The sequence below is a fragment of the Malaclemys terrapin genome, chromosome 21, assembly GCF_027887155.1.
Source record: "Malaclemys terrapin pileata isolate rMalTer1 chromosome 21, rMalTer1.hap1, whole genome shotgun sequence".
Classification (NCBI taxonomy): domain Eukaryota; kingdom Metazoa; phylum Chordata; order Testudines; family Emydidae; genus Malaclemys; species Malaclemys terrapin.
The window spans coordinates 14,827,043-14,887,990 of NC_071525.1; the positions used below are offsets into that span (position 1 = coordinate 14,827,043).

The 60,948-nt window shown below is 52.6% G+C and overlaps 2 protein-coding genes across 2 annotated transcripts; both read left to right on the top strand.

Annotated features, from left to right (window-relative positions):
- The first annotated feature begins 17,528 nt into the window (after nt 1–17,528).
- Nucleotides 17,529–23,169, top strand: LOC128826919 (sulfotransferase 2B1-like). Its single transcript, XM_054010477.1, has 6 exons — nt 17,529–18,020; nt 18,447–18,655; nt 18,921–19,047; nt 20,289–20,383; nt 21,553–21,733; nt 22,644–23,169. Exons 1-6 carry the CDS (start codon nt 17,885–17,887, stop codon nt 22,751–22,753), a joined length of 858 nt encoding a protein of 285 aa, XP_053866452.1. The 5' UTR covers nt 17,529–17,884; the 3' UTR covers nt 22,754–23,169.
- Nucleotides 23,170–31,220: 8,051 nt separating this feature from the next.
- On the top strand, nt 31,221–60,719 carry LOC128827339 (alpha-tectorin-like). Its single transcript, XM_054011197.1, has 8 exons — nt 31,221–31,257; nt 49,992–50,030; nt 51,634–51,785; nt 52,748–53,029; nt 54,349–54,486; nt 55,245–55,404; nt 55,931–56,352; nt 60,147–60,719. The coding sequence occupies exons 1-8, from the start codon at nt 31,221–31,223 to the stop codon at nt 60,717–60,719; spliced, it is 1,803 nt and encodes a 600-aa protein (XP_053867172.1).
- Nucleotides 60,720–60,948: the final 229 nt, after the last annotated feature.

A 60,948-nucleotide genomic window follows, 5' to 3' on the forward strand; every position in this document is an offset into this window, starting at 1 on the left:
CTGATCTCCCCTGGGAATTTGGTAGTGTCAGTATGTGGTGTACGGATTGAAAGAGGGGGTTCCCAACACGGTGAAAAATATCAAATTAATCAGGAAATATGGCATGGTATTCCCTAGACCAGGCCTGCACAACATGCAGCCCGGGGGCCGCATGCGGCCCGCGTGGGCTCACTGTGCGGCCCGCGGGGGGTCAGTAGGCAAGCTGGAGGGGTGGGGGGCTGAGGAGACAAGCTGAGTCGGTGGTGGGGGAGGGGGGCTGAATGGGTGAGCCGGGGTGGTGGGGGGCTGAGGACGCGAGCGGCAAGTCGGTGACTGACCTGTTTTACTGATCTGGTCTGGCTCCCATCCCCTCTCCAAGGGTTGCAGCTGTCTGGAGGTGCTGCCTTCCACGCCTTCTTCATTCACACCTCATTCATTCAACAGGGCAATTGATTACAAAGTGGGGGGAAGATCTTATTTTACTTCTAGCAAAAAGACATTTTTCTTTTACCTTGATTATACTACCTTAGGGGCCAGCTATAACATATTACCAAGGTTCAATACTGCTGTTTCAGCAGGGTGACGCTGGGGAAGGAGGGTTTTTTCCCACGGGGCAGGCAGCGCTTTGGGGGGGGGGGTTGTTTTGGGGGGGCTGGGCGGCACTGGGGGGGTGTTTCGGCAGCGCGGGGGGGGTTGTTTCTGTGGGGCGGGCGGCGCTGGGAGGGGGTGTTGTGTTTCGGGGGTGGCTGGGTGGTGCTGGGGGGGGGGGTCGGTGACGCTGGGGGGCAGTTCGGCAGGGCCGGCGGGGTTCGGCCCTCAGCTGTTTTCTTTGGAGTAATATGGCCCTCGCCACTTTACAAGTTGTGCAGGCCTGCCCTAGACTATGCCATGATCAATGACTGTGGGAAACCCAGTCATCTGAACGTGTGGCTTGTCACAGAGGGCCCAAAAAACATATAACTCTCTGGGCTCCTGGGGTGTTTGGGTTATGGGATCCCACAATTGGGGTAATCAGAATGGTACCTGCACAGAGGAAAATCTCTGGACATACAGTTGTTATGTACACATCACACCGGGCATAAAGTCTCCCCTGGGACACTGGGTCTATGAGAATTTAACCACTTTGCAGACTGTAACCCTACAGGGAATATGGACGCCAAGCTGGGAAAAACTGGATCTAAGCTGGCCACAGCTTGGAGCCGGAAATACCCCCCCATGGGCGAACGTGTGGGAGCCACGGTGGGAGCGGGTGCAACCAGCGCGTTTCAACTTGTCTTTCCCGTCCATAACCCGGGTGGGCGGCACACCCCAGAGAACGGTGGGTGGACTGGGCAGGGCTGGCGCAAGCCATTAGATGACCTAGGCAGTCGCCTAGGGCGCTACAATTTGGGGGGCAGCGACCGCGGCAGTATTTCGGCGGTGGGACCTTCCGCTGCCTCTGTGGGGGGCGGCATTTTGGGGCCTAGGGCGGCAGAAAAGCTGGCAGCGCTCCTGGGACCGGGTACACCCCAGCTGCAGCACATCCAGAGAAGGGTGGAAGCAGCAATTTCAGGGGTGGGTGAGGGGACACACATGGACTCGTTGCTAGAAAAGGGATTTGTGGGCAGCAGGAAACACAGGGTCGGGTGTATGGAATTTGGGGAACAGTTGGGTCACTAAGCGATTGATCAGCCAAAATGGAAAACTTCAACAACAAATCAATGAGCTCCTGGCACCGCAACTGTCTGCGATTGCGACAGGCTGGGGAAGAGGGCGGCAGAGGTAAACCTGCGGCTAACCCAATGGCCAGGGGAGCTCGGGATGTGTGTGGGTGGGGGACTTTTGAAGGCTAACCTGGGGGGGAGGTGTGTCTGGGAACACAAAATGCTCAAATGTGGGGCTGTCAGCTGTGTAATAGTTACCCTGGTACCTTGGAATGGGGCAGCAACTAAGGTGGGTCCCCATGAGCCCTATGGGAGTAACGAGAAAGGCAGGAGCTCGCTGGGAACCACTGGGGGATAAATGGGATGGATGGAATGGCGTAAAATGGACAATAATTCAGTTAAATAATTGTTTGTTCAGAGAAAATATTTGGATGTGTCCCTCCTCAGTGGCCGTGGAGCAATAGAATTAATGGCCTGTTGCAAATGGAGGACATTGGGGTGGTGTATACGGGGCATGGGTAGGGTGACCAGATGTCCCAATTTTATAGGGACAGTCCCAATTTTGGGGTCTTTTTCTTATATAGGCTCCTATTACCCCTGTCATAACTATAAAGGGAAGGGTAATACCTGTCCTGTGTACAGTACTATAAAACCCCTCCTGGCCAGAGACTCCAAAATCCTTTTCCCTGTAAAGGGTTAAGAAGCTCAGGTAACCTGGCTGGCATCTGACCTAAAGGACCAATAAGGGGACAAGGTACTTTCAAATCTTGGGGGGGAAGGCTGTTGTTTGTGTTCTTTGTTTGAGAGTGTGTTCTTTCTCGGGACTGAGAGGGACCAGACATCAATCCAGGTTCTCCAAATCTTTCTAAGCAAGTCTCTCCTATTTCAAACTTGTAAGTAAATTGCCAGGCAAGGCGTGTTAGTTTTCCTTTGTTTTTCTCAACTTGTAAATGTACCTTTTACTAGAGTGTTTCTCTTTGTTTGCTGTACTTTGAACCTGAGACTAGAGGGGAGTCCTCTGAGCTCTTTAAGTTTGATTACCCTGTAAGGTTGATTTCCATACTGATTTTACAGAGATGATTTTTACCTTTTTCTTTAATTAAAAACCTTCTTTTTAAGAACCTGATTGATTTTTTCCTTGTTTTAGATCCAAAGGGGTTTTGGATCTTGATTCACCAGGAGTTGGTGGGAGGAAGGAGGGGAATGGTTAATTTCCCCTTGTTTTAAATCCAAGGGGTTGGATTTGTTTTCACCAGGGATTTGGTGAAGGTTTTTCAAGGTTTCCCAGGGAGGGAATCCATTGAAAATGGTGGCAGCCGAACCAGAGCTAAGCTGGTAATTAAGCTTAGAAGTTTTTATGCAGGCCCCTACATTTGTACCCTAAAATTCAAAGTGGGGATCTCAGTCTTGACATGGTGAATAGCGGTGGGATCATTTTAAACCCAAAAGCCAGTGATTTTTTTTTTTCCTTCTAGCTGCTTGGAAAGCCGAGCTGGAAGTAGATAGATGCATATCTTATCTCTCCTTGCCTGAAGGCAGAGGTGTTAAGTTTTTTTTACAGGTCCTTTGTTAAGAGAAGGGTTCAATTAGCAAATGACTGGTAAAAGGTATTTACAAGCTGAATTGTTTTTTTTTTTCTTTTTACATCCTCTGGAGTAGCTAGTTAGAAAGTTACTGTTAACTCTGCAGCAGCCAGAGCTGAGAGCTTCCCAGTTTGTCAACTGCAAAGGGGGTTACCCAGCACAAGAAAACAGGAAAATGACTACCAAAGAAGTAGCTAACAAAATAGAACTGGCCAAACTAGAAGCAGAAGAAAATGAAAGAAAACATCAGAGACTGCTTCAATTAACAAAACTCGAGACAGAGCAGAGAGAAAGAGAAGAAAAAGCCAAAAAGGAGGCCCATGAAAGAGAGATGGAGCTGGAAAAAGCCAAAGAGGAGGCTCACAAGAGAACTATGGAGCTGAAAGAGAAAGAGATGGAGCTGAGAGAAAAAGAGATGGAGGAGAGAGAAAAAGAAAGGAAGCATGAACTGGAAGTAGCAAAGGCTAAGCAGGATGCACCAGCCAATGCTAACAACCCCCCTCCAGGTACCACTTCCCATCCCAGAAAATTCCCCATCTACAAGGCAGGCGATGATACTGAGGCCTTCTTAGAAAATTTTGAAAGGGCCTGCCTTGGATACAGCATCACTGCAGACCAGTACATGGTAGAGCTGAGGCCGCAGTTCAGTGGACCCTTAGCAGAGGTGGCGGCTGAAATGCCTAAGGAACACATGAACAGTTATGAACTTTTTAAAAACAAGGCCAGACTCAGAATGGGGCTAACACCCGAGCATGCCCGTCGGCGGTTCAGAGCCCTAAAGTGGAAACCGGATGTGTCATTTACCCGTCATGCCTACCACATTGACAAAAATTGTGATGCCTGGGTATCAGGAGCAAATGTTAAATCTCTGGAAGATCTGCTTTCCCTAGTAAAAATGGAGCAGTTTTTAGAGGGTGTTCCTGAGGAAATAGAAAGGTACATCCTAGATAGGAAGCCCAAAACTGTAACTGAGGCGGGGGAGATTGGAGCCCAATGGGTGGAGGTGGCAGAAAAGAAAAAAACTAGTAGCAGTTGGAGCGAATATCAGAAGGGGCAAGCCGAAACAAAACCTTACCACCGGGGACAACCCAAGGCCCCACCCACATCCCAAGGGAAACCCCAGACGCCTTCTCACCCCACCACACCAGTCTCCACCAACCAACCTCGTCCCGGTGATACCTTAGCAGGGCGATGTTTTAAATGTAATGGACTGGGACATATAAAGGCTCACTGCCCCAAGAACCCCAACCGATTACAGTTCATTACACCCCAATCACACCAAAGATCCCCAAACCCAGATGCCTCTCTCATACCCTCGGAGCGAAGGGAAACCTTGAGAGTGGGCGGAAGGAAGGTTACCGCTTGGAGGGACACTGGGGCTCAAGTGTCAACTATCCACCAATCCCTAGTGGACCCCAAACTCATCAACCCAGAGGCTACAGTGACAATTCAACCCTTCGTGTCACAATCTGTAACCTTGCCTACAGCCACGTTGCATGTCCAGTACAAGGGCTGGTCAGGAATGTGGACTTTTGCAGTCTATGACAATTATCCCATTCCCATGCTGCTGGGGGAAGATTTGGCCAACCATGTGAAGGTAGCCAAGAGGGTGGGAATAGTCACCCGCAGCCAGGCTAAGCAAGCTTTCACCCCCATCCCTGTTCCTGAGCCGTCCACCAGGGCCCCGTCTGTGTTACCGGAGACCCAGACAAAGGTGGTGGAACTGGATCCTCTGCCAACGACTGCAACAGCCGTAGTGGATCCAATCCCAGAGACCCAGCCAAAGCCAGTCCCAGAACCGGAACTGGCAACGCAACCAGCACCAGAACCATTGCCAGCCCTGAGTCCAGCCCTTGCAAACCCGTCTACAACTCCAACGCCAGAGGGCACCAGCGAGCCTGAACTGGCAGAAGCAGCAGATAACCCTACCCAAGAGGCTCAGCCAGAGCCTGAGATACCACATAGTGCACCAGCGGACAGCGGTTCACAGTCAATGGAAACAGCCCCAGCACCTGCATCGCTTCCAGAGGGACCAAGCCCCAGTCCACAGTCCAAGGAGGAACTGATGTCTCCAGCATCAAGGGAACAGTTCCAGGCCGAGCAGGAAGCAGATGACAGCCTTCAAAAAGCTTGGGCGGCGGCGCGGAGCACCCCACCGCCTCTCAGCTCTTCTAACCGATCCCGGTTTGTTGTAGAACAAGGACTTTTATACAAGGAGACTCTTTCTGGTGGGCACCAGGAAGACTGGCATCCTCAAAGGCAGTTGGTAGTTCCCACTAAGTATCGGGTAAAGCTCTTGAGCTTAGCCCATGATCATCCCAGTGGCCATTCTGGGGTGAACAGAACCAAAGACCGGTCGGGGAAGTCCTTCCACTGGGAGGGAATGGGCAAGGACGTTGCTAATTATGTCCGGTCTTGTGAGGTGTGCCAACGAGTGGGAAAACCCCAAGACCAGGTTAAAGCCCCTCTCCAGCCACTACCCATAATTGAGGTCCCATTTCAGCGCGTAGCTGTGGATATTCTGGGTCCTTTCCCAAAGAAGACACCCAGAGGAAAGCAGTACGTACTGACTTTCATGGATTTTGCTACCCGATGGCCGGAAGCAGTACCCTTAAGCAACACCAGGGCTAAAGGTGTGTGCCAGGCATTAACAGACATTTTTGCCAGGGTAGGTTGGCCCTCCGACATCCTTACAGATTCGGGAACTAACTTCCTGGCAGGAACCATGGAAAACCTGTGGGAAGCTCATGGGGTGAATCACTTGGTTGCCACCCCTTACCACCATGAAACCAATGGCCTGGTGGAGAGGTTTAATGGAACTTTGGGGGCCATGATACGTAAATTTGTAAATGAACACTCCAATGATTGGGACCTAGTGTTGCAGCAGTTGCTTTTTGCCTACAGGGCTGTACCACATCCCAGTTTAGGGTTTTCACCATTTGAACTTGTGTATGGCCGTGAGGTTAAGGGGCCATTACAGTTGGTGAAGCAGCAATGGGAGGGGTTTACGCCTTCTCCCGGAACAAACATTCTAGACTTTGTAAGCAACCTACAAAACACCCTCCGACATTCTTTGGCCCTTGCTAAAGAAAACCTAAAGGATGCTCAGGAAGAGCAAAAGGCCTGGTATGATAAACATTCCAGAGAACGGTCCTTCAAAGTAGGAGACCAAGTCATGGTCTTAAAGGCGCTCCAGGCCCATAAAATGGAAGCGTCGTGGGAAGGACCATTCACGGTCCAGGAGCGCCTAGGAGCTGTTAACTATCTCATAGCCTTCCCCACCTCCAACATAAAGCCTAAGGTATACCATGTTAATTCTCTTAAGCCCTTTTATTCCAGAGAATTAAACGTTTGCCAGTTTACAGCCCAAGAAACAGATGACGCGGAGTGGCCTGAAGGTGTCTACTACGAAGGAAAAAAGGATGGTGGTGTGGAAGAGGTGAACCTCTCCACGACCCTTGGACGTCTGCAGCGACAGCAGATCAAGGAGCTGTGCACAAGCTTTGCACCAATTTTCTCAGCCACTCCAGGATGGACCAAACGGGCATACCACTCCATTGACACAGGTAATGCTCACCCTATTAGAACCCCACCCTACCGGGAGTCACCTCATGCCAAAACTGCTATACAAAGGGAGATCCAGGACATGCTACAGATGGGTATAATCCGCCCCTCTAAGAGTGCATGGGCATCTCCAGTGGTTCTAGTTCCCAAACCAGATGGGGAAATACGCTTTTGCGTGGACTACCGTAAGCTAAATGCTGTAACTCGTCCTGACAACTATCCAATGCCACGCACAGATGAGCTATTGGAGAAATTGGGACATGCCCAATTCATCTCTACTTTAGACTTAACCAAGGGGTACTGGCAAGTACCACTAGATGAACCCGCTAAGGAAAGGTCAGCCTTTGTCACCCAGGCAGGGGTGTATGAATTCAATGTACTCCCTTTCGGGTTGCGAAATGCACCCGCCACCTTCCAAAGACTTGTAGATGGTCTCCTAGCGGGATTGGGAGAATCTGCAGTTGCCTACCTCAATGATGTGGCCATTTTTTCTGATTCATGGGCAGAGCACATGGAGCACCTGGAAAAAGTTTTCGAGCGCATCCAGCAGGCAGGACTAACCTGTTAAGGCTAAAAAGTGTCAAATAGGCCAAAACAGAGTGACTTACCTGGGGCACCAGGTGGGTCAGGGAACTATAAATCCCCTATAGGCCAAAGTGGATGCTATCCAAAAGTGGCCGGTTCCAAAGTCTAAGAAACAGGTCCAAACCTTCTTAGGCTTGGCTGGATATTATAGGCGATTTGTACCCCACTACAGCCAAATCGCCGCCCCGCTGACAGACCTAACCAGAAAGAAACAGCCAAATGCAGTTCAGTGGACTGATGAGTGTCAAAAGGCCTTTAACCAGCTTAAGGCAACACTCATGTCTGACCCTGTGCTAAGGGCCCCAGACTTTGACAAACCATTCCAAGTAATCACAGATGCGTCCGAGCGAGGCGTGGGAGCAGTTTTAATGCAGGAAGGACTGGATCAAGAATTCCATCCTGTTGTATTTCTCAGTAAGAAACTGTCTGAGAGGGAAAGCCATTGGTCAATCAGCGAAAAGGAATGCTATGCCATTGTGTACGCGCTGGAAAAGCTACGCCCATATGTTTGGGGACGGCGTTTCCAACTACAAACAGACCATGCTGCGCTACAGTGGCTTCATACCGCCAAGGGAAATAACAAAAAACTTCTTCGGTGGAGTTTAGCTCTCCAAGATTTTGATTTTGAAATACAACACGTTTCGGGAGCTTCTAACAAAGTGGCTGATGCACTCTCCCGGGAAAGTTTCCCAGAGTTAACTGATTAACAATTGTTCTTGGAATGAAACATATTGTTAGTTTTTATATAATCAGTAGTATGTCTAAAGGTACATGTGTCTTATTAACTCTGTTTTCTCCTAGAACTCCAGGAAGAAATCACAGCCAGTGTGGAACCGAACATCCAACACTATCTGTGATTTGGGGGGCGTGTCATAACTATAAAGGGAAGGGTAATACCTGTCCTGTGTACAGTACTATAAAACCCCTCCTGGCCAGAGACTCCAAAATCCTTTTCCCTGTAAAGGGTTAAGAAGCTCAGGTAACCTGGCTGGCATCTGACCTAAAGGACCAATAAGGGGACAAGGTACTTTCAAATCTTGGGGGGGAAGGCTGTTGTTTGTGTTCTTTGTTTGAGAGTGTGTTCTTTCTCGGGACTGAGAGGGACCAGACATCAATCCAGGTTCTCCACATCTTTCTAAGCAAGTCTCTCCTATTTCAAACTTGTAAGTAAATTGCCAGGCAAGGCGTGTTAGTTTTCCTTTGTTTTTCTCAACTTGTAAATGTACCTTTTACTAGAGTGTTTCTCTTTGTTTGCTGTACTTTGAACCTGAGACTAGAGGGGAGTCCTCTGAGCTCTTTAAGTTTGATTACCCTGTAAGGTTGATTTCCATACTGATTTTACAGAGATGATTTTTACCTTTTTCTTTAATTAAAAACCTTCTTTTTAAGAACCTGATTGATTTTTTCCTTGTTTTAGATCCAAAGGGGTTTTGGATCTTGATTCACCAGGAGTTGGTGGGAGGAAGGAGGGGAATGGTTAATTTCCCCTTGTTTTAAATCCAAGGGGTTGGATTTGTTTTCACCAGGGATTTGGTGAAGGTTTTTCAAGGTTTCCCAGGGAGGGAATCCATTGAAAATGGTGGCAGCCGAACCAGAGCTAAGCTGGTAATTAAGCTTAGAAGTTTTTATGCAGGCCCCTACATTTGTACCCTAAAGTTCAAAGTGGGGATCTCAGTCCTGACAACCCCCCACCCCCCTGTCCCGATTTTTCACATTTGCTGTCTGGTCACCCTAGGCGTGGTGTGTTTTGCTGGGAATGTACACAATACCAAGGGGCACAATTACACCAGTTACACACATCTACATGCTGCCATCGGGACTTTGGTTCACGAATGGATCTGTGGAACTCATTGCTGTGAATAATCTAACCAGTGCCTACCACCTGATTCGTTACCAAGTTATCAAGCTGGTTTGGACAATACCCCATTTCTCTGTGAATATCTGGTGGACTCATAATATGGACAAGAGCCCATGAACAGGGCAGAGGCAGCTCGATGCAACTGTCAATAATTGGACACATTTAAAATATATTCTCCAGAATGGTGTGAAAAGGATTTTAACCCTGTTAGAGGAGGAGAAGCAGTGTTTCTGGGGGTGGCCCGGATGTTGGACTATATTACAATGGTCAGGGCTCAAAATATTACTGTGAATTATGCTGGCTATTGGCCTTTTATTAAGTATAGTATTCTCAGACACCATCCAATGGTCCAGAGACATCTACACCGAACACATCACCGGCCACCAACAGTACCATGAGCCAGAGCGACATCGTGCATCGACTATGAGAAAGGGACCGAGAGACTTTGTCCATTGAACCATATGAACTGGAACCATAAACTGACTGAACATCAAATTTCACCAAATGAGGGTCAATCCATCCTCCTCATCGTATCCACTGTGACAAAGTTCCTCCTCTACCTTGGTGGGTCCTGCATTTATTAGTGGATTTGCTCGCTTCACAGATTCACCCTGTGGGTCAGGAAACAGTCCAGAGACCTTCCCCTCTGGTAGAAGCTATAGTCCAGGTCAATTCCTCCTGTGTTTGATCAGGAGTTGGCAGGTATGGGGGGAACCCGGGCCCGCCCTGTACTCCGGGTTCCAGCCCAGGGCCTTGTGAACTGCAGCTGTTTAGAGTGCCTCCTGGTACAGTTGCACGACACCTACAACTCCCTGGGCTACTTCCCCATGGCCTCCTCCCAACACCTTCTTTGTCCTCACCACCGGACCTTCCTCCTGATGTCTGATAACGCTTGTACTTCTCAGTCCTCCAGCAGTATGCCTACTCACTCTCAGCTTCTTGCACACCTCTTGCTCCCAGTTCCTCTCACACACTTCCTCTCCTCTGGCTCCCCCTGGCTTGACTGGAGTGAGCCCTTTTATAGCATCAGAGGGGCCTTAATTAGAGTCAGGTGCTTAACTGCCTCACCTGACTCTTAGCAGGTTAATTGGAGTCAAGTGGTCTATTAGCCTGGAGCAGCCCCTGTTCTGGTCACTCAGGGAACAGAAAACTACTTATCCAGTGGCCAGTATATCTCCCTTCTGCTACTCTGCTGTTCCCAACTGGTCTGGGTCTATCACATATCCCTCCCCCTGCTCAACACCAAGGGGTTGGGCAGCTTGGGACGCTGTCCCAGCTTGGGACGCCAGTGTACACGTGATAAGCCATCGGCGTTGCCATGGCGAGTCCCTGCTCTGTGCTGTATGAGGAACTGGAAAGGTTGGAGGGATAAGAACCACCTGGTTACCCTTGTGTTCTTTTCCTTGTTCCGTTGCATCCATTGAAGAGGAGCATGGTCGGTCACGAGGACAAATCTGTGCCCCAGCAGGTAGTAACGCAGCGTTTCCATGACCCATTTTACAGCGAGGCATTCTCTCTCTACCACTGCATATTTTTGTTCCCTTGGAAGGAGTTTCCTGCTGAGGTAGAGAATTGGGTGTTCCTCTTCCCCAGCCATCTGTGACAGGACAGCCCCTAGCCCCACCTTGGATGCATCTGTCTGAAGGATGAATTCCTGGGTGAAATCCAGGGCTATCAATACGGGGTTACTGCAGAGGACAGTCCGTAGGTCTGCAAATGCCCTCTCTGCTGCATCGGACCATCTGACTGGATCCGGACCACGGGCCTTCACTAAGTCCATTAGGGGACTTGCCCTTGTGGCAAAATGGGGAATGAAACGCCGGTAATACCCCACCACCCCTAGGAATGCTCGGACCTACTTCTTACTACTTGGTCGTGGCCAATTTTGGATGGCCTCTAACTTGTTCAGTTGAGGTTTCACCAGACCTTTTCCTATCACGTAGCCAAGATATTTGGCCTCTGTGAACCCCACAGCACACTTAACAGGGTTTGCCGTAAGGCCAGCTCGCCTGAAGGTATCAAGGACCACCCCCACCTTCTTCAAGTGGGTTTCCCAGTCTGGGGTATAAATCACCAAGTCATCCAAGTAGGCCGCAGCATAGGGGCGTAATAACTTGTCCATGAGGCGCTGAAAGGTAGCTGGGGCCCCATGTAGTCCAAAAGGAAGGACCGTATACTGGAAAATACCCTCTGGTGTAGAGAATGCCATCTTCTCCTTTGCATCTTCAGCTAGGGGAATCTGCCAGTACCCCTTTGTCAAGTCTAGGGTCGTTAAGTACCGGGCATTCCCCAGACGGTCTACTAATTCATCTATGCGGGGTATAGAGTAGGCATCAAACTGGGATATCTCATTTAGTCACCGGAAGTCATTGCAGAACCTCGTGGTGCCATCAGGTTTGGGCACCAACACTATTGGGCTGGACCACTGACTCTGAGATTCTTGAATGATCCCCATCTCCAGCATTTTCCTGACTTCCGCTTTTATTTCCTCCCTTTTGGCTGCTGGCACCCGGTAGGGCCTCATTGTTACTCTGGCCCCAGGGTTCGTGACGATGTGATGATATGTCCCAGTTGTGCGACCCGGCTTTGTTGAGAATACATCTTGATATTGGGCGATCATCTCAGTTACCTCTTTCTTCTGGGCTGTCGTTAGATTGGGAGACACCCTCACCTGTCCAGGGTTTTTGTTCCCTGGGTGTAGGTCTTCCCGAACCACTGTGCACGCCTCTCGGGTATGCCAGGGTTTCAGAAGGTTGACATGATATATCTGTTCTAGTTTTCGACGTCCCGGTTGTCGCACCTTGTAGTTTACTTCCCCTACAGGTTCAACTATTTCGTAGGGCCCTTGCCACTGGGCCAACAGCTTACTTTCGGCCGTGGGTACCAGTACCATTACTCGGTCACCGGGCTGAAACTGACGAACCTTGGCTTGACGATTGTAGTAGGTTTGCTGGGCCTCTTGGGCCTTTTCTAGGTGCTCCCTCACTATGGGAGTGACCTGGGCTATCCGATCCCTCATCTGTAGCACATGCTCTATTATGTTCTTCCTCTCACTGGGTTCCTACCCCCAAATTTCCTTGGCTAGGTCCAGGATGCCTCGGAGGTTGTGCCCATATAACAGCTCAAAGGGGGAGAATCCAGTTGAGGTCTGAGGTACCGCCCAGATAGCGAACTTAAGGTAAGGTAGTAGGATGTCCCAGTCCTTCCCGTCCCAACTTACCACCTTCCTTATCATAGCCTTGAGGGTTCGGTTAAACCTTTCTACCAACTCATCAGTCTGCGGATGATAGACTGAAGTTCTCAGGGTATGTATATGGAGCAGCATACAGAGGTCCTTCATTAGCTTCGACATAAATGGGGTTCCTTGGTCTGTTAATATCTCCTTTGGTAGCCCCACTCGGGCAAAGATCCCCACCAACTCCTTAGCTATCATTTTAGAGGCCGTGTTTCGCAGGGGGACGGCTTCTGGGTAGCGAGTAGCATAATCCAGAATGACAAATATATATTGGTGGCCCCGGGCTGTCTTCTCCAGGGGTCCCACTAGGTCCATGGCTATTCACTCAAAGGGGACCTCTATGATGGGAAGGGGTACTAAAGATGCCCTCAAGTGGGGACGGGAACTGTGCAGCTGACACTCTGGGCAGGACGCACAGTACCTCTGCACTTCTTCATGTACTCCGGGCCAGAAGAACCGTCGTAGGAGCCTGGCCAGGGTCTTCTCTACCCCCAAATGTCCCCCAAAAAGATGACTATGGGCAAGACTTAATACAGCAGTCTGGTGTTTTTGAGGTACTAGGATCTGCTGTACCTTCTGCCCCTGTACTGGTGCAACCTGGTATAAGAGATCCTTCTTCATTATGAAGTAGGGTCCTGGTCCCTGGGTTTTCCCTTCCATGGGGACCCCATCTATTTCAGTCACCTCCTTCCTAATGTTGTCGTACCTTGGGTCTTCTGCCTGGTCCCATCCAAAATTTCCTCTCCCGGGGCTAATCTGCCCGAGATCTAGGGGGCCAGTCTCTGTTGCCTCTACTGGTTCAGAAGTGTTAGGGTGGGGGTCAGACTCGGGTGCTTCTCCCTCCTGGGTGGCCTCCTTTTCAGATGCTCATGTCCACCTACCTACAAGAGCGACCCTCAGTATTTGGGTTCCCAAGGCCTTAGCTGCCCTCCTTTCCCTTTTTGTCTTTCTACCCTGTCTGGGAGTGGAGAACAAATCTGGGGATATTTCAGAGAAGACTGGGGGTTGACAGTCTACTGTGGATGCCTCACTAACTTCAGGGTTTCCCCCTTTCTCCAATCCCCTTACCAGGAGTAAGTCTCCAAACCCTGGGAAGTCCCTCCCTATGAGCACCGGGTATGGGAGTTTAGGGACTACACCTGCTGCTACCTCAGTAGTGTTCCCCTGAATCTCGATTTTTACTGGGATGGTGGGATAATAACCAACTGTCCCATGGACACAGGTTATCCCCATATGCTTAGCCCAGAGCAGCTGACTACGCTTCACGAGCTTCCCTGAGATAAGTGTGATAGAACTCCCTGAATCAACCAGTGCCGTGGTCCCTACCCCATTTAGTTTCACTGGTCTGGTATACATATGTGGGGTTAGTGAGACCCCCACAAGGTGGATTAGGGAGAATGGGTCTGCCCAGTTCCCCAGGTTACACTGCATAGGCTCCTCAGCATTGGGACACTGTGCAGCTATGTGTCCCCACTCCCCGCAGGCATAACATCTGTATGGAGCCCTAGGCGTTGCCCGGTCTCTTGGTTTGGGCAGTCTAACATTACGATCCTCTTCTCCCTCAGTGCTCTGACTCTTTGTGGCCTCTAGTGGGCCTTCAGCCCCTCTCTTTTTCCACCTGGGCCCTCTTGGTGGCCCAGTCACCCGAGCTTTGGGGCTTGGTGCTGCTAATTTAACCTGGGGTGCCTCTTCCTTAACTGGTCGGGTCAGCTTCCTCGCCATCCTTCGCCTCGCTACCAATGCGACGACCTCGTCGTAGGTGCAGGGTTCGTTCTGGCTTACCCAGGCGCGAAGGCCTGGCGGTAGTCCCCTCATGTATTGGTCAATGACGAGAACCTCTAGTATCTCTTCCGGACTCCAGGACTCGGTTTGCAACCACTTTCATGCGAGATGGATAAGATCATACAATTGGGACCACGGGGTTTTGTTTTCCTGGTACCCCAACTCGTGATACCGCTGGGCCCACACTACAGTCGTTACCCCAGATCTTGCCAGGATCTCTTCTTTCAGCTGGGGGTAGTCTGCTGCAGCCTCTTCAGGCAGGAGGCCTTCTGGGCCTCCCCACACAGGAATGGGGCAAGGATGCCAGACCACTGATCGAGGCCAGGCCTCCTGTAGGGCTGTCTTCTCAAAGGCCAGAAGGTATGCCTCTACATCATCCTCCCGTGTCATTTTCTGCAGCCAATGGCTGTCCCGTATGAGCCGCATCCCATCATGGCCACGGTTCAGCTCTGTAAGGGTCTTTACCTGGCTTACCAGTTCTCGCAACATAGCTCGGTCTTGAGCAGCCTGGTCCATCAGCAGGTGATTAGTCTCTTGCTGCAGCCGCACTGCCTCCCGTTGGGCGGCAGCCTGGACACGGGTAGCCTCCTGCTGGGCCACCGTAGGTTGTATCAGTGCCCGCACTACATCATCCATTGTGGTGAAAAAATAAATAAACCCTCTCTTTTTTTTTTTTTTTTAAATCACCCTCCTTCTTCCGCCGTGCTGTGCACCCCAGATCCCACTTCTGACACCAGTTGTGACAAAGTTCCTCCTATACCTTGGTGGGTCCTGCGCTTATTGGTGGATTTGCTCGCATCACAGATTCACCCTGTGGGTCAGGAAACCGTTCAGAAACCTTCCCCTCTGGTAGAAGCTATAGTCCAGGTCAATTCCTCCTGTGTTTGATCAGGAGTTGGGAGGTATGGGGGGAACCCGGGCTCGGCCTCTACTCCGGGTTCCAGCCCAGGGCCCTGTGAACTGCAGCTGTTTAGAGTGCCTCCTGGTACAGTTGCACGACACCTACAACTCCCTGGGCTACTTCCCCATGGCCTCCTCCCAACACCTTCTTTGTCCTCACCACCGGACCTTCCTCCTGATGTCTGATAATGCTTGTACTTCTCAGTCCTCCAGCAGTATGCCTACTCACTCTCAGCTTCTTGCACACCTCTTGCTCCCAGTTCCTCTCACACACTTCCTCTCCCCTGGCTCCCCCAGCTTGACTGGAGTGAGCCCTTTTATAGCATCAGAGGGCCTTAATTAGAGTCAGGTGCTTAACTGCCTCACCTGACTCTTAGCAGGTTAATTGGAGTCAGGTGGTCTATTAGCCTGGAGCAGCCCCTGCTCTGGTCACTCAGGGAACAGAAAACTACTTATCCAGTGGCCAGTATATCTCCCTTCTGCTACTCTGCTGTTCCCAACTGGGCTGGGTCTATCACACCACACATTATACTCCACACCCGAACGTAGCCATTCTGTGAACAACAAACCCTCATCTCTCAACGTCTGTACTTTGCCCTGTTAACCTTTTACCCCCCAATTGGGGATATTGCAGTTTACATTTTCCTTATGCCACCTGATCTTAAACCGAACTTTGCCCCCCTTGATAAGCTGTACGTTATTCCCTGATAACCAAAGCCTTCGACGCTTAAACTCTGTACGGTTTTTTTTTATTTAAACATCATCTTAATATAATCTTGCAATGTATACTGAAGTGGAGCAGGGGGACAACCACTGATTGTCACATATGAGTAAGGTAAGAGGCCCTCCACCGAAGCGTAACAGATAACCCAGATCCAACCTGCTCGGGCCCATCACTGTGGGGAGTCTGACACACTGATTGGAATATACTCGCAGTACGTCCGTACGAGGGAAGGTGCAGGGCACTATACTGCCCAGGGGGCAGTGGGGCAAACAGAGCACTGACACATTGCATCTTGATACCTGGCGCTATCAGGAAATGTGCTGCCATATGTCTGATGCTTTTCCCGGGACCCCTGGGAAGGTGAGTCCCAGAAGAAAAGAAAGAAAAGAGGTGGAGTGTTAGGAGTATTAGTGTCAATGTAGGATCCAGGCCTGTAGTTTTGCCTGAGATAGGACTTTGAGTTCCGCTTGCCTGGTGGGTTTGGGATATAGCTATAGTTCTACTAATACATGTGAACAAAGCCAGACACGGTAAATGTTGCTTTTGCCTAAACCCAATGGGTTTGTTAGTATAATGGGAATAGATGAGAGCAGTTAAAGTGTTACTGGGCATGGTGGGACTTTATAGACGAGCGCACACTTGAAGACTGCCTCAGCTCCTTATCTCAAGGCGAGGTCAAACAACCAGTTAGGAGGGGCAAGAGGGGCTGGGGGGGGGGGGGGGAGGCATAAGAAACACTAAAAGGCAGAGAAAGGCCTGGCCTTGGCCAGAGCACAACCTCACTCCTTACCCCTCCCAGGGGGTACCAAAGGGGTGGGATGAAGACCCCAACTCACGACCCTCCAAAATGGAACATGACCATAGGTTGTAAGGGGTGGGACTAGGGGCCTGCCCTGCAGGTAAATTTCGGCTGCTAAGAAGGAGGAGGTGGGAAATGGGACTAGGGACCGGGGACACAGGCGAGGCTCTGTGGTGTCAGAGTTGGGAAGGGGGAGTGGCCCCAGTGATTCCTGTGGAGACACGTACACACAATCGCACACACACTCTCTCCCTGTGCCCAGGGACAGTGCCCACATGCCCACATCAGGGCCGGCTCCAGGCACCAGCTTGCCAAGCAGGTGCTTGGGGTGGCCGCTCTGGAGAGGGGCGGCACGTCCAGCCATTCGGCGGCAATTTGGTGGACGGTCCCTCACTCCCGCTTTTTTTTTTTTTTTTTTTGTCGCTTGGGGCGGCAAAAACCCTGGAGCCGGCCCTGCCCACATGCCCAGTCTCTCCCTGCCTAGAGCCCACGGACAGTTCCCTTCACCTCAGGGAGATCTCAGCAGCAACCAGCAGGGGGTTAAACCCCCACCCTCCCCAAGCCTGGTAACCATCCCCCACTGCCATGAAAGCACATAGATCAGCAACCCTTCCTCGGGGGGGAATGACAGGATCTGCCCCACCCCTGCCCCCTCCACTCCCACACAGGACCCTGGGCACCCGACACAGCTGGGAAGGGGTGCAGGGACCTGCCAGGGACAGGCAGCCCGGAGTCATGAACTGCTGGGACAGTGCAGGGTCCTGGGGGCGTTAAAGGCACCAGCTCCTCCCAGGTCCAAAGGTCGCTGTGCCTGGCAGGGTCGCCAAAGGGTGAATGGCACTGGCCCTGCGCGGGTTCAAGGGTCGCTGAGGGAGGAGCGGGGAGCAGACTGCCTGGACCTGTCACACAACCCCACAGAGGGCTCCCACCAAGGCACAGGGCTGTTCTCCCGGCTGCAGACACCAGCAAAGGCCCTTGAGTCGTTCCGGGAACACACCAAGGAATCAGCTCAACTGGTGCCAAGGTGCAGCTGGCTCTGGGGTGGGACAGCCAAGTAATAGCCTCACCCTGCTCCCTGCAGAGCTGAGCCTCCCATTGCCAGGCTGAGGCGCTGGAGACGCCTGGCTTTCAGGAGAGAGGACCCCCACACCGCTCCCTGCAGCACAGCTCCCCTAGTAGCGCATAGGGACCAACTCTGACGCCGGGAGGTCTGTCTCTGTCCCTGCCCTGCCATGGCACGTGAATACTTCACCCACAAGGGGGTACTGTTCCCATGCCTGGATTACTCCCCCAAGGAGCTGAGCTACGTGGAGAACGAATTCCAGGTGCGGGACGACGACATCTTCAACATCACCTATCCCAAATCAGGTAGGGGAGAGCGCGTGTGTGTGTGTGTGTGTGTAGGGGGCTCCTGATACACACACGGACATTAGATGGAAACACCAAACCCGTCACATGACCTGATTTTCTAGATGCCAGACCCCGGGCACACACACACGCCCAGCCCAGAGTGAGACAAAGCAGGCTGCTCCCTGGGGCCCAACTCACTCACCTGGTGCTAGGCTGGCTCTCTGCAGACACACTGTGATCACAGGCTTTCTCCAGAGCCACCGGCAGGGCCAAGAGACCCCTGGCACAGCAAAATGAGAGCTTCTGATTTTAGCACTGTCAATGCACATCAGCTGATGGGGGCTGGGAGCCAGGACTCCTGGGTTCTCTCCTCGGCTCTGGGAGCAGAGGGGGACCTAGCAGGTTGAGGGCTTGTTTCAGGCCCATTAACCCTTTCACCCCCAGGCACTAACTGGATGCTGGAGATCCTGAGTCTGATCCGTTGTGACGGGGACCCCGGCTGGGTGCGCAGCGTGCTGAACTGGGAGCGGGCGCCCTGGGTGGAGAACCGGACGGGGCTGGAGGCTGCCCTGAAATACCCCCCGCCCCGGCTGCTCTCCTCCCACCTCCCCGTCCAGCTCTTCCCCAAGTCCCTGCAGCGCTCCAAGGCCAAGGTGAGAGGCGGGAGAGCAGAGGCTGCGGGTCGGGATTGAGGGGCACCGACAGGGCTGTGCGTCGGGACGGGGGTGAATCCAGGGCTGCTGCTGGGTGTGAGTTACAGCAATGTGGGCGTGTGGAAGAGCAGCCAGTGGGGTGCGGCGAATCCTTCTCCCTCCAAGGAGGGTGGGGAGGTGACGGCCCGGGGTGGGTGGCTAATCGCTGGGTTCATTTGTCATCCCCCTCCCCCGAGTGGTAGTGACCCCCTTCCCCTCCCCCCAGATCATCTACACCCTGCGCTGCCCCAAGGACGTCCTGGTCTCGCTGTACCACTTCTCCAAGCTTCTGTGTCTCTTCAAGGACCCTGGTTCACTGGACTCCTTCCTCGAGGACTTCCTGAGCGGGAACGGTGAGCAGCACCCCGGGACCCTCGGGGGCCCTGCTGCAGTTAGGAATACGCAGGGTTTTTCCACCTCTGAGGCAAACCAAACCAGCCAGACAAAGAGGACTTTGGTCTCACCCCACTGGCTAACCACAAGTCACACAAGCAATTCCCTTAGACACTCCAGTTTCCCAGTATCACCACCAGTGCCACTTGTTATGCAGGACAAATGGTTATGAAAACCAATACCTCAGTAAAAGACAAAAGGTTCTCCTGATCCCATTGGACTACGCCTCAGACCCAGGTCAATATACAAATCTTACCCACAAATCACGCTGTTGCCAATCCTTTAGAATCTAAAATCTAAAGGTTTATTCATAAAAGGAATAACATAGAGATGAGAGTTAGAATTGGTTAAATGGAATCAATTACATACAGTAATGGCAAAGTTCTTGGTTTAGGCTTGTAGCAGTGATGGCATAAACTGCAGGCTCAAACCAAGTCTCTGGAACATCCCCAGCTGGGATGGGTCCTCAGTCCTTTGTGTAGAGCTTCCATTCGTAGCAAAGTCCCTCCAGAGGTAAGAAGCAGCATTGAAGACAAGATGGAGGAGAGGCATCAGCCTTTTATGTCCTTTCCAGGTGTAAGAACACCTCTTTGTCCTTACTGTGGAAAATTACAGCAAAATGGAGTCTGGAGTCACATGGGCCAGTCCCTGCATACTGTATCTGCCTTCTCTCAATGGGTCCATTGTATAGCTGATGGTCCTTAATGGGCATCAAGCAGGCTAGGCAGAGCTAACACCAACTTGTCTGGGGTGTCTCCCAGAAGCATAGCATAAGTTTGAAATACAGACAGTACAGAGCCAATATTTATAACTTTAACTCCAAAATTGATACACACATATAGACAGCATAATCATAACCAGCAAACCATACCCTTGTCTTAGACACCTCATTTGACCCCCTTTATACAAGATTTGGTGCCACTACAGGACTTTGGTTGCAACCATGTTCTATATGGTCCCAGATAATATCAATAACGTCACAGAGGGGACTTAGGTGGAAGTAGTGCTTGTTTTGTGCCACGGCCCCGGCACCTTTGGGCCTGGCTGTTCAGAGCCCCAGCACCTTTGGGCTGGCTGCATCAGTTATGAATGTACAAAAATTGCTTGAGCTGTGGCACCACTTTAATTATAAATTAAACAGTGGGTGGAGGGGCCGGGGGGAGGCAGCTCTGGGGTCACCGTGCTGCTCTCTCCTGCACAGTGGCCTACAGCTCCTGGTTCGACCACGTCACCGGCTGGATGGGGCTGACGGGCAACGAGAACTTCTTCTCCATCACCTACGAGGAGCTGCAGCAGGTAGGGAAACTCCGCCCTTGGGTCATGCCCACACATAACTCCACCCCTGGGGTCACGCCCACACATAGCCCCGCTCCTGACACCTCATCCACACATAACTCCACCCCTGGGGTCACGCCCACACATAGCCCCGCCCCTGAGACCTCATCCACACATAACTCCATCCCTGGTGCAACGCCCACAAATAGCCCCGCCACCTGGTGACACCCACACATAGCCCCGCCCCTGAGCCATGCCCACACGTAACCCTGCCCCTGAGCCATCCCCACATGTAACCCTGCCCCTGACCCATCCCCACATACAACCCTGTCCCTGACCCATCCCCACATGTAACCCTGCCCCTAGAGCCCTGCCTACACGTAACCCTGCCCCTGAGTCACCCCCACATGTAACCCCGCCCCTAGAGCCCTGCCCACACGTAACCCCATCCCTGAATCATGCCCACACGTAACCCTGCCCCTGAGCCACCCCCACATGTAACCCCGCCATAGAGCCATCCCCACATGTAACCCCGCCATAGAGCCATCCCCACACGTAACCCAGCCCCTGAGCCACCCCCACATATAGCTCCGTCCCTGAGCCATCCCCACATGTAACCCCGCCCCTAGAGCCATCCCCACATGTAACCCAGCCCCTGAGCCATCCCCACATATAACCCTGCCCCTGAGCCATCCCACATGTAACCCCCTCCCTGAGCCACCCCCACACATAGCCCCGCCCCTGAGCCATCCCCACATGTAACCCCGCCCCTACAGCCATCCCCACATATAACCCCGCCCCTAGAGCCATCCCCACATATAACCCTGCCCCTGAGCCATCCCCACACGTAACCCCACCCCTGAGCCATCCCCACACATAGCCCCGCCCCAGGCCCCCAGCCAGGTGGTGTTCTAGGGTGTTCCCAGCCCCAGCTCCCCAGGCCTCAGCGTCCATGTCCCGGGTGTTGGCTCCTCCTGGCCTTTGCATTCCTCTGCCCCTGGCGTGGAACAGGGTCTGACCTCAGGTGGCCAACGTGGCTCATGGCCAAAGCCCTCTGCCCTTGAAGGGGTCTCTTCCTCAGCACCCAGTGGGGAGCAGGACCCTGCGGGGGGAGGGAACTGAGGCACATGTGGACATAAAATTGTCACCCTAGAATCACCCTCTTCATGGCAGTGGGTGTCTTCCCCCAGGATCTGCGGGGCAGCGTGCGGAGAATCTGCCACTTCCTGGGGAAGGAGCTGAGTGAAGAGCAAGTGGACGCGGTGGTGGAGAACGCCTCCTTCCAGAGCATGAAGGGGAACAAAATGTCCAACTACTCGCAGCTGAGTGACGAGTACATGGACCACCAGAACGGGGAGTTCCTGAGGAAAGGTGAGTCCAGGCCTAGGCTCAGGGCCGGCTTTAGCAAGTGCGGGGCCCGATTCGTGGGGCTTATACTCAGCGGGGCAGCGCTCTGACAGCACTTTGCATTGCCACGCCCTGGCCCAGGGAGTGGGGCCACAGGCTTGCCGCGCTCTGGCTGGGCGCGGGGTCCTCTTATGCGCGGGGCCCGATTCCAGGGAATCGGCCTAAAGCCGGCCCTGCCTGGGCTAGCCGGGGGCTGCAAGTTGGGACTGAGGTGCACCAGCAGAGCGGCATGAGGCAGGGCCAGGAGAGCAGGGGGCTTTGAGTCAGGAGTGAGGGGCATGGGCAGAGGTTGCGGGGGAAGGGCTGGGGAGCAGGGGCTGTGGGTTGGGAGTGAGGGGCATGGGCAGAGGTTGCGCGGGCAGGGCTGGGGAGCAGGGGCTGTGGGTTGGGAGTGAGGGGCATGGGCATAGCTTGTGGAGGCAGGGCTGGGGAGCAGGGGCTGTGGGTTGGGAGTGAGGGGCACCCTAGACCAGACAGCACCCCTCCCCCTGCCCCGGCCTCACCACTAACCGGCCCCAGTCTGACCTCAGCCCCCTCCCCCCTGCCGCGCTGTGGGGGCTGCACTGCCGCCCCTTCCCCTCCCGGCAGAGCCCACCCTGGCTTAGGAAGCTTCCTCCTCCTCATCCCCGGAGAGCCAGGCAGCTGCCTGCAGCCCCGGAGTGAGCGAGCAGGGCTGGGGATGGAGGAGGGCGGTGCGGAGCCCAGAGCTAGCCGGTGCCCTCATGCAAAACCCGGCTCCAGATTTTGAGTCCGGAGCCCAGCGCTGGCTGCGTGGAAAGGAGCAGCTTTTGCAAAATGTGCTCAGGGGGGAGCAGCCTCTTCCCCTGCACCCCCCTAGCTGCGCTACTGAGTCCATGTCCCCTGTGGTTTGCAGGGATCTGCGGCGACTGGAGGAACCATCTCTCGGAGGCACAGAGCCAACGATTTGACACCGTTTACCGGGAGCGGATGCAGGGTCTGGGCATGACCTTCCCCTGGGACTGACAGCCCCGCGCCCGCCACATCTGCACCTGCAATACACCGGCCCTGTGCCACCCACATGCTGCTGCTCTTCCTGTGCCCTGGGAGATGCCCCCTGGGGCAGCGTCTCTAGAGCATCAGCAATAGGCAGAGCTGGGCTGGGCATGTGTCCAGGCGAGGTCAGTGAGCGCATGCACACACAGGGCAGGGCTCAGCTAAGGTGTATTTAAAATCTGTCCATTGTAGGGTGTTCCTGGTCCTGCTTGCAGGCAGGGGCTCTGCAGGGAAATGTGAAATTCTGCACAGAGCCAGCCCAGAGCACGGCGCGGGAGCTGGGCCTCTGTGCGGGGAGCAGCCTGCCCTGTCTCTCTCGAGTTTGGGTTCCTGTGCTTCAGGGCTCTGGATTCTAAGAAATAAAGTCAGGTGATGTGGCAACCTTCCAGCAGGAGGATTTGGGTTTTTAATCTAACTTCTTTGGGTTTGCCATGAACAGAACATGATCCCATCCAGCAGGGAGCAGCAGGAACACACGCACACACGCATGCACGCACACGCATTCTCTCTCTCTGTCTCTCTCTCCCCCACTCCCCATGCCCCCCACCCCCATTCCAAAGGTTGTGATTGCTGGTGACCCAGTTCCCAGGTAGATCCCAGCAATACCCCCAGGGGCCAGGATGCTGTCAGCCCAGAAGGCATCAGCCCCACCCAACTCCGCCCGTAAGGAAGGCAAGGCACGCAGGGCCGGCTCTACCATTTTTGCCGCCCCAAGCAAAAAGAAAAAAAAGCCGCTCAGATTACCGCCCAAACTGCCGAAGAAAAAGAAAAAAATTCCTGGCCTGTGCTGCCCCAAGACTGGACGGAATGCCGCCCCTTAGCATGTGCCGCCCCAGGCACGTGCTTCCTCCGCTGGTGCCTGGAGCCGGCCCTGAAGGCAAGACTGGGCCAAGAGGGTGATCCCCTGGAGGTATCTGGGCTCTAGTGTGCGGGGGTCCATGAGGGTGGGGGGCTCCCCACACCCTGGAGTCCATGATGCAGAGGGTGAGTCCATGGGCCATCCCAACAGCCTGAGGTGTTGGTAGGAACACAGGGCTCTCCTGGGCCATGGACTCCCCTCCCAAACACAGGTGCTGTACATTATTAGTGCTATTTATTAGGTGTATTACAGGACTGCCTAGGGCCCCACTCTCGGCCCAGGACCCTGTGATGGGATCCCCGGGGTGCAGCCTGGGACCGTGGGACCACTGTACCCCCTGAACTCTCTCCAGCCTGGGCTGTCTCTCTCTATGCCTTGCTAGTGACAAGCAGCAAACAAGTGCTGTGATCACTCAGCACAACCACATGTGAAGACCCCACACCCAGCTAGATTGCATGAATGTCCCAGAGTCACTCATGAATCACACAGAGAACGGCACCAGCCAAATCCTGCCAGCTCCTAGCCTTGCACCTCAGGAATAAACCGTCTTGCACTGCTCAAGACAAATAATGCAGATTTATTCATTGGGTCACCAGTTCATCAGTGGAAAGTGGCTATACACCAGTCTTTGCAAGCCTGAGCAGATTTTCCACACACTTCATACCAACTCACTGGCAAAGATAAACAGGTAAAGAAATGTATTGACTACAAAAGAGAGCTAGTAAGTGATAGTAAGTGCAAAAAGTCAGAGTTAGTTACCAAAATAAAATAGAAGTGCAGGGGACTGCACTAGACGGCCTCTCAAGGTCCCTTCCAGTTCTCTGAGTCTCTAAGCACGCAGTCTAAACTCTCAACTCTATTAGACTGGGCAATGTCTAGATTAAGGAATTTTTCTCACCCCAGTGGATATTGCAGTCCTTAATATACAGGTTTGTTCCTTAAACCTGGGCCAGTCTCCTCTGTTGGAGTCTTCAGTCTTCTTCTGAGTGTCTTGGTTGATTGCAGCATAGGTGGGGGCAGGAGAAAGGCCCAGCATGGGGCCCCCATGTTCTGTTTTATAACCTCAGTCCCATGTGCTTGGGGAACACGAGTCCAGGCATGTCTGGGGCATTGCTGAGTCACCAGGCAAGGCTGAGGAATCCCCCCCGTGTGGCCTGTTGGAGGTGAGTCATTGCATTGTAGCTCCCTTGTTGGACAATGGCTGTTGATGGGTTGTTTGACACCTGCATGGCCTTGGTTACTTTCCTTGCTGTTACATGTGGGGAGCTAATATCTGCCTGATTCCCCAATTTACAGCATGTTTTAGTGACCACCATACAACACAATTCTCATAACTCCATATGCATTAATGATACACATATACGGATAGAGAAATGACTTTCAGCAGATCATAACCTTTCCCCTGATGCCTCACACGGCCTGCTTTATATGCAATATCACAATTATATAAAACTGAGGAATATGGGGGTTACAGGGCGCTCGCCCAAGATACAGAATGTCACAGACCCCCTCATGCTAGTGCTGTGCATCATTTATTAGTAAGGCTACGACTTAATCATGGGCATTTTTAGTAAAAGTCATGGACAGGTCACAGGGAAGAAACAAAAAATTATGGCCCATGACCTGTCCATGACTTATACCATAAATACCCCTGATTGGATCTTGGGGGGGGGAGGGGGGGAATGTTGGGGGGGAGCCCATGGCAGCAGGGGCCAGGGGGAGCCCTGGAGGGCCTGCTGCCACCCCAGCCGCCGCCAGAAGGGGAGCCCAGTGAAGGTGCTGGCGACGAGGGAGCCAGCAGGGGCTGTAGAGAGGAGGGATCTCGCCAGCAGTTTTCTGAGCATAGCCCCGATGGCTTGTCCCTGCCTGGTTCACTCGACTCTATGTTCCCGGCTGCCAGTGCACAATGGGGGCTCACCCAGCCCAGCTCCCCAGGCCTCCGGCCACCCGTCTCTGCACCCGGCCCAGGCTGGATTCCTCCTGTTTCCCCACGCGGTGTGACTGGCGTTGGATGCGCTCGCCCCTGCCTGGCGAATGGCTGGCTCACTCCTCTGCTAGGTCAGGATTGGCTGTCAGGGCGGAGGGGCGTCGTCCCCACCCTGCCTGTCCTTGTCCCAAGCCCAGGGCCCGAGGCAGAAGGCGATGTGGCCACCTGGGCTGCACCACCCCCACCCGCCCCCACAGCATCGCCTAATGTCCTCCCATGGCAGCAGCACGTGCCCTTACTACAGAAGAATATCTCACACAGCAGGGCTCTTGCCTGGCTCTGGGAGCGGGGACTAATGGTTAGAACACGGGGGCTGGGAGGCAGGACGCCTGGGTTCTATCCCCAGCTCTGGGAGGGGAGTGGGGTTGAGCGGTTAGAACAGGGGTGCTGGGCAGCAGGACGCCTGGGTTCTCTCCCCAGTTCTGGGAGGGAGTGGGTTCGAGTGGTTAAAACAGGGAGGCTGGGCGGCAGGACGTCTGGGTTCTCTCCCCAGTTCTGGGAGGGGGGTGGGGTCGAGTGGTTAGAACAGGGAGGCTGGGCAGCAGGACGCCTGGGTTCTCTCCCCAGTTCTGGGAGGGAGTGGGTTCGAGTGGTTAAAACAGGGAGGCTGGGCGGCAGGACGTCTGGGTTCTCTCCCCAGCTCTGGGAGGGGGGTGGGGTCTAGTGGTTAGAACAATGAGGCTGGGCAGCAGGACACCTGGGTTCTCTCCCCAGCTCTGGGAGGGGGGTGGGGTCTAGTGGTTAGAACAAGGAGGCTGGGCAGCAGAACGCCTGGGTTCTATCCCCAGCTCTGGGAGGGTAGTGGGGTCGAGTGGTTAGAACAGGGAGGCTGGGCAGCAGGACGCCTGGGTTTTCTCCCCAGCTCTGGGAGGGGAGTGGGGTTGAGCGGTTAGAACAGGGGGGCTGGGCGGCAGGATGCCTGGGTTCTCTCCCCAGCTCTGGGAGGGGGGTGGGGTCTAGTGCTTACAGCCACCTGTGCCCCTCCCACACCTCCTCTTGTAGGTGCTGGGAGCTGGGCTGGGCCTGGGCCAGAGGCTCTTCCCCACTCAGGAAGGAGGATCCCAGCTGGGATTAGCTGAGTAAATGGGGCAGCAGACCTGTGTGCCACAGAGATCGCCAGCTGCTTAACCCTTTAGTGTCCGCACATGGAGCTGGGACCTGATCAAAATGGAATGGGGGATGATGAGAGAATGGGATCGGGTGGGTTAGAGCAGGGGGATGGGAACCAGGACACCTGGGTTCTCTCCCTGGCTCTGGGAGGGGTGGGGTCTAGTGGTTAAGGGGGGTGGGGGCTGGGAGCCAGGACTCCTGGGTTCTAACCTGCTCTAGGTGGGAAATGGCAGGTGTTTGCTCCATTGCGAACCCCAGGTTGAGCAGCTGCTGCCAGAGCCTTTTGCACACCTTGGGCCATGGCCCCCATGGGGGGAGGGAGGTTTCACTTGAGGTGTATTGGGGGACTCCTGGGGCACTGCTGGTCCTTGTATCCAGATGCCCCCGAGTAGCTCACTGTGTCTCAAGGCCTGGCCTGGAATCACTCCAGCCCCAGCTGCTGGCCCCTTGTTCCAGGTTGAGGACGTGAAGATCTTTGTGGCCCTCAGTGCAGGGGGCTCGGCTCCCGTCTGAGTGCTGCGGTCTGGGGCCGTACTGGGGCAAGGGGGAACCAACCAAAAGGAGCAGGGAGCCTCCTCCCTCACATGAAAGCAGACCCCATCGAAGCAGCCAGTGTTTGCCCTCCACCCAGTGCTCCGAGGGAAAACTTGGGATGCTGAGATAACCTCCCGGCCATACCCCATTCACCTGTCCAGCTCGGCTCAGGGGCGGTCAAGGGGAGCATAGGGTGTCCATTCCAGCGGTGGCTGCATCTCAGCGCTGGGCGAGTCATCCCCATGCGGTGTCACTATGCGACTGTTCCCTGACTGCCCTGCCCCAGAGGTGGCTGCAGCTCTGTTCCAGCCCAGAGAGAACCACTCTACCTGAGCCCACCCTGTTACTACTCGGTCCAGTTCTATGATGCTGGCTGTGTTTCCCCTGGCTGGGCAGGTCGGAGTACTATGTTGGCTGGGCCGCTGCCCCCTGCCAGCTGCTCTGTGTCACTGCCGGTCATCTCCAGCCAGTTCCACCCATCAGGGCTCGCTCCCCCTTCAATGCTCCCGTCTCGCAGACTCAGGGTGCAGAGGTCCGGGGGGTGGGAGTGGCATAGCAAAGACCCCCATGGCTGAGCCCTGCTCCCTGGACCAGCGCTCCCAGCCTCTGGGCCAGCATCCTCCCCTTTCCTCAGGACAGAGCTCACACCCCATTACTGATGGCAACCCTTGGCCCTTCCCCTGTGCCTTCCCTCTGCAGATCTCCAAGAGCTTTGCCAAGGAGGGCAGGCTCATTATCCCCATTGTGCAGATGGGGAAACTGAGGCACAGTCACCCAGTAGATCTGGGACTCAAATCCAGCTCTCCAAAGTCCCAGACCGGTGTTCTATCCACTATACAACACTTCCCTCCAAACCCATTATGGGGACCCCTTGTAGGGTGCAGAAATCACCCCCTACAGAGCTCTGCCCCATCCCCTGCTTCTCCCCAGCGTGGCAATAACCCTCTGCTAATCCCATTTATGCAGCCAAATCAGAGGAGCAGGCTGGCCCAGTGGTGAGGGTGCTACCCTGGGCTGTGGGGCTCTACAGTTCAATTCCCAGCTCTGGGACAAACTGCCTGTGTGACCTTGGACAAAGCACTTAGCTTGCCCCCTTGTGCCTCAGTTTCTCCCTGAGGATGGCTGTGATGCCCTGCCTCACCGGAGAGATGCCCAGGGCGATGGGGCCAGATAAGGAGCTGGTTGGGCAATAACAGGCCTCAGAAGAGGGGTAAGCACTATTCTAATGTATGTAAATGAGGCTGGCTCCTCACAGAGCCAGCAGCCGGCTCCAGGGCTGTGCCCCCTACAGCTGACAGGCACCCAGCTCCAATCCACCTCCCAGGGGCTGTTTGCTGAGCCAGGTGCTGTGGCTGCCGGATGGGGGGTGGCTTCCCTGTCTCATGGGCATGTGGAAGCTGTGGCTAATCCCTGGTGCTCAAGCCAGACCTAACGAGAACAGCTGATCCCTGTGTCACTAGCCCAGGGCCGAGGGAGACTGACCCCTTCAGGAGCTGGGGCAGGGCTGGGAATGGAACCAAAGTATCCTGAGGACCCCTAAGAGCCTGGCTGAGACCCTCCAATTCACTGCATGCAGGAGCCAGATGTGGGCCAGGCCCAAATCACTGGGGGGGAGGCCCCTGCTGCCCCATCCAGTCTTGCTGAGCTGCCTTCCTTCCCCTTCCCCAGTGCTGTTCCCCAACCCCCTGGGGTCATGGTGGCTGGGGCCCTGTCACGGACTCCCAGGTCGTGCCCACTCTTGGCTCCGTACGGTCCCTGGGGGGAACCCCCTTCAGTGCGACAGCCCTTCTCGGGGGTTCACTCTCTCTCGGGGGTTAAGCCCCTCCGACTCCTGGAACCGCACCTCTCTGAGCCTTAGCACGTCTGTCTCTCACCATGGGCCCCCTCAGGGAGTCCACTCTCTGTGGACTCCTGGGGCCTCCACTCCGCAAAGGGAATAATGCCACCCTGCTCTCTATACCAGAGTGACACTCAGCCAGTGTAAACCAGGAGGGTTTATTGAGCATCTGAACACAGCACAGGAAACTCTCAGGGCCTCAGGCCTGGCCTCCCTCAGCACAGCACATCCCAGTCTCCTCTGCATCCAGGGGGGCTCTGCCTGCTTCCCCTCTCCAGCCCAGCGCACCCTCCTTCCAGCTGGGCATCCGATATCCCCTCCCCCAACAGCTCCTCCCCTGTCCTTTGTCCTCCGTCACAGGTAAACTGGTCACTGGGTCCCTCTCTCTCCTGTCCTTTGTTCCCCTCTGGCTGGAACCGGCTGGTCAGGTCACCGGGGTCCTCTCTCCGCAGCCCATTGTCCTCCCACTGTCTAGAACTGGCTGACTGGTCACCTGGTTGCTAGGGTACCCCATCTCCAGGCTGTTGTCCGGGGGTCCCGGCTGCTAGGCGAGGTCACACCTGGTCCTCTGCAACCATAAACCCTCTCCCACCACCTTGTTAAACAGGCAACACAGGGAAACTGAGACATACAATATTAATGTAAAACATCACAAAATCCCCAACTGTGTCACAGGCCCCACTCAGGGCAGTAGATCCTGGGACTAGGAGGGGGGCCTGGGTGTGTCTGGGGAGCATGTGGAGGGGTGCAGGTGACTGCCCTCGGGTGCACAGGATTAAGTTGCAGGCAGGAGTGGGCACGATGCCCCAAAGGCACAGAAGTCTTGCCCTTGGCCCCACACCTGGACACGGACAGGGGCCCTGGGCAGGGATGTTCAGTTGAATGGGGAGCTGCTTCGGTAAACACTGACCGGAGGGGGAAAGAGGAGCAGCACTGACTCCAAGCCCTTCCTGCCCCACGTCACCACCAGGCCCTGACTGCCAGCCTGCCGCACCCTGGCTGGGACAGGCCCATCCTCCTGGCCTCATGGCGCTGGGTTTTCCCCTGGCTGGGAAGGGCCCATCACCCTGGCCTCGTGGCTGTGAGTTTGCCTGTGCCTCTGCACAAGCAGACCCTGACGTCACTGAGGCTTTTGCTCCCGCACCCAACCCCCCTCATGCTATCTCATTAAGGAAGCGATTCACCTAATGAGCCACCTCCTGCCTATCAAATCCATGCTTTAAGCCACAGATAAACAGCCCACGGCTCCATCCCTGGGTTGGGGACAGTATGGCCCCAACGCCCTGGGCCTCCAGCCAGACCCCAACGCCCTGTGTGGGGGCAGGTTGTGTTTGCCAGCCCAACTCCCCACCCCCCACCCCCCCGCCAGGGGATAAAGACACCAGAGCTCCGCCAGGTGCTCAGTGCAGGCAAGTCAGCAACGCTGGAGCAACGGGGCCTGGGTGGTGAGTGAGGAAGGGTCTGAGAGCAGGGGCAACACAGGGACACACACACACTCCACATCTCTCCACACAGCCCATTTCACTGAGACGTTCTCCCCTTGCCAGGGGGGCCAGGCTCAGCCCAACAACACCCAATGAGCACTGATGCTTAGTGTGCCCGGGAGCCCTGCTTAACGGGGACACCCCTGCAGGTCTGTCTCTGCCCTGGCTCCTGGGTGCAAGGAGACCTGCGGATTTTCTCTGGTGCGTTAGCATCCCGGAATGACTCGCACTGTCCCTGCAGCTTAAAAGTGCCAGCACCTGGCTTCTGTTCCTCGCTCCGCACAGGAGTTTGATCTACTGCCAAGAGCAGGGATGGATGGATGTAAGGATAGATAGAGTATATGGGGCTAGCGAGAGAGCATGTGTATATGGGGATAGATAGATAGATAGATAGATAGATAGATAGAGGAGGTGTCTGGGGATAGATAGATAGATAGATAGATAGATAGATAGATAGATAGAGGGGGTATCTGGGGATAGATAGATAGATAGATAGATAGATAGATAGATAGATAGATAGATGTTGTTATTCCCACCCTAACACCCTCTCCTGGCCCCTGCAGTCCAGCTGCTGTGTCACTCGCACATCCCAACCCAGCGGCTCCCAATCGAAGCGACTGGCCGAGATGAAAACCCCCCTCGCTTTCCTGCTGCTGCTGCTGGGTGAGTGGAGCCCAGGCCCACCACTGGGTCTGGAGCCCATCGGGCGTGGGGGGCTGGTGTCAATGAGCAGGGCCGGATTAACCTTTTGTGGGCCCGGCACCAAATATATTTGTGGGCCCCCATGGGGGCAATGGGGCATGGTGTGGGGAGGTCAGTCCCCAGAGCGAGGGACCAGCGCGGGGCAATGGGGCATGGCATGGCAGGGGTGGCCCCGCTCCACCCAGCCCAAAGTAGGGCACTATTTACAAACCGGCAATTGCCAGACACATAGTGGCCCGCCTGCCCTGTGCTGCCAGCATGTCCCTTCCCCTTGGGGGGGGGGCCCATGCCATGCCACAGCCCCCCCACCCAACCCCCCTGCGACTCCCTATGGCCAGAGCCCCCCCGGACCCACTATGTCCATCGCCCCCTCATCTCCCTCCTCACAAATACACAGCGCCCTGCATAACACCACCCCTACCCAGCACTCCCCTGCCCACAGCCCCACCACAACTGCCCAGCACCCCCCCAAAGACCCCCCTTCCTAGTGCCCCAACACACATAGATCTTCACCGCCCCAGCACCCCCCAGACTCCCCAGAGACCCACTCCCCAGCCCCTGCCTCCCGGCCGCACTCACCGGCCCTGCTGGCAGGCGACTGTCTGCCAGGGCTGAGTCGACAGCGGAGCCAGGGCTGGTCCCAGGGCCGGGAATCGCTCCGGTCGCTCGGGAGTGGTGTGATCAGCCAGGCCAGGGCCCGCCCCAGCCGGGCTCCCTCACAATGCACTTCCCCTGGAGGGGCCCAGCTAAGCTCCCTGCCCTCCCCCGTCCCCCTTCCCTCTCCCCACCTGACTGAGACAGGCCAGGCTTCTGCACCAGTCCCAGGCGGCTCAGCTCCGGGGAGACAGGTGGGGCCCCACGGGGGTGGGAAACAGACACTATGTGGATAAGGGAAGTTTCTCATGGTTTGGGCTGGAAAGAAAAGGCAGTCGTAAAGATAGCGAAAAAAAATGTGTAAAGGCAGCTCCTCAGTCAGGACTGGCTCCAGCTTTTTTGCCGCCCCAAGTGGCGAAGAGGGGGAAAAAAAAAAAAAAAAAAGCCGTGATCGGCAGCACTTCGGCGGCTGTTCTACTGCGCCGCTTCATAATTCGGCGGCCGGTCCTTCCATCCCAGAGGGACTGAGAGACCCGCCACCGAATTGCCGCCGAAGACCCAGACGTGCTGCCCCTTCCCATTGGCCGTCCCAAGCAACAGCTTGCTGCGCTGGGCCGGCTCCAGGCACCAGTGACCAAGCATGTGCTTGGGGCGGCACCTTACAAGGGGCGGCCAATGTTGGGGTGGCGGGGGGCGCTCGCGGTGTTTTTGTTTTTTTGTTCGGTGGGGCGGCGCTCGAGGTTTTTTTGTTTGTTTTTTGTTTTGTTTCGGCCGGGCAGTGTAGGGAGTGTTTCGGCGGCGCAGCACTGGGGGGGGGGGTTCGGCGGCCTGGCCCAGCGCAGCACTCTGGGGTCTGGGCGGCCCAGCCCGGCCCGGCCTGGCGCTCGGGGTTTTTGGGAGGCCCGGCGTGGCGCTCGGAGGGGTAGGGGTTTGGGCGGCCCGGCGCGGCGCAACGGGGGGGGGCGGGGGTTTGGCCGGCCCGGCACAGCATGGAGCTCAGGGGGTTTGGGCGGCCTGGTGCGGCGCGGTGCTGGGGCAGAGCTTTGGCCGGCCTGGCGCGGCGCTGGGGGGGTGTTATGGCGGGGCGGCGCTCGGAGGGGAGGGGGTTTGGGCAGCCCGGCGTGGCGCTCGGAGGTTTGGGCGACCCGGTGCAGTGTTCGGGGGGGGGGGGGCTTCGGTGGGGCGAGGCGGCACAGCGCTGGAGGGGGGGGTGTTACGGCGGGGCGGCGCTCTTTATTTTTGCCTGGGGCGGCAAAAAAGTTAGAGCCGTCCCTGGCTGGTGCCTGGAGCCGTCCCTGTCCTCATTATTCCTATCCACAGGGCCGGCTCCAGGCACAAGGGCAGCAAGCAGGTGCTTGGGGCGGCCAACGGAAAGGGCAGCACGTCCGGCTCTTCAGCGGCAATTCGGTGGCGGGTCCCTCAGTCCCTCTTGGAGGGAAGGACTGGCTGCCGAAGTGCCGCCGAAGAATTAAGCAGCGGCGGTAGAGCTGCCGCCGAAGTGCTGCCGAAGAATGAAGCAGCGGTGGTAGAGCTGCCGCCGATCGCGCCTTTTTTTTTTTTTACCCCACTGCTTGGGGCGGCAAAAACACTGGAGCCAGCCCTGCCTATCCAGCAGAAGCTGCTTCCCACATAAAAAAAACCCAAACCCTGTTGCAGGATCTAAAAGCACAAGGGGTAGTAGTAAAGTGTCAAAGGCCCTGCAACCCCCCATTCTGGCTTGTACAGAAACCGGATGGCAAATGACATCTCATGATTATATTATAAAAATATAATTGTAAATCTACCCCTGTTGTAGTAGCCAGGACTAAATGGTTCTCTGTACTGAATTTGTCATTTGGTAATTGATTCTTTGTTATGTTATTAACCTCTTTGAATTAATAACAGGCTAAATTATAAGAACTGCTGAGTTCCTGTTAACACCAAAGAAACAAATGCCTGAGCAGGTCCAGGAGAAGATCTGGGTAGCAAATGTGATGCAGACATTGGAAAACATTTGGACAGAGAAATCAACACAAACAAAAGGAAGAGCTTTTGAAATTAAAATATCAATGAAAAATAGAAAACGCAGTAATGCTTAGAATTGGTAAACAAAGGTAAAATAATCCCCATATAAAGGAAACCCTTTCCAGTATAGGGCCAGTCCCTTGGCAGTTTTAATAACCACTCCAGATGGAGACGTGTAAAACATTCTGATCAAATCCAATTATACTTGCCAAGGGACTAAATATAACAATGTTCAGAAATGAATGCACAGTATGTACTAACCTATAAGGTCCGGTCAGAGGCCTTGTGTGTGTTGTTTTTGTTTTGTTTGTTTATATTATTACAGGTTAATCTATAAATTTATGGAAGCAAGAAGTATGCTGTGAAATTTGCTATGGCTTGTTGGCGATGTGATTACTAGTCCTGTCTGTGCCACAGGATTCCAGCTAAAGAATAAGCCAGAAGATTGTTAAATTACTCAAATTTCAGTACAATGAGCACCCTACTTAGGGGCACAAGCATAAAAACATGCTGGGTCAAACTAAAGGTCCATCTAGCCCAGCGTCCTGTCTTTTAACAATGACCAATGCCAGGTGTTTCAGGGAAAATAACAATGATCAAGTAATCATTGCAGCCCATTCCCAGCTTCTGGCAAACAAAGGCCAGGGACACCGTCCCTGCCCATCTTGGCTCGCAGCCTCTATGAATTGATCTTTTTCTTTTACAACAAAAAATACCCAGTCTTGGCCTTTACAACATTTTCTGACAAGAAGTTCCACAGGTTAATTTTCCTGTGTTTATTTCCTTTCTTTTATTTTAAACGTACTTCTTAGCAATCTTAATTGGTAACCCCTAGTTCTTGTGTTATATATGTAAAAAGTAAATACACCTCTACCCCGATATAACGCGACCCAATATAACATGAATTCGGATATAACACGGTAAACCAGTGCTCCGGGGGGGCGGGGCTGCGCACTCTGGTGGATCAAAGCAAGTTCGATATAAAGCGGTTTCACCTATAACGAGGTAAGATTTTTTAGCTTCCAAGGACAGCGTTATATTGAGGTAGAGGTGTAACACTTTCTTATTTACTTTCTCAACAACAGTCAGGATTTCATAGACCTCTGTTGTATTCCCCCCTTTAGTGATCTCTTTTCCAAGATGGAAAGTCCTACTCTTAATTTTTTCTTATATAAAGTTTTTCCAGACCCTTGACAATTTTGGTTGCTTTTTTTTCTGTGCTTTTTTTCGGATATGGCTGTTGCACATTAAGTGAATGTTTTTAGGGATCTATACACAATGATAACAGAATCTTTTTTTCTTTTGGGTGGTAGCAGTTAATTTAGACCCCGTTCTTTTACATGTATAGTTGGAATTATGTTTTTCCAACGTGCATTTCTTTGCATTTGTCAGCATTGAATTTCATCTGTTTAGTCACTCAGTTTTGTAAAATCACTTTGCAACTCTTTAAAGTCTGTTTTGGACTTGACTATCTTGAGGTTTTGTGCCGTCTGCAAATTTTTGCCACATCATTGTTTGCCTTTTTAATATATCGATCATTTAACAGTACTTCCTTTTCCCAATAAAGACCCTTGGAAATGCCACTGTTTACCTCTCTTCATTCTGAAAACTAATCAGTTATTCTTGCCCTTTGTCTCTTATCTTTTAACCAATTACTGATACATAAAGAACAGGAGTACTTGTGGCACCTTAGAGACTAACAAATTTAAGCTTATGCTCAAATAAATTTGTTAGTCTCTAAGGTGCCATGAGTACTCCTGTTCTTTTTGCGGATACAGACTAACACAGCTGCTACTCTGAAACCTGATCCATAAAGGACTTTCTGTCTTATCCTATAACAGCTCACCTTGCCTAAAAACCTTCAGTAAGGGTTCAAAGACATTCTGAAGATGCAAGTACACTATATTCACTAAATCACTGTGACTATATCCTTGTTAATCCTCTCAAAGAATTCTAGTAAACTAATTGTCACTAATCTTTACTATAATTTCTTTAGTTCTTATCTTCTATATTGGCTTTATTCTTCTTGGGTGATCCAAGGTGCTAAGGAGACCTTAATTACCCAGTGGCCTCACAGGTTGTGTAGTAGGCTTCCTGCTTTTAATATACTACCAGTATAGGAAAATCTCAAAATCTGAAAGCAGCCTCCAGGCGTAATTCTCTGAGGAGGGAGAAGTTTAAAAAAAAAAGCTTTTGGAAAGTCTAAATTCCAGTATTGGGATAGATAACAGTGCAGAGTTAATCAAAGTCCTAGCCAAAGTGAACCTTACTGTGGGCAACAACTTGAAGCCAACCTCCGCAAAAAAGTCCTGTATAAAAGTCATGTTAGAGTTGTTTCTCTGATGTTTACTGTAGCAGCATTTATTTCACTAGGATCAAAGGGAGAGGGGGAAAAAAGCTAAAAGAAAGCAAAGTAAAAGGGAATAAAAGAAAATTTCTATCCAGGTAACTGATTTTCCAGTACAAAAGCTCTCCACAACTCAGTAAAGGAATATCAAGTTGCTAAACCCGGTAAAGGGGATGATACGAAGGAAGAATGTGGAAGATGGGGGAATCTGGCACTCTATGGTAACAGAATCTGTCATTCCCTTTGAGGCCATAAAAGACACTCAGGGAATGTGGACATTTCATGTAGCAAATAAGGCATGTATTTCTGTGTGGGTACAGGGTTTAACATCCAAGATATTAACAAAAGGGTGGCAAGAAGCTTCAGGAAAACGTGCTTTAGTAGTTAAGAGAGAATATAATCCAACTAACAAAAGGTGTTTAGGGACCTCAAGTGTAACAAATGGTGCATATGCATTGGGGGCCAACGTATCCCAAGCAATTAATACCAACACTGGGGAATTGTGAGACCCACATACACCACATAATAAAACCCTCAGACACATCAACACCATTGGAAAAAAGCACCCCAGGAATACATAATTCAAGGGGCTTAGTTTAAAACTAAAACTAAAAGTCCAGTTATACACATAACTATAGGATCAACTGTAAAATTGTATAACATTATTGAAAATATGAAAATGTATCAATGAAAATGTAATTGATGCACACAAAAACACCTGTTTACTGGGGTATGGTAATAAATCCGTATTTAAAGTGTTCAAACAAAAGTACCCTAACATAAATGTGCTTTAAGATGTCATACCTAGATGGGGACAATATGTAAAATATGGAAGGATAAATTAATGTAACCAAATCAACACAAAAACGTCACAATGGTCCTAAACATATAAACATATAAAAATTCCAGATTGTAATCATAGTGTATATATATACACAAGGAATCTAAATTTAAGATTTCTGTAATCTTAGTCCCTAAGGAGTGAATAATCAACAGTCTGTCACAGAGTCACCAGGCTAATGTTCTAAAACTGCTCTCTAAAAAGCCAGTCAAAACCCTGCTCTCCTCACATTCCTGCCAGGGCAAAAAAGCCTAAGTGGTCTTGGCCTTCCTGTGTCTGACCTCAGGGCATTTAGCATCCCCGCAGTGAGTCCGCCTGGGCGTGGCTCCCGGGGAAGCCAACGGGCCCTGCACTTCAGCTCCATAGTCAGCTGTAGCTCTCAGCCAACATTGTAAAACGGAGGGTTTATTAATTAACAGGTACACAATGTGGAATGGATTTGTTGGCACGGGAATCAGTAACTTTTAGCCAAGTCCATCTTGGACTCCCTGCCTCTCTCCCAACCACAGACCGCCCAGCTTCTAGCAACCCGACCTCCAACATGCCCATTGCTCCTCCTCCTGGTCTTCGGCTCACCTCCCGGGCAAAGTGGCACCTGGTCGCATCCCCCCTCCTAGGTTTTAGGTTACGAAAAGTACCTTCTATAGCTTATGTACAGGCAACTGGAGTAGCCTTCCCTGCCCTCAAGGGTCTTAGCAAGTCACACACCCTTGTTCCGACCCCCTAAGCATTGGTGCAACACACAGGAAAACTAAGGCACCACACAGTATTTATGCAAAACAGTCAGAACTCACATAGACTCACATACAACAAAAAATATAACAGCGCCTGGGGAAATGAAACAGGGTACTATCAAATAGTACCAGAAGGGAATGGATTATGGTGGATACCTGGATTAGGATGGAAGCAAATACTAGGAGTCCAATGGGGATGTGGTACCTTGGTTAAAGAAGGAAATTGAAATTTGGATACAAAGGGGGTAACGTCACCATGAATTTACAGTGGAAAAAGGATGGTGGGAATTATATAAAATAAACCAAGACATATGTTGGTATCAAATGGAAAAGGGTAATGTAGTAATAAATAACCTGGCCTATTGACAAAGAAATGTAATGTACTTGTAAAAATGTAACCCATTTCCAGTATAAACAATATCAACGGTACTCTCAGATAACTAAAACCTTTCTGACTCACCCTAGATTAGCATCACCAAATTTGAGGAAAATAGAGTAAAATGATACAGATTGGGATATGAAAATACAAATTAATCAAGGCACACTAGACCAAACAGAACAGTCAACTAGATTATTAATATCTGTAAAAAATATGTTTGCTCGAAAATATAAAATTGTTTAAAAAGCTGTAGAAAAAATAAGATCTCAAATGTGTGCTCGGTATAATGTTGAATGTCAAGTAACAGCATAAAATGATGTTGAATGGGCAATGTTATTTTAAATTTCTAACACTGCAGCATTATTCCTTGTATGTTTCTGTTTTGAATACCAAATGTGTAAGCAATATAAGAAAAAACAGGCTTTATGGAAAATGTATAAGATTGAGCTGTTGGATTATGCTACTAAAAATCGTAAAATAATGCTTTGAGTTTTATAAAAACCAGAGAAGGAGATACATGATCTAATAGTTAGTGTACAAACTGTGGGTATGATGGATGCAATATTACAATCATCTTTGGTAATTGAATATCGAATGGGGGACTGTTGGGACGGTGCCGAATTGGTGTGGCCGTACTAAATGAATGGGGAGAACATGGCTTGACATGACTGAACCGCCAAAGAGGATTCTGGAAGCAGAATCCTTCTCTTAGCATCAGGCAGATGCCAGAGGTGAAACTGACTGGCTCCAGGCTGCGTGTATGATCAATACTGATCTTTGGGTCAGCAAATATGTCCACTTGAAACCAAACATCACGAGTAGAACATCCTGAGTGGAGCATGGGTGGACTGGGGAATCTCGGCAGGGCCGGCTCCAGGCACCAGCCCACCAAGCATGTGCTTCGGGTGGCACCTGGAGTGGGGCGGCACGGCGCGGCTCTCCGTCCCGAGAGCAGGGCCATGACTGGGCTCGCCGCCCTCTCCGCGGCGCTCTGGCCGCTGGGGAGAGCGGAGCCGCGGCGGGCTCTCCGCCCTCCCCCCGGTGCTCTGGCTGCCGGGGAGAGCAGAGTCCCGGCCGGGCTCGGCACCCTCCCCTGCTGCGCTCCCCACCGGAGGTTCGGGGAAGGGGGTGGCGGTGGGAGGCTTTTTTGCCTTGGGCGGCAAAAAAGCCAGAGCCGGCTCTGCATCTCGGCCCTGTTGAAGGCCATCACGCAGGGGGCTGATGTGAATGATTGATAAGGGAGGAATGTGGGGTAATGTTCAGTTGGCACCACTCTGCAGTCTCCTCCTAAAGTATTAATTAGGTAAAAATTAGTAGCCACACACCCTCTGGGCATGCTTTTAAGACATATGATTCCTTTGAGGAAAAAGAGTATAAAAATCAAGCAAATTAAATTACTCTTGGGATTATTCCTTAATTAACGCTTAAAGAAGCAATGCTGTTCGACAGAATAGCCAAACCTCTGCTCCATGGACTCGAGTAGGATTGTGAGCCAGAGGGGTTTCCAGCAAGCCAAGGCCTTGCCTTGAAAGAATCCGAGACAGACCAGAGGGCTGAGGAGACCAGACCTGAAGAGAAGAATTTGTCCATAAAATTTGGTAACCACCTTCTCTGGTTGCCAAGCAGGAACTGTGTGAGGCTAGCACAGGGCCTGTTTGGGTAAGTTTGTGAACGAAAGGCTCGCTAAGAGGAATGTATCGCTCTTAATGTATAGTTCTTTAATGTCTAACATAGAAGTTATGTGCTTAACGTAACCCTTTACTGCTTGTGTGATTCCTTCTCGAATAAACTGCAGTGTATGTAAGTTAATTACTGTGGACCTTTTTCACTGGTATGACAGTAATCTGCTCCGCTGGGAACCATTAAAGATCCATTCAGGGGTAGTAGCCCCTGGTGCCAACACCCTGCCCCACTCTCCTCCCAGAGCCGGGACAGAACCCAGGAGTCCTGGCTCCCTATCCAGTGCCCTCACACCAACCTTCACCCAAGCCTGAGAGTTAGAAAGTTCCACCTGCCTTGGAGCTGAGCGCCAGGTTCACGAGCTCAGCGCTCATGTAGTATATGCCAGCCCAGAGCAAGGCCTGCCTCTCCAGTCCAATCCCCACACTTCTGCCCCATCTCCCCAGCCCCTCAGAGACAGGCTGGGGGTACAGGAACATGGAGAATGGGCTGAGCTGCTAGGTGCCCTGATGAGGGGCACTGATGCATGGAGCCAAGAGCCGACATTGGGGCTCGGCATTAGCCCCGGGCTCAATCCACTTGTAGAGATCAGCGCAAGGACTGAGAGGGGCACTGTATCTTCTATCCACACATGACCCTGTTGGATTCCTCTGCCCCTGGGCTAATGACACTCCAAGCCTCGTGGGGTGTCATCTCCCTCCAGAGAGTTCCTCTCATCAGCCCTCTGCCCCGATATTTCTCCCAGAGCCTTGATCTGCTGGAGCCCTCAAGCACTGATATTCCATGGGGGTGGGGGGACCCTACAGCTGATAGAGTGGGGCCAGTGGAAGAGTCATGGGGGGATCCACAGAGCAGATAGAGGAGCTGGGGGCAGAGTCATGGTGGGATCCCCAGAGTGGAAAGAGAGGGGCTGGGGACCTGCTACCCCTCCAGTGCCCCCCATGTTCTCTCCTGCTGCCCCATCTCGGCCTCTTCTTGCCCCTGGGGCCCCTTCCTCAGACCAGCCCCACCCCCAAGCAGGAGGAGTGGCTGTTCCCTGCTCTGTTCCCCTCCCACTAGCCCCTGCATTCTGGGCCCCCTCACTCCCCAGGGGCTGCCCCATTGCCCACTACAGCCCAGGAGTGTCTCCCTCAGATCCCCATGAGCCATGGGGCAGGCCTGAGGCATCTCAGCCTCAATGGAGACATACTCCCATAGTGCCCAGGGCTGTCAGCTCCCCCAGCCCTGGACACGTGGACCGTGGGCTGGTAGGTGCCACTGTGTCGCCTGGAGGTGAGGGTGAAGAGGCCCCTGGCATGCTGCTCCCCATGATCCTGCCTCCTGGCTGAGGGTCCTGGGTGCTGGCCAGGGCCTTCTCCGGGGCAGGGTGAGAGCAGTGCTGCGAGCGGACAGCTCAGCCACTGCTGGGGAGGAGGCCTCCAGGGAGAGAAGGGATGACACCACAGACCCTCGCCGCCCACACCAGCATGGAGCGACCAGCAATGCCGTCAGGTCGTGTCAAAAGGAGCAGTGCTGGGGGCACAACTGGGGAAAGGTGGCAGTTCCCCATAGCAACTGCTAGGTACCATCCGTCCTCCATCTACCCATCCCCCCACCACCATTTCGCCATATCCCCCGTCATTGATCCATCCCCCCACCATCATCTACCCATCCCCCACCATCATTGACCCATCCCCCACACCATCATCTACCCATCCCCACACCATCATCAATCCATACCCCCACCATATATCCATCTTCCCACCATCATCGACCCATACCCCCACCATGTATCCATCTTCCCACCATCATCGACCCATCCCCCCACCATCATCTATCCATCCCCACACTATCATCGATCCATACCCCCACCATCATCGACCCATCCCCCCACCATCTATCTATCCCCCCACCATCATCGATCCATCCCCCCGCACCATCATCGATCCATCCCTGCCACCATCACTCCCACATACCTATCATCTATCTCACCATCCCCCCACACCCCATCATCTACCCATCCTCCCCACACCCTGTCATATATCTAACCACTCCCACATGCCTATCATTTATCCCACCATTCCCCCACACCCCATCATCTATCCACCCACACACCATGTCATATATTATGGAGTTAACTGTGCTGGGCCTCATTCAGCTTGGCTGGTGGCTCATTATCCCCCTCCCCCCAGCCAACTCCTAATGACTAATCATGCTGTGGATAATGGGCGCCAGCGTGTGGGGGCGAGAACAATGGCAGGCCATGGAGGGTGAAAGCTCCCACTGTTTGTAATTACACACTGTGGCACATTGCTGAAGGAGACGGATGGCCTGCTCCCCAGGCAGTTAATGGCTGAGTGGGCTGTGCCTCTCCTGGGGGGTGAGAGCAGGAAATCAGCAAGCAATGAACCCAGAGAATCCGGGATTGGCCAGTGCTGGGAAGCCGGGTTTATGGGCTCCGGGGCTGGGGCCACCATTCCATGAGTGCTGGGGCCTCGGTGCCCACTTATGGGATCTGGCCACTGGGCCGGACTGGATCAACTGACCCGATTCACCCAGGAACCAGACCCATGACACAAACCCCGGACTGAACCTGGCCTCACGGCATGCCAACTGGTCTGAACTGGAATCATGGTACACCAACTGGCCTGGCCTGGCCCCCATGGCATGTCCCTCAGCCTGAACCAGGCCCCATGGCATGCCAGCCAGCTTGGACTGGACCCCATTGCACGCCAACTGGGCCGAGCCAGACCCCCTGCATGTCCCTCACCCCCAGCCTTAGCTGGTTCCATGGCACACACCAAGCCTGAACTGGACAAACCCCATGGCACACCGACTGGCCTACGCTGGACCCCATGACACAGCAGTAAGCCTGAAACAGACCTCATTGCATGTTCATTAATGATCTGGAGGATGGTGTGGATTGCACCCTCAGCAAGTTTGCAGATGACACTAAACTGGGAGGAATGGTAGATATGCTGGAGGGTAGGGATAGGATACAGAGGGACCTAGACAAATTAGAGGATTGGGCCAAAAAAAATCTGATGAGGTTCAACAAGGACAACTGCAGAGTCCTGCACTGAGGATGGAAGAATCCCATGCACTGCTACAGACTAGGGACCGAATGGCTGGGCAGCAGTTCTGCAGAAAAGGACCTGGAGGTTACAGTGGACGAGAAGCTGGATATGAGTCAATAGTGTGCCCTTGTTGCCAAGAAGGCTAACGGCATTTTGAGCTGTATAAGTAGGGGCATTGCCAGCAGATCAAGGGACGTGATCATTCCCCTCTATTCAAAATTGGTGAGGCCTCATCTGGAGTACTGTGTCCAGTTTTGGGCCCTACACTACAAGAAGGATGTGGTAAAATTGGAGAGAGTCCAGCAGAGGGCAACAAAAATGATTAGGGGGCTGGAGTACATGATTTATGAGGAGAGGCTGAGGGAACTGGGATTGTTTAGTCTGCAGAATGAAGAATGAGGGGGGATTTGATAGCTGCTTTCAGGTACCTGAAAGGGGGTTCCAAAGAGGATGGATCTAGACTGGTGTCAGTGGTAGCAGATGACAGAACAAGGAGCAATGGTCTCAAGTTGCAGTGGGAGAGGTTTAGGTTGGATATTAGGAAAAACTTTTTCATTAGGAGGGTGGTGAAGCACTGGAATGGGTTACCTAGGGAGGTGGTGGAATCTCCTTCCTTAGAGATTTTTAAGGTCAGGCTTGACGAAGCCCTGGCTGGGATGATTTAGTTGGGGATTGGTCCTGCTTTGAGCAGGGGGTTGGACTAAAGGTCCCTTCCAACCCTGGTATTCTATTGATTCTATGATTCCCTCGGCCTGAACTGGTCCCCCTGGCATGCTACCCAGCCTGAACTGGACAAAATTCATGGTACTGCCCCGACCTGAACCAGGCCCTTGGCACGCCGCGTGGACTGTCTCTTTTCCGGTGGAACACTAGGTTTTCCTGCTAAAGGACTTGTGGTGATATGTCAGCTCCCTGTGGAAATGTTTGATTTCCAAGACATTTTCAGTCTTTCCCCAACAACCCAAGTATTTTGGTGTGAGAACGTTGCCGTGGTCCCTCACGGGAGCTGTAGTTTGGGATCCCTGTGCTTTCCTTTACCCTTATATGCTGGGATCCCCAGCTGTGCTTCAACTCGCATGATGACCTGCGATGGCCATGGTGGGACACCGTGATGTACCATGGGAGATGTAGTCTGACTGGGGAACCTGGCTCATAAAGGCCTTCCCCAGTCTGGGGGGTCTTGTGGCCCTGGACACTATGGGAACATGTCCCTCTTGAGGCTAAGAAACACCCAGGCTGGCCCCATGGCCCATAGGGATCAGTGGGAGCTGCTCCCTGGACTGCAATGGGCCATGGGGCAACTCGTGGGGCGAGAGAGGGCCCAGAATGCAATGTGCCCCAGGGAGAAGGGGAACAGGGTTCATGAGGGCGCGGGAGTGCCGTCATGAAGGACTGGGGGTGCAGAGGAGGGGAATTCCAGCACATAGCTAGGAGCGGGTCAGGCTTCTCTGTCCAGTTCTTAGGAGTTCCTTCTTCCCCACCCATCCTCCGCTCAGGCCCCTCCCTTGTGGAGGGCCGTGGTTCCCAGCCGATCCCCTGTCATGCTGAGGTGGAGCAATGGGCGTACTGAGAAACCCCCTGCACGGCTCTGCTTTGTAAGGTACCTATCCCATCCCCCTCCCAGCCCAGCGGGTGTCAGAGGCAGGGTTGCTGTTTCTAGGACCCTCCCTAGTGTTAGCCACGCAGCCTGCCCCAGGGAACTGGGGTTTGTTCTGGCTCACACTTAGCCATGGCCCGAATTCTGCTCTTGGTGACATCTGGACAGCCCTGGTGAAGACAATAGGATGATTCATAATCACACGCCCATCTTAACTCCCAGTCCTGACTAGGAACCACTACTCCCCATCCCCTCCCGGAGCTGGGCACAGAACCCAGGAGTCCTGGCTTCCAGCCTCCCCTCTTCTCCAACCCACCAGACTCCACTCCTCTCCCTGAGCTGGGAATCCAAGAGTCTTGATCCCCAGCTCACCTGCTCTAACCACTAGACCCCACTCCCCCCCCCAAAGCCAGGGATAGAACCTGCTTCCCAACCCACCTGCTCTAACCCATTAGACTCCAATTGCTTCCCAGACACAGGGGCCCTGCTCCCCGCCTAACTGCTCTGACCACTAGACCCCACTCATTATCTTTCCCCGCTGCCAACAGCAAGCTGGCTTAGCCATGTAATCTGTACCTGCTTCATTCTCTGCTCCTGCCCCTCGGCTCCCGGCACGGAGAGAGGTGTCCATGCATTCCCTGGAGAAGGTGCCGGCAAACCCACCCTCTGTCCGGTGGCGACACCATGGGGGCAGCTAACCCCCCCACATTAGCACTCCTGCCTCTTTCCAGCTCATTAATACCGTGGCCCTTATTGCCCCTGCTTCTTGCCAAGGGCTTTGGAGAAGAAACACAATAAATCCATTTAATATTAGTGCCCAGAGAGCTGGAGGGGGAAACGGGTCTTGCCAAGAGTCCCAGCAGAGCTGGAGGTGAAAAATGGACCTATTCAGTATTATGATGCACCCAGGATTTGTTCCCGGTAAGTTACGCCCCTGAGATGTTAGGTATAAACCCCCCTGCCCTGCAGAAAGACACCATGCTACTCACGCAGGACCCAGAAGCATTTAGGGGGATCACACTGATGGAACACAGGTAAGAGGCAGCAGCTTTATTCCCGTGTCTCGGTTCCAGCCGATCTCATGCTACATGAAGAGGAGAATATTTGTGGAACCATTGGAAAGGAAAGGAGCACGTCTTGGACCCTCCCCAGGTGATCTAAGTTGCAGTGTGGCTGTTAAACAGCTGACACAGCCCACCCCAAACGTGGCTGCAGTTCAGTGCTGGGCAAGTGACCTCCGTGTGGCATTGCTGCCCAACCTTACCCCAGAAGTGGCTGCATTTCAGTGCTGAGTGAGCCACTGTGTTGCTCCTCCACCCAGAAGTGGGTGAACTGACTCCGGTTCCTTTCATCCCAGGATCACGGAGCCCTTCTTTAACGTGAATTCATTCAACCTTAGAACCGCTGGGAGGTCGTCCTCATTTTAGCAATAGGGAAACTGAGACACAGAAAGGGGAAGTGCCGTACAATGGCAGACCCTACAATACGGGAGTCACAATCCTCCCTCTAATTACTAAATCATGCTTCCTCATAGACCTAGGAATAGGACCTGACTCCCAGTCTCACGTGTAACCTTTAAACCAGATGCCCATCCCAGAGACATCTGCTGCACCCCACCCCAGAGCTGGCCGCCTTGTAACGCTAGGTGAGTGATCCATGGGAAGCATTGCTGAGTAGCTGTTAAATAGCTGCTGTTCCTCACCCAGAGGCAGCTGCATTTCAGCAGGGGGGGAACAAGCCTGGTGTATAAAGTCTGTAAGGCAATGTGCGACCCTTCAGGATTCAAGGCACTAGGAAATGCAAGACATGTTTATGATTAACTCTTAGGTTTTCAATACAGTTTCTGATTCAAGTGGCCAAGGGGACAGAAATGACAAGACAGTGTCACCTGCTGTTTCCAGGACTGCTAGCATTGGGTAAGTACCAACCTGGGATTGAATGATTTTGGAAGGGCTATGGGAAGAGTGAAAGAAGCCTGCCATGGAAAAAAGAGGGGCCATGAGAAATATATAGAGTGTAATGAATGGGAGAGAGAAGATAGATTTTATTCGCCCTGATTTTTAACACAAAAACAAAGGGACTTCCAATGACACAGAAAAGAAGCAAATTCAAAACTGAGCAAAAGAATTAGTATGTGGACCTCACTGGCACAGTGAGGGCCAAAACTTAGCAGGATGCAAAATAAAGATCAACCATTTAGATGGCTAATGAGAAGTTAGAATAATAAAGGATAAAATTAGAACTGTTCAGAGAAACTTGGACAAAACCATATTCAGCTGGCATACACTGAAATCAAAAGGCTTTGCAAAATTAAGTCAATTTCATCAGAAATTTGTTTCAGAAGAAAATGGGGGGGAAGATGTTCCGATTACGTCAAAAGGTGCTGTTTAAACTTTTCATTTTGAAGTGACTCTTTTATTTGAAAGTATTAACATTCTGAATGAGAATAGAAAGCAAAATAACAAAAAAAATTTAAAAGTCAAAATTGAATCCAAACATTTCAGTTCTGCCCAAATGAAACATTTTGATTGACCTGAAATGAATTTTTTTTCAAAATTTTCCTTCGTGGAGAATTTCAAAATTGGGACATTTCTTTCCTATTCAGAACAAATCCCTTCACAAAACAGTACTTCTGTCCTGCTCTAGTTAACGTAACCGCAAGAATCCCATTATAAACTCTCCTGCTTTGAGAGTGGTAGCCGTGTTAGTCTGTATCAGCAAAAACAATGAGGAGTCCTTGTGGCACCTTAGAGACTAACAAATTTATTTGGGCATACGCTTTCGTGGCCTAGAACCCACTTCATCAGCTGCATGAAGTGAAAAATACAGGAGCAGGTATAAATACATGAAAGGATGGGGTTTGCTTTAACAAGTGTGAGGTCAGGCTAATGAGATAAATCAATTAACAGCAGGATGCCAAGGCAGGAAAAATAACTTTTGAGGTGGTAAGAGAGTGGCCCACAGTCTCTACACAAAAGAATAAATGGACACAAACAGTTCGGTCTGGGGGGCCCAGTCACAACTCTTAGGAGATGCTAAAAGAATGAGTGTAGGGAGGTATATAAAACTCCCCTCAACAGGAATCATAACATTCAAAAACCAGTAGAACACTTCAACCTCTCTGGTCACTCAATAACAGACCTAAAAGTGGCAATTCTTCAACAAAAATACTTCAAAAACAGACTCCAATGTCAAGATGCAGAACTGGAATTAATTTGCTAACTGGATACCATCAGATTAGGCCTGAATAAAGACTGGGAGTAGTTGGGTCTTTTACAAAACCTAAACTTAATTTCCCCAATGCTAATTTCTCCCTACTGTTACTCACACCTTCTTGTCAACTGTCTGTAATGGGCCACTCTCTTACCACTCAAAAGTTATTTTTGTTAATGTTAATACTTTCAAATAAATGTGTTAGTCTCTAAGGTGCCACAAGGACTCTCCATTGTTTCTCCTGCTTTGGGGTTTCTGTCTATCTTAGGGGCTCATCTGGCCCCCATCACCCTAGTATCTGGGTAACTCACAGCCTTTAACACATTTATCTTCACACAGCCCTGTAAGGCAGGGCAGTGCTGTCATCCCCATTGTATGGATGGAGAACAGACCAGAGACTAGATGACTCACCTAGGGAGTTTGAGACCAAGCAGGGAACTGAAGACCTGTCTCCCAGCTCCCTGGCTAGTGCACAAACCACTGGGCCACCCTTCCCCTCTGTGAGGAACTAGCCTGTCGGGATGTTAAAAGGAATCTTAGAGGCAGATTACCCCAGAACAGTCACTGTCCCTTCTTCTGAAGCCACATTCAGAAGCAGGATATTGGCTCTGATCCAGGGCAGCTGTTCCAAGGTAGATGGCTCATGGGACTGGAATACCTGCGTCTTTCAGCTCCAGAACCCTACCAAGAGCAGTAGGGACTGAACACCATCACCCCCTTGAGGACCTGTGTGAAAGGGGGTTCTTAGCCCACTTCCGAGAGGCTCAGGTACCTGACTTCCCACAGACAGTCTGTCTGGCTGTTGGCCTCTGGGTTGATGGATGTTGGTTTTGACCTAAGAAGCCCTAACCAGCCTGGAACCTGACTACCTGGACGGCATCTCTGCCATGGCTCTATCTGCAGAGATGCCTGAACCAGTGATAGGAGAGCAAGGGAGTTGCTGGCAGCCTGTTTGCGCTTCCTGTCTTGGTCGGGAACAGCCTGAAACCTGCAGGGCATGCTGCTAGGTCATTCCTCAGTGACAGGCAGGGCTGAGCAGGCTGGGGGACCCCGCGGGATGCTCTGTGGAGGACTTAAAGGAAAGGTTGTGAGCACTGTGGCTATTGAGCTATCTGACTTTAGGGGAATTGAGAGAGCAGAGCAGATCAGTTGGCCCAGGATCCTGTCTCTGAGAGTGGCCAACGCCTGCTGCTTCAGAGAGGGTGTAGGAACCCCACCGTGACAGGATAATAGGCCCCCAGGAAAGGCTCCTCCGCACCCCCACTAGAGAGATCGCCACCAGGTTTTATATACCTCCCTACACTCATTCTTTTAGCATCTCCTAAGAGTTGTGACTGGGCCCCCCAGACCGAACTCCCCTCTCAGCCCTAGAGGGGTGGCTGGGCCAGGTCAGATTGAAAAGCCCATCAAGGAGGACTGCTGAAAGCATTAGCACCTGGATGCCACTCAGATGGGCTGAGAGAGAGAGAGAGAGAAAACAAACGCAGTGAAAAACAACAAAAAGAGAGAGATTTTATACAGATCAGATAGATTAGATCAAATGGATGGATAGATTAAAGAAGACAGACAAATACATTAACGATAGATAGATAGATAGATAATGTGTGGGAAGAAATAGATGATGCGTGGGAATAGATAGATAGATTATGTGTATGGGAATGGATAGATGTAGTGGGAAGCTTACATTGCCACTACCTCCGCTAGCCCTAGTCTGTGAAAATGATCAGGGGGCTGGGGCACATGTCTTATGAGGAGAGGCTGAGGGAACTGGGATTGTTTAGTCTGCAGAAGAGAAGAATGAGGGGGGATTTGATAGCAGCCTTCAACTACCTGAAGGGGGGTTCCAAAGAGGATGGAGCTCGACTGTTCTCATTGGTGGCAGATCACAGAACAAGGAGCAATGTTGCAGTGGGGGAGGTCTAGGTGGGATATTAGGAAAAACTTTTTCACTAGGAGGGTGGTGAAGCACTGGAATGGGTTCCCTAGGGAGGTGGTGGAATCTCCTTCCTTAGGGGTTTTTAAGGTCAGGCTTGACAAAGCCCTGGCTGGGATGATTTAGTTGGGAATTGGTCCTGCTTTGAGCAGGGGATTGGACTAGATACCTCCTGAGGTCCCTTCCAACCCTAATATTCTATGAACAGAAAATGCCCCTGCACAGCTGTCAGCACTTCTGCCCTGGGCTAGTATCTCAGCCAGAAAGCAAGGCCACCCAGCCACTGCCTGCCTCTGTTAATCTCCCTTTGATTTTAGCATTGCAGGTGCTCTCTGGGGCAGCGGTGGCTGATACAGGTAGGTGGACTTCAGTCGCTCCTCATTTCCACACATGCAGCAGGGGGGCATTAACTGTGAGGTGTGTTTGTCCTTGTTAGCAGGGGGGAGGGTGCTGGGGGCCAGTCATTACCCCTAAGTCCAGGCAGGTGCATGGTTTGGGGCAAACACTCCCACCAGGGAGCACAATGGATGAGAGGCAGCAAGTGAAACTGGCCAGTGTGGGGTCAATCTCCAAGTGGAACTGAATGCACCCCAAGGGAGTGATCTCTGTGCCCCCAGCAGCTCCTTGGACTCAACCCTGGGCAGGACACCTCCTCTTGCACCCCACTGGATCTCTAACTCCATCACATCCTATCCAAGCCTCCATCTCCTCTCATCTTAGCTATTGTGGCTCCTTCCTCTATGCCCCCCGCCAAGCTCCAGTGAGGGCAGGATGCTGTTGCCACCTACTGCCATGTATAAAGAGGGGTGACCACATCACCCCAACCCTCAGCAGCCCCCTCCCAGCTCCCTGCTCACCTCAGGCACAAGTTCCACCCCCATGTCACAGAAACTGCCTCACTACCTACTCCCTTCCCAGCTCCCAAGACTCATCTAGCCCTAATCGCCGCTCTGCTCCCTTCCCACTGCACTGTGGGCATGAGCACCTCTTCCTGTGCCGCTCCCACTGTCCTCAGCCACGTCCTTCTCTCTCTTCCTCCATGGTTGCTATCAAAGCAACAGACAGAGGCCTCAGTGAGAACTGGGGGCGCATTGTGCTGGGCACTGCATGAGCACTAAGAGTCAGTCCCTGCCCCAGAGGCACAATGCTGGGCTTCTAGTACCACAGGCAGACGGGTGCAGCATTGGAGCTGTGGTGATGTGTAGACACAGACAGGATAGATGCACACATTGCTTATGTAGGGAGGCAGACAGGATAAATACACAGATAGCCACTATAGGCAAGAGAGATAGAGAGATGATGCAGTGTTGTTGTAGCCATGTTGGTACCAGGATACTAGAGAGACAAAGTGGGTGAGGTGAAGTCTTTTATTGGACCAACTTTGGGTGGAGAAAGAGAGACACTTTCGAGCTACACAGAGTCCTTCTTCGGGTCTGGAAAAAGGAATCAAAGTGTCACAGCTAAATGCAAGGTGGGACAAAAAAAATCACTGGTGGGCGAACACTCTTCACAAAGCCATCACTCCATATCTGACCTGTCAGTCCTCATCCTCAAAGGAAACCTGCACAGCGCCTTCAAAAGACTGCCTGCAAGTTTAACTTCACTAGACACTAAAGTCATGAACTGAACCGATACTAGTTTTATGATTCATTACAACAATCTGTAACCCACCAACCCACTTTGTTCTATAACTGCAGGTATTAATTGGCCACTAATGTGTGCTTACTCCCTTTGCTACACAATCTGTCCCAACTTGCATTTAGCTGTGACATTCTGATTACCTATTCCAAACCTGAAGAAGGGCTCTTGTATATCTCAAAAGCTTGTCTCTCACCAGCAGAAGTCAGTCCAATAAAAGATATCACCTCACCTACCTTGTCTCTCTCATATCCTGGGACTGACGCGGCTACAACAACACTGTAGACAGACAGAGAGCTGACTCCATATGACACTGTTCAGTATCCCCCCGTGTCTCCTCAGATACACTCATGTACCCATATGGACCCAAGTTTGGAGACAGAAGAACCCCCAAGGCAGACGATGGGGCATCTCCTGAAATCCCCATCTCAGTGCGCTTCTCTTTCTACAACAGGAATTACCGCTCTCTTTACGTAAGTTGCTCATTCCCTCTGCGTGGGAGTGTTCTGCTCAGCAGCCCAAACCCTAGGATGATCTTCTCCACTGGCAGGCTCTTTGGTGGCCTCTGAGAAATGAATGGATGGGGTCTCAGTCCAGTGCTTAGTGGTAGGGTGACCAGATGTCCCGATAAAATCGGGACCATCCCGATATTTGGGTGGTTATCCCGCATCCCAACCGATCTTTGGTCGGGATGCAATTTGTCCCGATATTTTGCTCCGCTGGCACCACTGGGTCTTTTTTTTTCCCTTTTGATCCGCCGGTGGACCCTCCCCCGACATGTGTCCCGATATTTTCTTCATCTCATCTGGTCACCCTACTTAGTGGGCAGGCATCAGTATCCCCCAGTCAACATAGAAGGGCCTCCTGGCTTAACCAATGCAGAGATCACATGGGTGGAATGAGCCAGGGAGGCTGAACTACCTACCCTCCAGGAGTGGGGTCCTTAGAGAGGGCAGCAATGAGGTCTATTGTCAAGGTAGCCACCAAATGCCTTTCTGTAGCCAGTAAAAAAAGGCTGCACAAACAGGCTCCAACATCCACTGAGTGTAGTGACAAGGACCACATAAGGCTATAAAAAGCTAAGCTGCTACACAGAAGAGCGTAGGGGACAGATAAATCAGTATGTTGGGGAATGGATACCTAGATAAACATGGTGGGTGAGGTAATATCTTCTATTGGACCAATTTCTGTTGGTGAGAGAGACAAGCTTTCAAGCTTACAAAGAGCTCTTCAGGCCATAATAGATTACTAATATATATATAAAAGATATTACCTCCCCCACCTTGTCTCTCTAATATTCTGGGACCGACACAGCTATGACACCGCATACAAAATAGATAGACAGACAGACAGATTGATCAATCGATCAGCGAGTATGGGGAATGGACATGTGTGGTGATAAAAGATAGACCCTCAGCTCCTTTCCCACCCCCAGGTGAACAATAATGGTGTGGTGTCGTTTGGCGTCCCTGTTAACCAATTCACACCTGACTCTTTCCCGCTGACTGATGGCCGGGCCTTTGTGGCGCCATTCTGGGCGGATGTGGATAACCGCATCACGGGTGAGGTGTGTTTCCGGCAGAGCCGAGACCCGCAGCTCTTGCAGAGAGTCACGGCTGACATCAACACCTACTTTCCCCACGAAGAGTTCACTGCGACCTGGCTCTTTGTGGCCACTTGGGACCGCGTGACCTTCTATGGCTCCAAATCCTCCAAGGTAAAGTACCAGAGGGTCTTGGTTGTAGTGGAGGGGGGAAGGCCTGGAGCCAGGCTTCCTAGGTTCTACACCACCTCTGGGAGGGCAGTGAGGTAAAGTAGTTAGAGCTGGAGGGGACTGGGAGTCAGGACTCCTGGGTTCTTTTCCCCAATCTGGGAAAAGTGAGTCTAATGGCTAAAACAGCAGGGACATGGACTCCGGACTCTTGGGTTCTAGTGCCAGCTTTGGGTAGGGAGTGGGGTACAATGGTTAGAGCAGAGGGGCTGGGAGTCAAAACTCCTAGATTCTATTTCTCTCCCCACCTCTGAGAGTGTGTGGTCCAGTGGCTCAGCTCAGTGGGAGCTGCAGGAGTGGGCTTGTGTTTATCTTGAATCCCTATTGTGCAATGTCTAGCTGTGAATGGTGTGAGCCTTTGGCAGGGTCTGCATGGCTCAGTGGCTCCACTGAATGGGTGGCTCCTTACACCCTCCCCTGTACTACCTCAGCCAGGGTATCTGATCTCTCCAGGAAAACTAGCTGGAAACAAGGATCTCGCTAAAGCCAGCTGCTGGGTCCGAGCTGGAATTCTCACAGAAACTGAAAGGGAGGGTGAGGGGGGGCTTTGGGGCCAGATCCTCAACTGGGGTGAACTGGCATTGCTGCTTGGAAATCCATGGTGATTTACACCAGTTGAGCGTCTAGCTCTCTATGACCTCCTGCATTAATGCGCATTAAATAAATGCCTGTTTATAATTAAACACACAATAACTGTCTTGATAAATCTTCATTAAATACGTCGTTAGGAACATTAGCTTTCAAAGACAATGAAACCAGGTTGCAGAGCTCCTCAGGCCAGAGGACTAAAGGGGTGCAGGAGCACAGGGCTCAATGCTACTATCACTCACCCTGGGGTAGATCAGGAGTAACCCCACTGAATATAATTGAGATACTCTTGATTTATATGAGCAGAGATCAGAATCTGGTTCCTAACCTCCAAAATATTCAACACTTGTTTCATTGAATAACCCATTATTCCCATCTGGTGGCCAGTTTGGTGGCTTGTCTGGAGTGAGTGTGGTGGTTGTCAGCACATCTCCTAAGGGACAGGCATCGACATGACAACCCGCCCTTCCCTGCCACTAACACTAATTTAACCCGTTCATTGTCCACCTTAGCAAAGAGACCAAGCATTGATTAGGCTGTGGCACCTGAGCTTCCTTCCCACACAGGCGGGGTCAGGGGTGAACATGCGACTACACCTGGCGTGTGCAGAGAAGAACTTGGTCTTATGTGCTGGTTTGTGAATTTTCACTGATTGTCTTCCTCATGCACTGTTGTAGGTGAACACCTTCCAGGTGGTTCTAACCACTGACGGCGACCTGTCCTTCATCATGCTGCACTACAGTGATATCCAGTGGACAACAGGGGCGGCGAGTGGTGGGGACCCCCATACTGGATTGGGGGGCACCCCAGCTCAGGTAGGTCTCGCCTTATTACTCCAGGCTGGAAAATTGGGAGGCTGAGAAGGTATGTTCAGCACACATGGGTAACACTTTCAATGGACATGTTGCCTAGAAGGACCATCTCTCTGTATTATGGGAGGCAGCGTTTGTCTCTCTATCCATCCATCCATCCCCATACAGTACCAGGTGTGTAGCTACCTACTGGACTCACAAGCCCCTTTCACCTTAGTACTAGTAATTAGGAAAGGAGACCAAGATCCAGGCCCTGAGTTCTAGTTTCAACAAAGGATGTGAGTCAGGACTCCTGAGTTCTTGGAGTCTATTCACAGCATGGGAGGGAGTGGGGTCTAGTGGGTCAGAGCAGGGGTCTGGGAGTCAGGACTCATGGGTTCAATCCCAGCTCTAGTAGAAGAGTGGGGGTCAGTAGTTGAAGTCGGAGGACTGGGAGTCCCTTTGTTTGCATGTCTAGCTCTTGGAGTGAAGTGTAGTTTAGTGGTCACAGAAGTGATGAGTCAGTACCCCTGGGTACTTTTCCAGTTGGTGTGACCCATTGCAGTGCTCCTGTTCCTGCCCAGTAGGGGGCAGTGGTACAAAAACTGATTCTCCCGATGAGCCTGGTGCCTGCAGATGCCCCATCATGGACTCCCTGGCATGGCCAGGACCCATGTGTATCCTGGATCCTGGCTGCCCATGGAGCTGGATCCGCATGTCTCTCCCCGGCCCAAACCACTGCCACCTTCCTTTGATCCTGTTCCTGTTCATTCCCCTCTCAGGCTGGATTTAACAGTGGTGGGTCCAAAAATTACTTCAACATCCCTGGCTCACGGACCCCAAGCATCCTGAAGATCAGTTCAATGAGCAACATCAAGAGCCCTGGGCGCTGGGCCTTCCAGGTGGACAATTTCGCTATGCCCAACGGCTGTGTCTACAACGGTGCGTGGCAGAGGCCGCAGCACTGCCGTCCAGTTGGGGCGGCAACTCCTCTTTCACACCAGTATATTACAGCCTAAACCTTGCACTTGCTTTGGCTAAGCCCCCTGTCTCTGCTCATCTCTGATCCACACACCGCACTTTGACCCCATCAAGGATTTCCATGAAGCATGTAAGCCTGGCTGCTCTGGGCCTTTGTCTCTGTCTAAGTCTCTCTCCCAGGCACCCTAACACCTTCCGACCCTTTCCCTCGTCCAACCCATCCCTCTCCCGGCGCCTTCCTCCCCTCCCATTGCTCGCCCCATCTCTCTGTTCCCTTCTAGCCCATCCCTCTTTCTAGCCCAACCTTCTCTAGAACCAGGCCCTCTCTAGCCAACAACCCCCCATGCTCCATCCTTCCTTTAACCATATCTCCCCTGCTCCCAGATGTGTGTCTCCCTCCACCTAGGCCCAGGCAGCTGCTGCCTTCCTCATCTGCCCATCCTGCCCAGATGGGCACAGACTCACATCTCCTGCTCTCTCTCTGCAGCCAACTTCCTGCCCCCTGGCACTTTCTTCTGGAGCGACCAGAAGTGCGAGCGCCGGTGCCAGTGCATGTATGGGGAGGACGGGGTGACATGCCATGCAAGGGGTTGCTCCCCGGATGAGGCCTGCCACCCAGCCTCCTGGTATCACGTGTGTCAGCCCATCAGCCGAGCAGCCTGCCAGGCATGGGGAGGGCGGCACTACAGCACCTTCGACGGACAACTCTACCACTTCCAGGGGGCCTGCACCCACGTGCTGTCACAGCTGTGTGCCCCCCCGCATCCCTCCGGCCTGGCACCGTTCCAGGTGGAGGCAGAGAGTGAGGAGCCAGGAGCGGCACAGGGGGCACCCGGCACCCGCCTTGTCCGGGTGACAGTCTACGGGCAGGACATCGCCATGGCCAGGGGGGCCACTGGACAAATCACGGTGAGTTGGGGGCTCCATGACATAAGCCCAGCCTCAGTGTAACTGCTCTGTCTTCAGACTCCCACAGCCCCTTAGGAACACAAGCCCCTCCCGTACTGCCCCCCAATGACCTCCTGCTCCAGCCCCTCCCATACTGCCCCCCAGTGCCCTCCTGCCCTAGCCCCTCCCGTACTGTCCCCCAGTGCCCTCCTGCCCCAGCCCCTCCTGCACTGCTCCCCAGTGCCCTCCTGCCCAGCCCCTCCCGCACTGCCCCCCAGTGCCCTCCTGCTCCAGTCCCTCCTGTACTGCCCCCCAGTGCCCTCCTGCTCCAGTCCCTCCCGCACTGCCCCCCAGTGCCCTCCTGCCCCAGCCCCTCCCGTACTGCCCCCCAGTGCCCTTCTGCTCCAGTCCCTCCCGCACTGCCCCCCAGTGCCCTCCTGCCCCAGCCCTTCCCGTACTGTTCCCCAGTGCCCTCCTGCCCCAGCCCCTCCCATACTGCCCCCCAGTGCCCTCCTGCTCCAGTCCCTCCCGCACTGCCCCCCAGTGCCCTCCTGCCCCAGCCCCTCCCGTACTGCCCCCCAGTGCCCTCCTGCTCCAGTCCCTCCCACACTGCCCCCCAGTGCCCTCCTGCCCCAGCCCCTCCCGTACTGCCCCCCAGTGCCCTCCTGCTCCAGTCCCTCCCACACTGCCCCCCAGTGCCCTCCTGCCCCAGCCCCTCCCGTACTGTTCCCCAGTGCCCTCCTGCTCCAGTCCCTCCCGCACTGCCCCCCAGTGCCCTCCTGCCCCAGCCCTTCCCGTACTGTTCCCCAGTGCCCTCCTGCCCCAGCCCTTCCCGTACTGTTCCCCAGTGCCCTCCTGCTCCAGTCCCTCCCGCACTGCCCCCCAGTGCCCTCCTGCCCCAGCCCCTCCCGTACTGTTCCCCAGTGCCCTCCTGCCCCAGCCCCTCCCATACTGCCCCCCAGTGCCCTCCTGCTCCAGTCCCTCCCGCACTGCCCCCCAGTGCCCTCCTGCCCAGCCCCTCCCGCACTGCCCCCCAGTGCCCTCCTGCCCCAGCCCCTCCCGTACTGCCCCCCAGTGCCCTCCTGCTCCAGTCCCTCCCACACTGCCCCCCAGTGCCCTCCTGCCCCAGCCCCTCCCGTACTGTTCCCCAGTGCCCTCCTGCTCCAGCCCCTCCCATACTGCCCCCCAGTGCCCTCCTGCCCCAGCCCCCAATCAGGATTTAGCTCCTCCCTCTCTCCTTCCAGTTGCCGTTGCCAGGGGACGAGAGGGGCAGGAGATCCCCGCGCGTGCTCTGCTCAGCACCGTCCCACCCCCTCTGCTCCAGCCTCGCGCTGCGGCTGTCGAGCTCTCCCAGCTGCGCACGCGCAGAGGAGACGACGGAAACTAGGCGGGAAAGAACTAAGCGTTGTTATCACACCCCTCAGCCCCTCCCCTCAGCCCCCTCTTGTCTCCCCTCTCACCCCCTTCCCCTGTCACCTACAGCCCCCCTTGCTTCTTAGCGCCTCCCTTATCTGCCCGCATCCCCTTCCCCTCAGCCCCCCACCTGCCCTCAGGCCCTTCCCCTCAGCCCCATTCCTCACCTGCCCCTCATCTGCCCGAGTTTCCCTTTGTTAGGTGTCCATTGTTCAGTCCTTGGGTTCCCCATTGTCCTTTTGGAGCCTCTATTAATACGGGTCGGTTTCAGCCAGTTAACGGCTCATTCATACCACCACAGACAGTTTAGTGACACAAACACCTCACATCTCCTGCTCTGCCCCAATAGCAGCGTCTTATCCCTAGTCAAGGAAGTCATTGCCAGGCATATCACTGAGAAAAATATTACATAAAATTACTACTTTGTCCTAGTAGGTAAAAGTGCAGTCTGTTTGGCAAAGAGATTATTTTCTCCCAAGTGTTTTTTTTCTCCTGTGTTATTCCTTGACTTTAGCAAAGCTTTTGATACGGTCTCCCACAGTATTCTTGCTGGCAAGTTAAAGAAGTATGGACTGGATGAATGGACTATAAGGTGGATAGAAAGCTGGCTAGATCGTCGGGCTCAACGGGTAGTGATCAACGGCTCCATGTCTAGTTGGCAGCCGGTATCAAGCGGAGTGCCCCAAGGGTCGGTCCTGGGGCTGGTTTTGTTCAATATCTTCATTAATGATCTGGAGGATGGAGTGGATTGCACCCTCAGCAAGTTTGCAGATGACACTAAACTGGGAGGAGTGGTAGATACGCTGGAGGGTAGGGATAGGATACAGAGGGACCTAGACAAATTAGAGGAGTGGACCAAAAGAAATCTGATGAGATTCAACAAGGACAAGTGCAGAGTCCTGCACTGAGGATGGAAGAATCCCATGCACTGTTACAGACTAGGGACCGAATGGCTAGGCAGCAGTTCTACAGAAAAGGACCATAGGGTTACAGTGGATGAGAAGCTGGATATGAGTCAACAGTGTGCCCTTGTTGCCAAGAAGGCTAGCGGCATTTTGGGCTGTATAAGTAAGAGCATTGTCAGCAGATTGAGGGATGTGATCATTCCCCTCTGTTCGACATTGGTGAGGCCTCATCTGGAGTACTGTGTCCAGTTTTGGGTCCCACACTACAAGAAGGATGTGGAAAAATTGGAAAGAGTCCAACAGAGGGCAACCAAAATGATTAGGGGGCTGGAGGGAATTGGGATTATTTAGTCTGCAGAAGAGAAGAATGAGGGGGGATTTGATAGCTGCCTTCAACTACCTGAAAGGGGGTTCCAAAGAGGATGGAAGACTGTTCTCAGTGGTACCAGATGATAGAATAAGGAGTAATGGTCTCAAGTTGCAGTTGGGGAGGTTTAGGTTGGATATTAGGAAAAAAAATTTCACTAGGAGGGTGGTGAAGCACTGGAATGGGTTATCTAAGGAGGTAGTAGAATCTCCTTCCCTAGAGGTTTTTAAGGTCAGGCTTGACAAAGCCCCGGCTGGGATGATTTAGTTGGGGTTTGGTCCTGCTTTGAGCAGGGGGTTGGACTAGATGACCTCCTGAGGTCCCTTCCAACCCTGATATTCTTTGATTCTGAGTTAAACAGGAGTTAACAAAACAAGCAAACAAAAAAGAGTTTTAAACAGTCTCAATGAAATTTTCTTCCCCTCTCAATCAGTCTGGTTTACTAGCAAGGGATCTCTAATGTCATAATCCTCTCAGTTTTCTGGTTGACCATAGGGTCTTTCAGGTAGGCACAATCTGGATTTCTAATGTAAATTTAAAAAAAAAATCCAGTTGTTTTTAGGTCTTTAGATGCTATATATTCATAGATTTTTTTTGGCTAGAAGGGTGGTCCCTTATGATCATTAAGCATGGCCTCAGAATTTCACCCATTGATTGCTTCATCAGTCCTATAACTTCTGGTTAAGGTGAGCATATATGTTTAAAAGAGACATGCAGTTTTAATGTAAAGATTCTTAGCGATGGAGAATTGCTAGGTCAGTTGTCCCAGTGGTTAATTCCCCTCACTGTTAAAAAAAAAATGCATCTCATTTCCGCTCTGAATTTCTTTCTCTTCAGCTTCCATCCATTGATTTTTATTCTGCCCTTTTGTCTGCTGGATTAAAGAGCCCTCTTCTCTCAGAAATCTGCTCCCCACGTAGAATCTTATAGATTATAATGCGGGGCCATGAGGAGAAATAAGCTAGTGAGCATGATCTTCAGCCGTTGTAAATCAGTGTAGCTCAGCTGAAGGCAACAGAACTGTGCCGATTTATACCAGCTGAGGATCTGGCCCAATGCCTCTAGAGTACTTTATAATGAAGATCACAAGAGAAGAGCTCAGTGTTTTATTCTCATCAATCCCCTGCTAGGTGAATGGGATAAAGTCTCTCCTTCCGGTCACTCTTCTCAATGGGAAGATCCGAGTGCACCAAAATGGCTTCTCTGTGAAAGTTGCCACTGATTTTGGGGTGGAGGTTTCCTATGATGGGATTCAACGTGTGGAGGTCACGGTGCCCTCGACTTATCGTAACTTCACCTGCGGGCTGTGCGGGACACTGACTGGTGACCCCTCCGATGACTTCCAGACTCCAAATGGCACCTTAGTCACGTCAGCTGCTCTCTTTGCCACAAGCTGGCAGGTGAAGGGTGACAGGCGCCAGTGTGTGGAGGACCAGGAGCTGCCTTCTTGTCCCACTGCTGAACAGGCTCGTTATTCTGGTCACGACTACTGCGGCATTATGAAAATGTCTCCAGGCCCCTTCACAGCCTGCGCTCAGACCCTATCCCAGGCAGGCTTGGTGGAAAACTGTATGTATGACCTCTGCATGTCCAGGGGGAATCGGACTGTGCTGTGTGGGGTTCTAGGCGCTTACACAGAGAGCTGCCAGGCAGCCAACGTCACTGTTGGGCAGTGGAGAACAGACCAGTTTTGTGGTGAGTAAAATCTTTACAAATCTTTAGCTAACCATTTTGTGTGTAAAGCACTTATATGGCCTCCATTACTGCAATTACTCCATTACTGATTGCCTCACAATCTTCAATACATTTTTTTTCTCACAGTACTTCTGTGAGGCAGGGCACTGCTATTCCATAGATAGGGACCTGAGCCACGCAGAGCCTCAGGCTGTGTCTACACCAGTGGTTCTCAAATTTTTGTACTGGTGACCCCTT

Excerpts from the sequence above, each read along its gene's own strand:
- LOC128826919 (XM_054010477.1), top strand. The coding sequence starts at position 17,885 with ATGGCACGTGAATACTTCACCCACAAGGGGGTACTGTTCCCATGCCTG. Across the intron at positions 18,656-18,920 it reads TGCAGCGCTCCAAGGCCAAG|ATCATCTACACCCTGCGCTG; the intron begins GTGAGAGGCGGG and ends CCCTCCCCCCAG. Across the intron at positions 21,734-22,643 it reads CGGGGAGTTCCTGAGGAAAG|GGATCTGCGGCGACTGGAGG; the intron begins GTGAGTCCAGGC and ends TGTGGTTTGCAG.
- LOC128827339 (XM_054011197.1), top strand. The coding sequence starts at position 31,221 with ATGAAAACCCCCCTCGCTTTCCTGCTGCTGCTGCTGG. Across the intron at positions 31,258-49,991 it reads TTTCCTGCTGCTGCTGCTGG|CATTGCAGGTGCTCTCTGGG; the intron begins GTGAGTGGAGCC and ends CTTTGATTTTAG. Across the intron at positions 53,030-54,348 it reads ATGGCTCCAAATCCTCCAAG|GTGAACACCTTCCAGGTGGT; the intron begins GTAAAGTACCAG and ends GCACTGTTGTAG.